A 72089-nucleotide genomic window follows, 5' to 3' on the forward strand; every position below is an offset into this window, starting at 1 on the left:
TAGGAAATATTTGTACAAAATTCATGGAGTTGTCCTCCTTCTGGTGGGCTCATGGCTTCCTAGGAAAGCTTTGATGTTTACCTTACTTAAGCCATCATTTTAATATTTTTGTAAACATAAAAAGTAGGCATGTTATAATTTTTTGTTTTATACATGGTAGGATTTCCATGATGAAAATAACACATACCTGGAAATATATCAAATCTCTTACTGAAATATGGTGATTGAAATGACCACAGAAGATGACAGTAGAAAAACCAGCATAAAGCTCAATAATATGTGTGCCACATTGTCACTTGATGATGCAAGGAATTCAGGCTTGGCTGTAGCCACAGAGCAGGGCCCTGGTCCACCATGCACAGAGTCTGGCTTCTTTTCTTACCACAACATGAGAAAAAACAAAACTAACAATCAAACAACCCTGAACCCCCACACATTCATTGGCATGTGGCATTCTGGGAAGGAAGATCAAACACTAGGTATATGTGTTCATTGTCAACTTGACTGGATTCGGAATCACCTAGGAGACACTCCTGTGGGCATGTCTATGAGGGTGTTTTTCAGATAGGTTTGACTGAGGAGGGAAAAGCTGTCCTGAATGTGGGCAGTACCATCCATGAGCTGGGATCCCAGACGGAATAAAAATGGACAAAAGGGGGGAGGGCCAGGTCAGGGGATCATGAACATCTGTCTCTGCTTCATGACTGTTAGTGGAAGGTGGTCAGTGCTACCTCGTGTTCTTGTCTCCATGTCTTCCCTTCTGTGGTGTGCTTTACACAGAAACTATTAGCCAGAAGTCAACCCTTCTTTTCTGAAAAGGATTTTGTCACATATCATGCCATAGTACCAAGGAAAGTAGAACCACATGGTGGAACGAGACCTCAATCCTGAAGCATGTGGCAAGTGTGGGGAGAGAGAAGCCTTGGAAGGAAGGACCGCCATTGGGCTCAGAAAGCATAGGGAGAGGATGTGAATGTAGCAGTCTTGGTAGCAAGTGCAGGGCCATCTATCTGAAGGGTTGGACTAAGACTGTCAATAATAGCAAACACCTAGGGTATTTATATCAAATACAATGAGCCAGAGATGTGACTGCCTCTAAATTTCAGGAGTAGAAGAGATGTGATGTGAGGAGCGGCAGAGGGCATGGAGCTGTGTCCTCTCTCGCTGCTCAGCCTGTGCTCAGGGATGATGCTGCGCCAATGGTGGTGGACATCTCTCAAGTAATGAGCCCACTTGCTTTCTCCAAATATTTTTCCTACTTCAAAAGTTTTCTCATTGTGGCTAAGTTGGGCTTGAAAATGCGGTCAAGGAAAACAAGTTCTAAGAACTTGAAATAAAAGGAATTCTTAAGGCAGTTTCATTGCTTATGATTTCTCATTTCTCATTTCTCACACAGGATGTAGTGTGGTATTACAAGACGTGTGCTCCGCTTATCAGAAAGTCTTTGCTAAAGGGCCCCTTATTTTTAGATTTAAAAGCTAGTGATATTAGAATGCAGAAATACTACATTCATGTACGTTGTGTGTTTTGACATTTTGCAGTGATTTAAAAAAAAAACTCCAAGGAAATTGTCTTGGTGAAATTTGAAGGAAAAGAAGTACATTTTTGTTTTTAATATAAAATCAGTTGTCCATGTTGGGGCTAAAGTTTGAAGTGATTTAGATATTTTGAACTTATCATTGTTGGATTTGAATATGATTTTATATTTACAGTGAAAATTAATACTACAGTGCAAGAGGGTCCAGACCTGTGAGTCTGTGAGTGCCTCTTAGTTACAGCTCTATTCATTATTCTTAAATAACTGTGTAAAAGAAGCCATGTCCACAGCCTCCTTTCTAATCCCCAGTCTCCCATTTTCATCCCTCAGCCGTGTGTAGGGGGAAAACTATGAAACGTTTCCTTTGAAAGATAGCCACTGGCTACACAGGAGTAAGTATACCCAAACATCCTCTACCCGAGATCTAATTGGAGATCTCACCCAGAGGGCTGTGGCCAGGCCACTAAAGAGACAAAGGATAGCAGAACATGTTAAGAAGGCTTTGTTTTGACTTCAGATGCTCTACCTTAGGGTTATTGGGAATTCCTTGGAAGCCAATTCTCCAACATCTGGTTTGGTCTGAGCGGCAAGGGTCATTGGAAACTATTGGTTAATGCTCAAATTACAGCTGTGCGAAAATGAAAGCAGTTACATCCATGAGGAAATTACAGAAAGTTAGGCGTTTCTTCCCTGCATGCAGGCTATAATACATTCTTTTGAATAGAGACAATAAATTAACATGAAAAAATGACAAGGGCAAGCTTTGTTTTAGATTGAACAGAGTTACAAGAGACTACGCCTTCAATCTGCCTCTGGATTATCCTGAGGTGTGATGGCTGATACAGAAATGTGGTGTTCAACTCTCATGTACTGTTCTTTACAGTCAGCATGCTAGCTAGTCATCTGAATTCTAGTTCTTGACAAAGCTTAGCATAAATGGTCATTAGAAAGCATTTTAGTTTTTAAGGGAAGAAAAGCAAGGCAGAAGCTGAAGATTGTGTCTTAGAGTTACTTGTTAGCTGTGGAACTTACTAGACAAGTTATTAGACAATCTGAACAGACAATTTTCCTAGTTAAGACTACATATAAGAAAAATGAATTTCAACTTTAGCTTACCTACATTAATTAATAGTTAATAGGGTTTTGGTATTCAAGATGTTCTTTATCATATGATCCTGAATAAAAATGGTTATTTTCATTTATCGTGTGTATGGGCATGTGGAGATCAGAAGACAGGTTGTGGGAGTTTGCTCTTTCTGTTCACAGTGTAGTTTCCAGGAACTGACCTCAGGTCAACAGGCTTGGCAGCAAGTGCCTTTACCGCTGAGCCATCTCACAAGCCCAAAATGTGATTCTTGTAAAGATGGGCCAAATACTAGAGGTGGCAATACGTACCTGTTAGCCTAGTATTGGGGAGGCAGAGACAGAGGAGCAGAAGTGCAAAGTCATCCTCTGCCATGTGGCAAATGGAAGGCCAACCTGGGGAAGGTGAGACCCTAAATCAAAGAAACAGTCAAAAACTCTAGTGGATAAAACTCATATGTGAATCATGCTGAGCCTGTTGAAAGGCGTTGCTTTTTCCCAATAGTACTGACAATGAAAAATATATGTCCTGCCACTCTGTGAATTCAGCATGCAGGTGTGTAAGGACGCAGCAGTGGGCTCTCTCCAGGTCAGCAGGAATGCGTGTAACCACACAGCAGTGGGCTCCTCCAGGTCAGCATGCTGGGTGTGTGAGGATGCAGCAACGGGCTCTCTCCAGGTCAGCATGCAGGAGTGTAAGGACACAGCAATGGGATGTCTCCAGATTAGCATGCAGATGTGTAAGGACACAGCCGTGGGCTCTCTCCAGGTCAGCAGGAACACATGTAACCACACAACAGTGGACTTTCTCCAGGTCAGTATGCAAGCGTGTAAGGACACAGCAGTGGGCTATCTCCAGGTCAGCATGCAAGTGTGTAAGGATGCAGCAGTGGGCTGTCACCAGGTCAGTATGCAGGTGTGTAAGGACACAGCAGTGGGCTGTCCCCAGGCCAGCATGCAGATGTGTAAGGATGACGCAGCACTGGCCTCTCTGCAGCTCAGCATGCTGGATGTATGAGGATGTACTGACAAGCTCCCTCCCAGTTATTTGCTTACTCCTATGCTGTGAAGCTTGAAACAGTGCTTTCCCTATTTGTACTAACATAGTCCACTCACTTCTTTTAGAAGCAGGGCTTGGGCAGTTTGGGGCACTCTTTTTGCCAGCCATCAGTCACTGGACTCATCTCATCAGTTGTCTGGAGTAATGGAGAGTTTAGGATGTGATAAGTATAGCTATTCAATGGTGAAAGGATTAAAAGGCTCTCATTCCAATCCTGGGGCATTGACTCCACTGTTTCCCAGGTATCACACATCTGCCTTTAGATTAGAACTTTAAGGGCTGGAAAGATGGCTCAGCTGGTAAAAAGCTAGGCTCAAAGCCACAAATAGAACTCTCAAAAGTAAACCAAAAGACAAGCACCTTTTCTCTTTAAATATTTATATTGTGAAGTGGGAAGGCAGAGCAGGTATACACTTGTCATAGCACCTGTGGAGGTTAGAGGGCAGCATCATGTGTTGCTTCTGGCCTTCCACCTTGTTTGAAAGTGGATCTCATATTTGTCACTGTGTATGCCAGACTAGCTGTCCTGCAAGCTTCCTATCTGCCCTCTGGGGCACACTGAGCATTCAGACTCAAGTTGTTCTGTTTGTGTGGCTGTTGCGCTATCTACTGAGATATCTTGCCAGTCTGGGATTGGTTGATTGATTGATTGATTGATTGATAAAAATGTCACGCTAGTGACTGTAACCTTTGGACTTCCTGTTATGGCAGCAGTGTGTTAGTTACTTTCTTGTCACTGTGACAGAATACCTGACAGAAACAGCTTATGGGCAGAAGGTCTCACTTTGGCTTATGGATGGGGATGCAGGCCTTCATGGTAGAGAAGGTATAATAGCTAAAGATGCTTGGTCCAGATGTAGCACCTTCCAAAGCCTGCACCTAGGGACATATGTCCATTGTCCAGATAGACTCTTTATCCGTAGGTTCTAATATCTCCCAAAATTGACTACAAACTGGGGATGCATGGACCTATGGGTATATTTTATATTTCAAGCCACACAGCCAGGTGGAAAGGTTGAGCCTTTAACTGAGGGACACTCATGGGATCCAGGGAGAGGGACCCGGGTTGCGTACCCACCGAGAACAGGTAGATCATCTGTAGCCCATGAGTTCTTTGCTTGCTTGGCTGTTCATGAGTCTGCACTCAGACACACTCTCCACCCAGCTCACAGCCCCATCTCTCCAAGGTTATCATTTATCTAACAGCTGGTAGCACAGGGGCAAAGAGGAAGGAGGGGACCCTATGCTTGCCTGGCCATGCAAGATGAAGAACAAGGAGAAATGCTGAAGTGTGTGACAGCTGGAGTCACTATGCAAATCCAGCTAGAAATCATTTGTCTGAACTTTTCAGACCATTCTGAAACCCATCCTGTATGCAGTTAGTCTGTGATATCACATGACCTGTGTGGCTGCTGTGATGACATGTCCCCCATAGTCCAGAGCATTTGACTGCTTAGTTCTGGCTGCAGGTACTGTTTGAGGAGGCTTAAGGAGCGTGGCCTTGCTGGAGGAAGTATATCACTGGAAATGGGTTTAAAGAGCTGGAAGATTTGTATCATTCCAACTTTGTTTTCTCTGCTTCCTGTTTGTGGCTGAGATGGGAACACTCTAGGTTGCTCTAGGACACTAATCCCTCTGGAGCCACAAGTGCTCAATAAACCCTTCCAGTTGCATTGGTCATGGTGTTTAAGCACAGCAACTGAAAAGGAACACAGAAACTTTCATCTTCTTAACAGGGTCCATCAGACCCACTAGACTTCCTTAGGGGTCTGTCCCTATGTGGCTCACACAAGCACAGGTGAGAGCGGCCATCCTCACCAGGAAGTTCTCCTTGATCCAGGAGTGCTGGGAACTCTTCACTGGCCTCTCTGGGTCTGTTCATACCTTCCGTGATACCCTTGTTTCTGAGGACCTGGGATCTTTGCAAACATAGATGATGCTGTACAGCTCAGTGATGAGTGTGAGTGCTCCAGACTAGACCAAGGAATGTTGCTTGGCCCTTGTAATTATATGACTTTAAGACTGTAAGATAGCATTGGATTCCTAGTTTCCTAATCTAGATGGAGGAATGTTGTGGTAGCTATATAAAGTAATGTATATAGAGTGCTTGGCACCAAGGACACATGAACACAGTCAATAAGCTCAACAGCCAGGTCACTATGCCTAATTCCTCTCCCAACACTAGGCATAGCTGGATAAGATCTGCAGAGCTTAGGAAGACTTTTTTTTTTTTTGGACAAGTTACCTTCTTCTTTAACCAGGCAAGGTCACTTGTCGATTACAACATTTGTCCATACATTCACAAAAAGTGGTTGAGCAGCAATTCATGCAAGATTTCTAGCCATAAGGCTTGTGTGTTCTTGCAGAGTAAGATGAGTGCTGTGAAACTAATTTTAACAGAAGATGGCAAACAGAAAGGATGAATATAGTGAAGAGATGGGGATTATGATCCATAAACCTGAGCCTGCCCTGGAATTCTGAGTGACAGAGCAGTACAAGGGAGACCGGAAAACAAATGGCTACAGTGTAGTCCTGCAATCATGGCTGACACCTGGCACACAGTACTTAGCAGTATTTACCAGGCTTATCTGGACTGAGCCTAACATGGGGCAGACCTATCTAGGATCAGTGGTTAACACCATCAGCACCTTACCAATGCCCCTGTATGTTAGATGCCTTGTGCATAAGAGTGACCAATAAATCCAGGGTACAGACCCCAGTCACAGGAGGAGTCTGTGGCCCGGCTGCAAATTGGAACGCTCTGCAGGCTAGTGAAGGATAAAATGAACCCAGTGCAGGAATCTGGCTGGGCCACGGGATGCCTAACCTGTGGAGTGCAGACCGATTAGCAGCCTGGAGCTCTGTGGCTTTTGTCCTTATGTGATAAGGTGGAGTTCATTGTTACAGGCAGACACTCCAGGGGCCCCAACAGGCCCTTTTGTGGACAGGTTATCTCAGCGTAGAATTTATATGTTTCAATTCCTTTATTGGCTCCCTGTAAAGCAAAATATTGACAATAAAATTGCTATTTTTGTCTTAGCAGCCGCCACATGGTCCCTGTTCCTCTGTTTAATGGATACATGTTCTCCCCTTCCAACTGCCTCCTGTTCCCTTGACAAAGAGCCACGGTTATCAGTGCTTCCAGAATAATGCCTGCAATCTTTACCAACAAACTGTCTATCCTGCTGACCCTAGGAAAAACTGGGAACATATTGAATATATCAAGGAACCAATTAAGGGTGTGAGGCTTAGTACAGCCAAGGAAGTGATTATTACACCGTATGTCTGGGGCCCTTGAGTGATTCTCAGACTCGAGTGCATGAAGTCAGTCATATGGAACATTACAGATTTCCAAAAATAAAAATGAAATTGTAGAGTTCAGCACTTGTCTCTTTTAGAAGCTTCCTGAACCGATGAAATCCTTCCCCGTGTCATGCTTCAGTGTGTGATAGATGCACGGGAGGAAGGCAAGCGGAGGCTTCGATTGTTTGCAGCCTGTCCCCACTTGCCATCGGATGGAAATTGCACTGGTCCTGCATTTCTTACGCCTCGGCATAAAAGCCCTAAGTAAGGTACAGGGGCAGGCCCTAGAATCAGCTGACGCTCTGCTCCACTTTGCTGCTGGCCAGCACTGTGACTTGAGATGTCCTTAATGTCCCAGGCAATCTGTTCCAGAAGTAAAAAGGAGCACACTCCACTCGTGATGGTAGGAAGGATGTGGGGCCGGAGATGTGTGTGTGTGTGTGTGTGGTGTGTGTGTGTCTTGTGGCTGCTGTGCAGATACTTTGTTCTGGTCTGCCTTCTCAATTGGCTGCTCTTTATGTAATGCAGCCAATCACATGTTCCTTAGCCTTCTCGGAAGTACTGCTTCTTACAGGCAACAAACAAACAAGCAAACAGATAAAAACCCCTCTTAACTGTGGTACTAAAATTATACCTTCCCTTGATATAGGAGGTGCAGAGGTTAAGACAAATCAATACCCTAACACACTGGAGGAAGCCTGAAAATGCCGTCCAGAAGGTGACTGTCTTGGCATGACCAATGGTGCGCTGTGCCTTTATGTGTACCAGGGCAATTCTGCATCCATCAGTAGTGAGCAGTAGTTTTCAAGGAAAATGTATGTGGCCATGAACGCAGCAACTATTTTACAAAAATATATTTAAGTGCCTTTACAAAGTATAACCTTGATACCTGTATGAGCTTTCTGCCAGTATGACTGAAATCCTTGAGAAGACAGCTAAGGGGAGAAAGATTTACTTTGGCTCATGGATTTAGAGAGTCCAGTCCAAGTTTGTTTTGTCATGTGTGCTTGAGCAGAGCATCATGATGGCAGGTGAGATGTAGTCGTCTGGTAATACAGGGAAGAAATGAGACCTGAAGGGGTCAGAAAGATGACCCCAGTGACTTCACGCCTCCAGCAAGGACCCACCTCCTGAAGTTTCTACACCAGGGCCACCATGCAAACACCACGTCTTCTACAGCATGTGATAATGTTTGAGAGCTGTTGTGTGCTATGAGTCAGTGTACTTGATGAGTTCACAATGGTTTTTGTAAGCAGAATTCCAATATATGAGCAAATTATTCTTCAGATTTTCAAAGGAGTGGAGAAACGTGTTACCATTATGACCAGAAATGAAGAGTCCAGCCTTCTAGTCCTTTTGTATCTCCCAAAAGGCAAAGTTGGTTCTCTTTACGAAGGATGTGTACACAGCTGTGTGCATGAGACAAAATAATTCACAAATAACAGGCAATGATCTATTCGGATGTTTTTGTTCATAATCAAGGTCTATGTAGTAGTGGTAGGTGGAGCCCGTCAACATAATATTTTTCCATTGGCTCCTTGGCTCTGTGTATAAATCCAGAACCCCTTGGACTATATTGGACTGGAAAATCCATTTTGTGTTCTGTCTTTTATGGAGATACAGCTGGTCGCACCACCCATTTTGCCCCTTGTCTTCCAATTTGGCAGATGAGAAATGCAGGTGCTGCATCTCTGGATCCAAGTGCTGTATTTGGATGGAGGCAGGGAATATGGAACCTTCTGGAAGTGCTCAGAGTCATAGTATAGGGGAGTGTTTTTCCCACAGTTACTTGGTTTCAGTGTTTTGTTCTATTATTATCAGTATCATTAATATCACCATCATCTTCATCATCATCATCATCATTATTGCATCTTCTTGAGGCAACAGCAAGAGTACTTTTCATCCTGCTGGTCTTTTTTTTTTTTTTAATTATTATTATTACACCTTGCTGGTCGTGTTAAGACTTTTTTTCATTCACTTGAATCATTCACAAGAGGGTGTGTTTATTAAGGTTCACTTTACCAAAAGTCTGCAACGACAACACAAGGCCCTCAAAATTTTACAGTAGTGTTCCTTTAAGGGCATTCTGGCTTTCCCCAGCTGCCTTCATCTTTCGGATACATAAGGGTACACCAAGTTGAATCTATAAACAGAACCCACTAATTAAGAGTAATTGCTTCGGAGATTGGTACAGACGATTCAGTATTGTATGCGTGTTCTTCTCAGATATCCATTAGCTGCTAATAAGATCCTACAGCTGTGCCAGGCTGTTTCCTGTTTCCGTCTATTGTACCTTTATTGCTGTATATGGACCAATCGGATGGGTGGGACAATAAGCGGATGTCCTTTCGCTCTCTGAAAACGGCTCAAAAGAACGTCTGTTATTAGATTGCCTTTTCTGTGTGGCTTCATGATGCTATGTTAATAAAGGAAACGTAGCACTGAAAGTTTGGGGTTTGAGTTGCCTTCCTTCATTTGTGCTGCTCACTGGTTTATTGCTTAATTAAATCCCTCTTACAGATTTTTTTTTTCAGAAGTATATAATGAAAGCATGCTTGGGCAATGTGAACAGACAGAAACAACATTCTTTCTTCCTTTTTTTTTTTTTTTCAAAAAGAAAAAGTTTCTATCTACATGTTTTAAGTACTTAAAAATTCAGCATGAATATCATGTTTCTATATTTGACTGATTTACACTGGGGGCTTAGTAAAAAGCCCATGAATTATTCATTCCCAAGTGATTCTATAAGCCAGAACACCAGAAATCATATCTCTGGTGAGGTTTATAAAGTGAAATAGTTTAACTACTCTCTAGATATGTGGGAGTCAGTAAAGAGGGACTTTTCCCTCTGATTTTGATTTTCTGTGCTTTTAACTTCTTTGTCTTTTTATTTTAGGAAAAGGGAGCTAAAGATTTTCCTCTTTTCCTCAGGGAAACTGCTTAACATGTTTTTCATGTTTAAAAATAAAGTTATAGATTAGAAATTGGTACCTTCTGGATTTGCTCAGATCCAAGGAATCCACTTTGTTGGAAGTAAAGAGCAGCTTAAGGGGGAATGGCAACTGCTTGTCTTCTCTTTATTTATAGAGAACTAAAAAAATCAAAAAGTAAAGAGAAGAAAACTGTAATTTATTACATGTAATTAATTTAATCCTCCCTTCAGGTAGGAACTAAGTTTGTTAGTTCATGAAAGTACATATGTGTCCATAATAGATTATATAGATTTACACATATTAGTAATATGCATGTTTGTTATATTAAGATTATTTAACTTTTAAAAGACTCTATACCATCTATTTGAGAGCCCACAGTTATGTCTTAGCAGCCAACCTTTTATGGGAGTAAATTAATATTACTTAAAAAGCTACTTAAAGCAGTAACACTTTGACCTATGTGCTCATCAGCATCCATAACCTAAACAGGGTCACATGGGCCACCAGCCAGATGCTGCTTCCCTGGGAAATCCATGGTGTCTGGAGTTATGTGGGCTACAAGGATAGAGAGCTTCCTCCACACATGATTTCTAGAGAAATCATGACAAATTGTCACCAGAGGAGGTATGAAATTCCTCAGGAGAAACCTACAGAATATGTCTGCATCTACTGAGAAGAGCCCACCAATCATGGCATTCAGAGTTTGTGACTGTACAACATTCATCATTCAAACCAACCAAGGTACAAAGATTAGTACATGTGTGTGCACATATTTCTGCATACGCGTAATAAGGAATTCCCAAATCAGCTTAGTCATCAAAGTCTCAGTGGTAATCATCTGCCTGGCAAAGGTCCATCCTTACTAAGAACATGCACAGATAATGTCTTCATTGAGTTATTGGCATAAGGTCCCTTGGCTCACGTCCATGTGTGTGTAACTACTTCTGAAGTCCTGATGAGAAGCTGGCCTTGCAGAATAGCGAGGGTTGGGAAGCCATTATTGAACATCTGTGGACATTATGCTAACACAAAACAGTAATAAGAGCATACTGTTGTGATTACACAATATGAGTAATTTCTGATTTGGTTTTATATGAAGTTCTTACTATAGTGTTAAGAGACTTCAGTTGGTAATGAATAGGCAGATTTTTCCTCATCCCTACTGTGATCCCGGTACAAATTAAGTGTTGGGAATGGTCCAGTGAAGGACCTCGGAAGATTCCTTGTCCTGCTAGGACAAGAGCAACTTCAAAATGTCATTGTAGGGATTTTAAACAGGCCCGGCCCATTGAAAGATGGGAGGAAGGAATATTCCTAATGGAAGTGAAAATATTGACTCATTGTGAAGCAACACTTTTAGAAGAAAAATGTCAACTCTGTGCTAATTATTAATGTTAGAATCCCCTTGGGGGATTCATGGTAGAAGATGTGTTCAAAAGAAAAGTTCAAACTCCATGGTCTTTGGCTAAATTACCATGAGGACGCAGCTATTCAATAATAGGAATGTGGTGTAATTCAGAAAATAGAGTAATGTCATGGGAAAAATAACGGTCTCTCCAACTATGCTGTTGTTTGCCTAAATTATGATAAGCAAAACACTCACCCAATATAAGGGAACACCAAATATTTCAATGCTAATAATTGTGTTGTAATGAAACAAGTTAAAAATCAAACCAAAATTAATGCATACATTTCAATAATTTAAAAAAAATGTCGATAAGAGCCAGTTCTGGGTTTTCTCCCACCCCTTGTTCTGGTCTGACCACTTATGCACCCCGCTCTCAAAGCCCCCTGCATTTGGCTCATTCCTCACCACAAGCATATTCACTGTGTAATGATCTTTTGTTGGCCATAGCATAGCTTCTTACCAATAGGAAACATTGCTTTTTAGGTCTGAAGAGTCCCACAACATTTTCTGGGCTAGTGACGCTTTTGCAAGCTGATTGGATCCTAAGGGTGCTAACCTCACTGACTGACAAATTCATAGCTGAGTTCACCATTAGGAGGCAGAGGCTGGTTGGAGGAAGTGGGTAACTGAGGGCCTTTGAAGGTTACAGCTTTCCCCCCTGGCCATCTCCCCCCACAAGCTCTCTGGTCACCAGGTGGTAACAAGTTCTGTTACACCATGTGCTTCGACTGTGTTGCCCTAACCCATCACAGGCCCAGAAAGCAACTAGGCAAGTGAGCCTGAACTGAAACTATCAAGCCAATGGTGTCGTTCCTCCTTAGAGCTGATGTTTTTTAGCTGTTTCTTCACTTTCATGAACCAACGAACAATGGGCAGATCATTCTTTATATAACGTGCCTCAGTTTTCTAATACTGTATATTATACTTAGCGAATGCTTACTAAATAAAAGAGCCAAGAAAATGGACTCAACTACTGCTGATATTAACTAAGCCTTTTAAATTCTACTCCTCCTCTACAGAGTTCCATGGGAGAATGCATGGAAGTCACAGTACACTAAAGCTCTTTGCATTTGAATTTTATCTTATTATGCATTTTGTATTTATTATATTTAATTGAAATCATCCTCTCCTGTAGTCACAGATTTTTAAGAAGTCGTGAACTCCACAGGTCTATCCTATGAACTAGCTCACACTGTCTCCATCCATCCTTGTTGCTCCCTGTCCTCCATCTAGCTTGATGAAGGATACCCATCTTTTCGTTTCCAAAACCTGAATCCCAGAGTTGCCACTGGCTCTCTCTTCTCTTTCCATCCCAGATGCAACCCATCTACACTTCCTTCAGCCTTAGCCTTTGATACATCAGAACCATGGACCAATCTCTCAGGTCCTCAAAAGTGGCCCACTGACCCAAATCTGCTGTGGTTGCCCATCATCAGGTTATGCCACCAACTGCTCCCCACACAGCCTTGAGGTTGCCACTGTACTGTGCACAGCTGGCGAGAAGACTTTGATTCCAACCAGCTAGTGGCTCACCAGTGGATTTATGGAGTACACAGACCAATCTCTATCTTAATGTGTACAGATTCCTCCCTTTGCTCCCTTTTCTTCCGCATTCATCTCTTACTATTTCAGACTTATGGTCTATTTCAGTTCAGTTGTCACTGACTAGTTTTCTCTTGTCCTAACTGGCCACCCTCTGTGCTCTCCTACGCTGGGTCTCTACCTCCATCAGAGCATGTGACAACCTCCGAAGAGCTATCTTTACCCCACAAGGCTCTGAGATGCTGAGGAGGGAGAAGAGACCCTGAGTTTGCCCTTCATTCTTGTATCCCAGTGTTTGGTGCAAAACCTAAGAGCAAACGTGCACGGAATTTACATAGTTCTGTGTTACATTGTGTTACAAAGTGTTCTCACTTGGGTGTTTCGGTTTCAGTTACTACTACCTCTGCCTCCTGTCTGTGCTGGGCAGTTGCTAGGACCCTACCCACTCCTACAGTCCTACACTGTGTTTACACTGCATCGCATGGGTTGTAGTTTGTGACAAGTCACCATTGCCTTGTTGGATTATGGGTAAGGACTGGTTCTCTTGAGCTCTGTTTTCTCATAGGTCTATCTCAGTACTTTGGTCATAGAAGGGCTCAGAATTGAATTGGAACTGAACAGAATTGAATAAACTATCCATTTATGAAATAATTTGCTTTGGACTTGCCAGAATTAAATGGCTGCTCCAATGGCAATATAACTCTAGCCCACTAATATCATTTGATCCACCGAGGAGCTAGCTAATTAAGTAGGTGGATTAAACAGATAATCTGCTGGAAGAAGAATGCTTTAGCTGGAATCGACATCCTTATTTTATTTTTTTATTTTTTGGTTTGTTTAAGTCATTATGATCTAGGAGCTATAATTCTTCCTGTTTTCTACCCAGAACAACAACAGGATTTTTGAGAAGTGATGGCAGATCACTGGCTTAGGAAGACCAGGCCACACACCTGTGTGCCAGATGTGCCTTGCAGCATGCCCCCATGCTGGCTCCTTTCTATAGAACAGGGGACATTTGTCTCCAGTCTTTCTGCAGGCTAGGTTCCCTGGAGCTCGCCTGTTTTCCTTAGCTTCCAGGCCCCTTCATTGAATTTCAATGTCTTGAGTGACCTTTGCCAGAACTGGAGGCCTTAGTCACTTGCTCATGGGTGACTCTGCTTTATCTGCGCGTTTGATTTCCGCCAGGCGCTTTTCTGACTGTATCCACTAGTTGTGGGGCTGTCACAGCCTTCTCTTACCAGATCAGCCACATCAGCATCAATCCTAGTTAATGGATGATCAGGTCCTCAGGATTTCCATGGGGTGCCTGAACGGTGTCATCTGATACTGAATGTGGCTTTAATGAGAATGAATGGGGCTCGATAACGGATGGATCTGCATTGATAGACACTGGGGCTGGACACCTTTGTGGCCCTGCTTTGTTTCCGTAAGAATGCTTCTCCAACTGAATCTGAGCCATTTCTATGCCACTGTGTTAAGAGCTGTGGAATCTCATTCATCTCCACGGAGGCCAGCTCACCCTGGAGGCCCATCTGTTTGAGTGGATGCAGGAAAATGTCACGGACATGTGGCCTGTTCACGCACATTGCCACTGAGGGATGTCTGGCCATTAATTTTCCTGTGCTGTAGTGACTCTGGTCACACACATTCTGGTACCATTTGAAAAAAAGAAAAAAAAGACATTTAGGGGGTGTCATTTATTGTTTATTGTAATTTTTAAAGTGCAATTAAAAATTTTAAAGGCTGCTAAATAACTGTAATTTTATTTTTGCTTTCAATACATAGTCTAATTGGAGACAATCTCACCTCCCCCAACCCCAAGAGATTTTAAAATGTCTTGGACAGTATTTTTGAGTTCTTCATAGCATAAGATGCCCAAGGCTGTGTTCTGGCCCCAGGGAATTTTGAGGCTGAGAATTTTTTGCACTTGGAAATGGTAGTTTAAGCAACAGAGAAACAACATGGTCTTAACTAGAGCGAGGCTGAAAGTGGTGCTGTCTCTGGCAGATTGCTGGCATGACACAATAGTTAGGACAAGACAGACTTTCCCCAGAAACTTCTCCCAGCTGCAGCACCAGCACTCAGGACAGCATCCAGCCGTGGAACTGAGCAACTAGTCGGGGGAAATAAGAGCCACTTTTTTATGTTTGTCACTTTCTAGGAAATTCCCTGAACTTATTTTTCAGTCAAAAAATAAAATCAATCTGAAATGCAGAATTTGTGTATGGGAGTCAATAATATCTCATACAAATGGATGCATAATTCACATACTGCAGGAAACAGTGGAGTATTTGTCCTAAATAAATGAGGCTGCATTTTGTTTTGTTCCAGTTGTGAGGATGAACTGGTTCATTCAATCAAACGTGCCTAATGCTATAGGGCTTTTCGTAGTCTCAACAGTATTAAGAAAGACTGGAGCTTTCTGGATACCAGAAACAGCTCCCAAAATGTCAACCCATCCTGTCTTTCTTGCAAGCCAGGGAACTGATTGCACTTGAAATTCACTCAATGAAACTGAGACCTTACTCTCTGCCTCTAACCATAGCTTTACTGTCTTCTCAAACACACCCAGCCCCTGCTCACAAGGTGTGACCTCACAAAGACTTGTGTCTACACATCATAATCAAGTGTGCCAGGACTTGCGTGGCAGGCTACTGCTGATCCATACTTCATCTATGCATCAGGAGTTTTTTTTTCAAAATGCGGAAGTCATTACTTTGAAATAATATAGCATTTAATAAATAACATAGCATTTAATAAATAGCTTTTTACACCACAATATGATATTCAGACAACTGAAGTCAAATATTCACCACGTGATTTCCTGGCTAAACATAAACAAATAAGGAGCACCAGGCTTCATGCATTCTCGCCCACACCAGGTCATTTCTTTACACCCTTCTCCTATCTGCAACTTGACGACCGACTGCTGTGATTTTATCCAGGAGTTTACAACATTTTTTTACACTACACAGAAACCCAGCCATAATTAAAATGCCTTTGGTATAAAAAGTGCAATTATTTAAAATATTATTGTATAATAGTTCCATGATTTGAATTCTATTAAACTCTTGACAACAAGAAAGGCTCTCAGTCTCAGACCCATGGAAGTCAATACTTTGGAACCAGGTTTGCAAAATAGAGTCTATTACAAAGTCAGTTGACAAGGCTAGAGGCTGTGAGGTAGAGTGTCTCCGTGTGTGTGTGTGTGTGTGTGTGTGTGTGTGTGTATGTATGTAAGAGTTGGAGATTGTGAATATGAGTGTGTGTGCATGTATGTGTATATGTATATGTATATGTATATGTGTGCATGAGTGGGAGGTTGTGCACATGAGTGTATGTGCATCTATGTGTCTGTGAAATCTCCATCCTTAGTTCCTGATTTGAGGTCTGATTTGAGACTCCTAGGAAGGAAGTATAAAGGAACTGCTCATTGATTGGGGTGGTCAATTAGGGACGCTGTGGAGTTCCTGTATACAGATTCAGGCCACCATGAGCCTTAACTTTGAACCCTAGACCTGAAAAGAAAACCATGACTTCTATCAGGTTTTTTTTCCTCTTTTTTCCCATGGAAGAAGGATATTTCTACAGAGGAAGGGAGATTTTAAGTTTGTAACTGCAGAAGTCATCAGCAGGTGAACTGGTTTCTCATCATACACATTGTTGGAAGTCCATTCTAAATGGCGCTGGAGTGTATTATGGTTACTACCCTCTAAAGTAACTAACAGATGAGGTGATCAGCACGTGGGTTGTTTGTGTCAGTCCAGGTATGTGGCCTTGCCTGAGTGCATTTTTCTGAATCCTCATGTACATTAGAGCATTCAGTGTAGATGTGTGTCTGAGTTAATTTTTCAGAATTCACGTGTGCATTCAAGAGTTCAAAACACAATATTTCAACTTGGGCCTGTGTCACTGACTATACAGCTTGGAGAATGTTCTCTTTAACTGCTTTTGTAGCCAGCATTCATTTATTTAGAAAAAGTGTCAATTCCTAATCTTTAGAATAAATTTACCTTAAATCTTATACTAAATATGTATATAAAAATGCTGCTAGGTAGCATGGTGGCATGTGTATTGAATATATACAATGAAAAGTTTTAATTTCTATAGCTAGTACAAAATCTTTTCATAGGGAGGGAGATGGTTCATTGGTAAGGATCCTGCTTGCAAGCATGAGGCCCTGGCATCATACCCCTAGTACCCATGTTAAAAATTATAGTCATGATAGTATGTGCTAGTTACCCCAGCACTGGAGGAGGCAGAGACAGGTGAATCCTCAGATCTTGCTGGCTACCTAGCCTCCCTGAGTGGCCCCAGTGGGACGAAGGACTGTGCTCCAAAATAACAACAACAACCACAACAACAAAAACAAAGAGGAAGACACCCAGTACTGACCTATGGCCTGTCCTTCATATTCACAAATATGCATGTGTACCGCACCTTCCCCCCCACACACACACATGGGTACACATTCATACACATGCACACATACAATGTATGTATGCATTACTTCATTAATTTTATCCCTTTAATTTCCTTTTCTAATCTTTTTGGTCCAGATAGTACTTCAGGCACACATTAACATGGAGTGGGGCTAACTGATAATCCCAGTCTCATTGCTGATTTCAGTGAGATTCACTTCAATTTTTTTTCCATTTAGTATGATGTTGGCTATTGGTCTCTTATATATAGCTTTTGGTGGTGGTATGTTACCTCTAATCCTACATTCCGTAGTACTTTTATCATGAAGGCATGTTGGATTTTGTCAAAGGCTTTTTCTGCAACAATTGAGACGCTCATGTGATTTTTGTCATTAAGCTTATTTACATGCCATATTATTCTTATTGGCTTGCAAATGTTGAACCATTCTTGCATTTGAGGGATGAAGCCAACTTTGGTCCTGATGGATTGCCTTTTTGATATTTCTCTGCATTCTTTTTGAAAGTATTTTATTGACCATTTTTAGTCTTTGTTCATCAGGGATATCGGCATGCAGGTTTTTTTTCTGTTGAGTACCTCAGTTTAGAGTGATCATATTAGAATGATACTGTCTTTGTAGAAAGAGCTTCAGCGTGTTCCTTCTGTTTCTTTTTTTTTTTTAATAGTTTAAGGATTGGCTATAGATCTTCCTTGACTGTTTGTGTGTCATATATAACTACAACGCAATAAAACTTAAAATTGACAGCAAATAAATCTCCAGTAAACACAAAACTCATGAGTATTAAAAAACTGAATGATGAATGTATAAAATAAGAAGTAAAGAAAGAAATAAAAATTATTATAATTAAATCAAAATAAAAGTACAGTACAGTAATACCTTGAGGCCCACTGAAAGCAGTTCTATGATAGAAATTTATAGCTCTAAGTGGTCACATTAAAAGAAATCAGAAAAAACACAAGTAAATGGATTAATAATTCAACTCAAAACTTTGGAAAAACAAAAACACATTGCATTCAAACAGTCACCATCAAGGAATAATAAAAATCAGAACATAAATCAATGAAGTAAAAACAAAGAAAACAATAAAAGGGGGCAAGGAATTGAAGAGCTACTGACCTCCTTTCTTCCTGAACCCATTTGATTAGAGTACTTTTGTACATCCTATTACTCTAAGGATATGACCATCTTTAAATATAAGTTGTATGTCTTATAAATAACAGAAGGATGGATTTTGTTTCTTGATCAATTCAGGCAGTCTGTGTCTTTTGATTGAAGAAATGAGACAATGTTTAGAGTTATTACTGAAGTGAGTGTTAATTGCTGTCATTGTGTTGTTTGTATTCTCAGTGATACTTTGAGTTTTAGTCCTTATGGCTTCCTATTTCTTTCCATAGTCTCTTTATTCCTCTCATCAGCCCAAAATATTGGTTTCTATATTTTCTGTAGGTTTTGTTTGTTGGATAAAAAAACTTTAGGCTGTTTATATCATGGGAAGTTTGTCTTTCTCATTCAACCATATTGGATAGTTTTGCTGGGTATATTAGCCTAGCTTGGCTTTCATGATCTTGTAAGATTTGGAATGCACTGTTCCAATATCTTCTGGCTTTCAAAGTTCCCAATGAGAAACTCATTGTTATTGTGATGGGTTTTTCTTTATAATGGGTTTTTATTCCTCTTGCAGCTTTTAATGCACTTTCCCCCCCTGTATTCTCAATATTTTAATTATGATGTCGTGTGGACATTTTCTTTTCTGGTCTTGTCCTATTGGTGGTCTGTGTGCTTCCTATACTGGAATGTTTGTCCTTGGTTTGGAGACATCTTCCTCTAAGGTTTTCTTGAAGACCTGGCCTTTGCCATTGTCTTGAGATTCTTTTTCTCATATATGGATGTAATTTGAAAGTTTGGCCTTTTGTGGTATCACACATTTCTTGTATGTCCTGTGTTTTTAAATTGTTTTTCTAGTCCTTCCTAATTTCATTAATATCCATTACCTGATCTTCAAGTCCTAATGGTCTATCTTCTGCTTGATTCCTTCTACTTGTAAGGGTTTCCTTTGACTTTTATAGTTAGGTTACTGGGTTTTTCCATTCCATGTTATCTTTCTATATCTTTACTAAACTCCAGTTTCACATTCTGGAGTATCTTTGTCATTTCCATCAGCCCTCCATTTGTGCTTTGTTGGCATCACTCAGGCATTTATTCTCTTTAAGTTCTTTCTCCTTACTCTCAGTGGGCTGTTTGTCTGAGTCTCCTTTAATCACCTTGACTTATTTCTTAAAGTTTATTATTGTTCTTTTAAATTCTGTGTCCTGGAGTTCATCTGGGTAACTATCATTCAGAAACATTTTTACAGAACTGGTAGGTTTGGGGAAGGAGGTGCTGGCTTGATTGTGTTGTTTGTGTTGTCATTTTGAGATGTGGGTGTATGGTATGCTTTTCTTCTGCATCTGATTTTGACAGAACAGGTTGAGGCAGAAGAGGATGAGGATGTGAGGTTGGGCTTAGTTTGGAGAATACTTAAGATAGATAAATCCAGGTAGACAGAGGGGACTGGCCTTATGTATGGGTTTTATATCATGGTCCAATCCTGGGGTATAGGGTAGATCTGGGGTTTGAGGAGAGTGTGTGGAGAGAAGGATCTGGTAGGCTCACTAAGCTAGGCCATGGAGAAAGATGTATAGGATATTGTTGGGTGGAGAGGTTGGATATGGTGTCAGAGGAGCTTGTGGGTCGAAGGGCAAGGATAGAGGTTCCTAATGGCAGCCTAGAGGTTGGTTGTTGAGCAATCATGCATGGGTGGACAAACTAGGCAGGGCAATAGATGTTAGAGGAAAATGTTTTTTTTTTCTAGCAGAATCACAAGGCTAGACCCTCAGGAAGCATGTGCAGGATCTGGCTGGGTGGAAGGGTTAAATGTAGATCGAGGGGCCTGTGATCGAAGCCAAGCTGTTTTCTTATCACTTACCCTGATGATTTCTACCTTATAAAACCCCAGGTAAGACCCTGCAAAGAGTAAAATACACTATTAAGAGACTGAGTTCATACTGCAGCAAGATGAGAATTAATAGTATATCTGAATCTTATTCACCTAAGATGTATAGACATATGTTATTATATCTGTTTATTTGGAATTTTTTGCATTCCATATAAGACTTTAACACAGGGCTTCCTGTTAATTTTTTATGCCATGACACAGAGTTAGCAACATTTTAGATCTCCTTCCTTAAACCACAAGCCCAATAGTAGATGAACCCCCGAGCCAGGCTTTCTGCTGCACCTCTTCCATGTCAGGCTCCCCATGCTATGAGAGGCTGAGAGAGACCAGCTTCCCCAGCCAACTTCCTCTGATCTAACTTTACAGCATTAGTTATGAAGCTCTATTGTTTAGATGATAGCTGATTCTTAATTCATTTAAAAATACATCTATACTTACTTCTCACTTCCCAGAGTAGATATTTTCCTTCAAATTATAAGCATGTTACAATCTTTAAGTGTGAGATAAGTATCCAATACTTGTTATTTAAATTCACTGCTGTGAGGAACTGATAGTGGCTCCTGTTCTATTAATTTTCCTCTCATAAACTGAATATGAAAACATGCCAGAAGCTTATTTCAAATAAAAATGGATATATAATTAGAGCTGTTTGTGTCTCTATTTTCCATATTAAGTTATAAACAGCAAGTGCTTGGGAACCTCAAGCTTGTCCCTTTACCAAGCTTTCTTCCAGTACTGTGTCCATCATAAATGGACATTTAGGAATTCCAGTTAGTACTATTAATCATAATTTTCTCATGGTGACATTCCATGCATGTCTGTATGTAGTCCCAGCCAGCTGAAGACTGGGTGTCTTCTACTAGCCGGGAGAGCACTGGGTGAGTAAGGCTTTTCTGAGGCCTAAAGCCTCAATGGAAGGTGGATGATTGTTTTAAGAAGGAAAAACAGGGACTTGACAGTTAAGTGTGCATATTGCTCCTGAAGAGAACCTACGTTCTATTCCCAGCATCCGCATCAAGCAGGCCACAGCCTTCTAAGGCCTCTATGAGAGTCTGATGCCCTCCTCTGGCCTGTGTTTGAGCTTCCACACACATGCACGTATACATAACTTAAAAATTAAAATATGGTAAAAGCAAGAAGAGAAAAATACACCAGAATTTTAACACTAAAGGTGCACCAAAGCTCTCTATGGGAGCACAGTTGTTTCTGCTGTGACTTATTTCACCTCTGTTGTCACAGATCTGTTGGTTCTCTGTCCACCATGTCTCCTTGTGTTCACACATGATTTCCCAACCTCTTGGTTTCTGCCAACTTATTATTCTGTAGATCTTTCCATGTTCATATCAACTATCAACTGCCTGCCATCTGTTTATCACTGTTGTCCATCTGTCTAGCTAGCTTCACTGTTGTCTGTCTGTCTAGCTAGCTGTCCGTGCATCCATCCTTTAAAAATCAGAGCTCTTTTGTTGCTTATTTTACACTCAAAAAGCAGCACAGTGCAAATCTTGCTCTCTCTCTCTCTCTCTCTCTCTCTCTCTCTCTCTCTCTCTCCCTCCCTCCCTCCCCCTTCTCTCTGTATGTGTGTGTGTGTGTGTTTGTAGATTACAGATAGATACATATATGTGTATATACATATACATGTATATACATATCTATGCACTTGCATATCATCTATCTATCTATCATCATTATCATCTATCAATTATCTATGATCTGTCTCAGTGGATAGCAAGATCTGGACTAGCTAAGGGTTCCCTATGTAGTGTAGAGACTCCATGGGGCAAGACCTTTCAGAGACACTCAGAAACCACTTGGACAGCCACTGGTCACCTGCTCTACCTTGAGAGCCAGGCCTCATCTCTATGTCAGTGTTCCTCTGAGGTTGCTTAGTAAATCATACAGGAGCAAGTATAGAAGCCATCTTAAATGCAGTTCCCTGTTTCTGTTTGCTCCAAGAAGGCATTTATTCCGACTCATGCCCCATCTGTGGGAAACCTGGGTCTGAGGCTTGGGAGAATATATGTGCAGAAACAGTGGGCTAGTGTTGATGCCCTAAAACTCCATGTTTACATTGCTGATCCCATAATTTATGAAACTAAAGCCTTTGACTTTCATGCATTCTAATGCATGTGTGACTCCGTCTACTTTTCTGGTGGTCCTGTTTTTACTTTGTGGTTAGCAGATTAGATCTTGGCCTAAAAAGGAATATAAAGTACATTCTGAATATGCATAGAAAAATGTCTTTAATGTGTCACATAACCCCTCCTATTGCAGAAGAAGCCATTCAGGTTTTTTTCTCTACTCACTTGGTGGTCCAAGGGTACCAGTGACTGCATCTCAACTCTTTTCTATTTCCTTTGTTCCTAAATTGAATTGCAAAGGGATAAGATATACAACATTTTGGACAACTTTAACTTTTTCTTTGTGGCTGGCACTGTTCAGTTTGAGGTAAACATAATTTTATTTACAATGTTTGTGATGAATGTGCTAAGTATAAGGCAGGATGCAAGATCACCAGGCAGACAGACAGAACGGGCTTTAGCCACTCTTGTTTTCTATCAGCAACAGCAGTAAAAGCAATTGAGAGGATTTGGGCAAAGGTGGGATTTTTTTGCTTAAAAACAGGTATTTGGTTGGTGCACTGGGAACATATTAAGTGGCATTACCTAGAACTAACGCATTAAATGAATAGAGAGGTTTAATCTCAGGCACATGGGGAAAAAAGCACTATGCCTATCATGTCTGTCTGTGGTCAGTCTACTCTGGGTTCTAAATCAGCCAAACAAAGGAAGAAAAAATGTCCGTTTTACATTACAAGACATCTGAAAATTTATCTTTTTCAGTTCCTGTTTATTTATTGTTGTCATTAGTCATCCCAACCATGGAGGCATTGATGTGCAGCAAAGGGGAAGGGAGAGTGTATTCTCTAAGTCAGGCCTGCTTTGTTGTTTGGATTACATTTGAAGGCAGCACAGGGTAAACAGTTCCCTCCAGGTAGATGGGCAGGATCCTTGTCTCTAAGCAGGCTCTGTTAGATGCCTCTCTCTAGACTGTACTCCTCAGGTAAACACACATCAGCAAATGGTGTATTCTCAGTGTCATGTCACATGCATGGCTAAGATGAGCCACGTCTACCAGCTACTCTCCATCATCTGTCTGTCTTTTATCTGTCATGATCAATCAACTCTCTTTATCAGTTATCTATTCATTATCTGTCATCTAGCCATCCTATACTATCATTATCCATATGTCAATCACCCATTATTTATTTATTATCTATGATCTATCATGTGATCATCTGTCTATCTGTTCATCTGTTTGTCTGTCTGTCTATCTATCCATCTATTAGTAGAAGGCATTTGACACAGCCCATTGCAGACCCATGATAAGAAGTCAACTTACCTCTTGGTTCAGTCCCAGGTTGGAGCCAATACTTTTTCTCCTTTGCCATCTAGGGTTAACAATTCTGACATCTACTGACCAAATCTTAATTTACCCTGAGTGAACCATTTCCTTATCATTATTCTTTAAATCCCTTTGCATAGAAAGAATTTGGAGCTAAAATGGAATCTAGCCTAGGAACCATCTAGTCCAGGTTTTCCAATCTTAGCTAACCCTGACTTATGTTGTTTTTAATTTAACAAAATTCCGGGGAAGTGTAGTGATGTAATTTTCCAACTATTAAGCTTATCAGTAAGTAGAAGAAATAAGAACAAAATGTCATGAGAGAACAAGAACAGTGATGTTTATCACAGTCAAGAGAAGGCAACAACTCTTTTTAGGACAAGTGCACAGTAAAGCAAAATGCTCACTGCTTGGGGTCTAAAAAGGATAAACAGGAAAAGCAGATGCACTTGCACTTGTGGGACAGTCTAGATATCCTGAAAAGTAGAAATACGACCCAATAGGAGAACTGGTTGATGTTCTAAATGCGAATCAAAATTTACTCTTGTCCTCATTGTATATTTATCTCCCTACTATATGTCCTGTGGTTATTATAAGTCAAACCTAAGAAGAAAAATAAGTCTATTCTTTGAAGAAACCTTCAGGATGGAGCACCCCTCTCTGGGTAGCACAAAACTATTATCAGCTGTAGACAAACTAAAAGCAGTTCCATATCCCACACTTGGGATTAAACCAAATACCTGTTTACATAACATAACTGAATTTATAAAGAAACCAAAACTTCCACTACAACTGTGGGCAAGGTGTTTCTCCTTTCCAGCCCATTTGTAGTAGGCATACTGTAGCAGAGCAGTTTAATCTGGGATAATAAATTTTTGAAATTCTCTTTAAAAAATATTTTTAGAATGTTTTTCAGTTAGTATGTTTTAGCAAAATGTTTGTTTTCTGGATATCAGTGTTTAGATTTACATTTAACTCCCACTCCCCTTTTCCTGGCCCATGCATAGAAAATACAAATTAATTCCACAGACGCTCATGGGTGGTGGGCCTTAGACCTCTTTGCCCATCTCATTTTCCCCTTCTGGTTTTGCTCTTTTGAGCTTTGCCTCAGGTGCAGAAGGAAAGAGCCCAAATGAGCCTGGACTGAATTCAGGCATGAAGAGAAAAGCGCACTAATACCACTGACCGTCTTTGTCGCCACAAGCCTGAAACAAAGGACATTTGCTACCAGGAACAGCTTTGTCAGTCACACATGTGGACAGCCCTGGACTTCTCACACAGTCCAGCAACAAGCAGGACCTTTCCAGCACAGAAATATTTCCTTTTCTTCTTATTAGCATAAGTTATTCTGCTGTTGGCATTGTTTTAATATTTTTAAGATTCCAAGTATGCTATCCAGGCAGGCAAGACGCTGGTAATCTTCAGGATTTAACAACAAGGAGAAAGAGGAGATTACTGTGGGTGGCTACAGTCCCTGGTTGGGGTGTATGTGTGTGTGTGTGTGTGTGTGTGTGTGTGTGTGTGTGTGTGTGTGTGTGTGTAAAACAGCTTTAAAAATCAGAGAATTGTGCCCTGCGGGGGCGAGTTTGCTAAAGTGTCAGCTCTTGCAGTTAATGAGCTGGTTTGTCAGATGGAGAGAGAAAAGATACCGCTGCAACAATGCTGAGCTTTGTGTGGGATTTCAAAATCAGATTGACTGGAAATGCAGCAAATACCAAATGGCATTGTTTTATTTCCTAATTAATTTGCTACAAACTATAAGATAAAAGTATTAAAGATGTGGGGCGGAGTTTGCTCTTGAGAAGAAACAACACCAAAAGCATTTACCCCTGCTGAAGTAATGTGCAGCCCACTTGCTTTCTTTTCATTACAGACCAGCTGCAGCCTGGGGTTTCAAGAGATAGTGATGTTTTGGGTGAGGCATCATTTTAGGGTTAATGTTCACAAACCAAGTAGAAACACAGCCTCCTCTTTAGGGGGTAGGGAGTGCTAAGACCCAAGGACCCTGCACTTTCCCTGTGACAGTGTCCATTTTAGTACCAAGGGCCAGGGATTGAAGGAGAGCTCAGGTGACTAGCCTCTGAGTGAGGACGGGGCTAACATTGTACCCATGCTTGGATTCTTTCCCCTGTGGGTGGCAGTTAGTGTGACATGCAATCTTCCAGGGTGTGTAATCTCTGCCCAGGGCAGAGAGAGCAGAGGAGGTGGCATCTTTCAAACCAGTTTTAGGTTCTGGCTCTGTTGCCCGTGTGTGACATGGGGGAAGATGTTTAAACTCATATAGACTCAACAGCTTGTCCAGAAAGTGCTGCTGGTCCCTATAACCCTGTGAGACTGCTCATACATAGACTCAAAGCTCAAAGCTAATGCCGCAGGGACCCAGAGTGTGGTAAAGACACAAAAGTTCTTTATTAGGCTATTTTACTTCACCCCACCCTGCCCCGCAAGTACTCAGGAAGCTACATGGGTTACTGTTTTGCCTTTACCCATGCCTCATCTTTCTCTTCTTCAATTCTCTGATTGCTGTGACATATTCTCCTTCATCCCCAGCCCAAAGCTTCTAGCCTTTCCAGCAAGCTTGTTCTTAGAAGCACACTATTCAGAGACAGCACATGTGCTTACAGTGTATCTTCACTGAGTGTTTACTATAGATCAGGTGTTGCTCATCTGTAGCAGGATCCTGCTTCAGCTTCTCAGTGAGCCTCTGAAGTGAATGCTATAATTATCCCCATTTTACATCTTTTTAAAAGCTGAGTATATTGAGAGGTAAGATCATGTCCCCAAAGTCCAGAGTCATGACTGAACCTGGGTGTCTGGCTTGGCTCTATACAACTGATCACTTTGGCTTGAAGCTCCTAGGGTCTGAGTCCAGAGCTCATCCACCAGTGGGCTCCAAGGTTTGGAAGTCCTTGTTGGATGTGGTTACCATGGCAATAGTAATCATGTGAAGTATGCAGACAGTACTGAGAATTGAGGTGAGCCTTCTCCCATTCTCACTCTCAAGGAATCCTAAGTAGAGGAGTTGTGGCATATGCTTTGTAGAAGCTGCACAGTTGAGCCCTCATTAAGCGTATAACTTCTGTCAGGGTTGTAAATCCTCCATGAGTACAGGGACCATATCACACATCTCTGGTGTCTACACTAGTACCTGACACATAACAGTTAGTTTAGACTGATGGATGGGTGAGTGGATCATCATTCACACTGATGCATGGAGGAAGGGAAAGAGTAAAGGCATGAGTGTTGGAGTAAGGGAGGGATGCAGTGGTAGATGAAGAAATGAATGGATAGATGGAGTGAGGCAGGATAGGTGGATGGATAGATGGTGGGATGGGTGCATAGAAGGATGGGAAGATGTATTAATGAATTGATAGGTTTCATTTTCAGTGTAGTTATCCATGTTTAATAGCTGGCTACAAGATAAAGGACTTAGACGATTGTATAGATATACTTTTTAAAATATTTACATGATGTACTTTTATCTTTGTTTTGCCACATATATACATTCATATGAATATACAAATATAACCTGTAGTCCATTTAGTGTTGATTGTATGTACATGTTTCTAAATCTGACCATCAACTTTGGTATTAGGTAACCAATTAGGTGGAACATCCCTGGGGAAAACAAATGCTCACTCTGAGCAATCATTAATTGTTGTAGCTCTTCATCTAAGGGTAGGGCCTTGTGAGATTTCTCGAATGCTTGTTAGCACATAAGCTAGTATTGTCATTGTGCAGGTCTGGTTTAGGCAATCATATTGTTGAGATTTTGTGTTTGTATCTTCTTCTCTGTTTTACACAGAAGACACAATCTCACAGCAAACTTCCTGGTCCTCTTGCTTTTCCAGTCTTGTTGCCCCCTCTTTGAAGGTTCCTTGAGCCTTAGATAGAAGGGTTATTATAGGTGTGTAAGTTAGGGTTAGGCACAATATAGTCAGTTGTTTGCTGCATTCTTTAATAGTTGTGGATTTCTGTAATATTCTCTGTCACCTGCAAAAAGAAACATTTATGATGAGGAATGAGGGCTACTCTTATCTGTGGGTATAGCAATAAGTATTTAGAATTCAGTTAGAAATTACCCTTGTTTAGGAAATGGCAATAGTGGGTTATCCTCTAGATAGTTGGCTAGGCTTACAGTAACAAGAATTCACTTCTATTAAGCAAGCCATAATCCAATTATATAGCTGTTGGTTACCTCCAATATGTAAATGCCACTGTTGCACCTCTGAGAATGTCTTGTCATGTTGGTCATCATTATGGCTTGCAGATGTCACATCTGGGTAGTACTATTGGTTGCTTTTCTCCATTGACAGCTTACACAGCCCTTTCTAGTACTATGAGAGCTAATCCTCTGCCGTGAGGTTTCCAAGACCATTTCACTTTAATTCCTCCAATCTTGTGTCTGAAGTGTGTGGTGTCTTTAAGAGTAAGAACTTACCTTGGAATTCTGGAAGGCAACCAAAAGCAGCGGCTATTGCTTGTATTATTTTGGAACTCTCTTTGACTCTCCTGACCAACAACTCAAAAGAAGGTTTATCATGTCTGGAGCTGGAGCTTTTGTTAGATAGTCTCGAGGGAGTATTGTCACCTCCGGGTGGCGTTATTTCATATGTAATTTAGACCACCGTGGACTAATATGACTCTCTGTGGCTTCTTCAAACATCCTTAGTGTTTTATTAGCTTGGTTTCGTTATTGTACAAATGTTGGCAATATGGAACTGATCTAAAAGGTCCCACTGGGTTCCTGAGCTTTCTCCATGTTAAAATAGTGCTTTCTCCTGTAGTTGTATTCAGCTTCGCTTTGCCCACATCTAACTCATGTGTGGATCAGGACCTGTAGTGATGTGTGCCCACCATGGAGCACCTGTCTTAAGTTGTCATGTACAATATATGCAAGCTTGGAGGTACATAGGCTAGACTGCATCAAACAAGAAATTTCCATGAAGAATAAGATTTTATTCATTCAGCAGATGTTTTGCTGGGTGCTAGTACTCCTCTAAGAGCTTGAAGCATAGACGCAAAGAAGACAAATACCGTGAGTGGAAGGACAGGGAAATACGTGCTTCCACATGGCCCTGGAGAAACGTGAGGCAAGGAGAGGTGTGTTTTAAAGAACAGAGTCCAGAGTGGACCTTGTAATTTAAAATAGGAGGATTGGGCTGGAGAGATGGCTCAGAGGTTAATAGCACTGACTGCTCTTCCAGAGGTCCTGAGTTCAATTCCCAGCAACCACGTGGTGGCTCACAACCATCTACGATCCAGTCTGATGCCCTCTTCTGTCCTGCAGGTGTACATGCAGGCAGAGCACTGTATACACAATAAATAAGTATGTCTTTAAAAAAATAAAATAGGAGGATCAGTTATGATAAAATTATATGTAGATGCTTAAGCCCATATTGCTATGCTTGCATCTGAGAAAAATCAAAACCTCAGAATAGGAACTGTATGGGAAAAGAAGGAGTTTGGAGATATGAAATATCAATAACATTTTTACACAATAACTTGAGTGAGAAATACCTTAGATGTGTGACACATCAGTTTGTTTGCTTGTTTGTTTTCTTACAGGATTAACAGCCCTGGAATTTGCTGCCTCTGAACCCTAAGCAGCTGGCCAACACCAGCATCCTTCCTGCCATCCACAAAGCAAAATGGGAGACAGAGAGAGCCTGCTGGGAGGAAGCCAGGTCAGCAGGTGAACCCTCTTGCTTTGTCCAGGACCTTGTCCAGCCTCAGTTTGCCCACACCTGCCTCCTTCTGCATGTTTCGGGACCTTTAGTGATGTGTGCCTGCCTCGGAGCACCTATCCTCCAGTGAAGCCTGAAGCATGAGCACCAGCAGCCACGCATGCTCAGTCCCGGCAGTGCGTGCACACATGACTCACTACCCGGCTGCACCCTACCCATTATTGTTTCCACCTGTCATCGGAGGGCTCTCCCTGCCTCCACTCCATGGTCTCCATGGCCACCCACCTCCCAGTGGGTGCAGCACTCCCTCACCAGCCAGTAAGTACCAAGGGTCTTTACCCTGGCTAAATTGAAACAGTCCGGTGGACACACTCTGTTCTATTATGTTGGTTTTTCTGGCTCTAGAATTCTGCCTGCAATCCTGTGGGAAGAAATGATATATGTGGTAATGGGAAAGTATGACCTGAAAGGTGACCTTTGGGATTTGGTATGTCCTAAGCAGCTGAGACACTTGCTCTGTCTTAGAAAAATCAAGGACAAAAGCTGCTCAGCAGATGAGGCTAAGACTCTTGAAGAAACTGGCCACTGGGATGTGCACTTGGAAGTGAGAGGTGATATTGTAAAAGCCACTGGTCCTCCTAAAGTTGGGGTCTCACTTGTGAGGTGTCCTCTTGGGTGTTGTGTTACCAATGCTGGCCATGGTCTTCAGTTCACAGACCTCCTGTCAGGTGGTTTTCTGTGTCACTGACAACCCCAGATCTATGCTGGGGTGCTTCTAATCCAATGTCATTGCTTAAATAATGCATAGAAAGTGCTATGAGAAAGGGAAAAAACTATTCTTAGACTTCTTCAAGGCTAGATCGACCCCCCTGTAGGTGTTTAGGTTATATGGTTTTAAAGAGCTTTGTCTTAAGACTTGCCCAAGATACCAGTGATCTTGGCCAACTTTGAGAAAGTTTCTGTAGTTGTTATTTGGAGATGAAAGGTGTGTTGGCTCCTGGTGCTGTGGTGGATGCCAGCACTGTGTATTCTGTTAGTTTGTCCTGTCTCAGAATCTGCTAGAGCTCAGTGTAATCCTTCCTCTTGATTTGTCATGTCCTGCTCCTCTTGAACAAATCCTTCCAAATATTGGTTTGCCTCTACCACGTTTATCTTTTGAGATAGTGTGTTAACTTTTTTTTATGTTGTTCATTGTAACCAACTTCCTCTCCTGTTACCTTCACAAACAAGTAGTGAGGAGTTTGCTCCACCATCAAAGCTAGCAGGGAGTGAATGACAGACAGGCAGGAGGAATTTGGTGACAGAGATATGGATCACCATCGCAGAAGGATCATCCTTTCTAAAATCCTGCCTTGTTTTCCTTCTTGGAATGACTCAATGTGTTGTGGATTTCTGGCCTCAGTACAGGACCAAAAGGCTTAGCAACTATCTCTCATGCTTTTAAAGTTCAGATTGAAAGTAGATACAGATGAAAAGGCTTCAGGCTCTCAGGAGACATGGAAAGAGTGTCGACATTGACAATATATCGTTGCAGGTGCCTGATCAAACCATGGGAGTTTATTCAATGGCAAATGACACTATAGAGTTAGCATCAGTGAACACAAGGGTCTATGAGTGATCGCTGAAGCCTTTACAAGTCACAAGAGCTTTAACGTCAAATTTCATAGTTCCAGCAGCCTCACACACACATATCCTAACAGGTTCTGTTCTCACTCTGGAAGTGTATCATGTTGATGTGGCTGAGAGATTAAGAAAATAGAAGTCCCATCCTGGGAGATCAAATCTAGCAGATTAGGGACTGTTAGGCTGCCTGAAGCCCCCACTGTGACCAACAACATATCCCAGCAACTTTGAGTGACTTCCAGCCCTGGTTTTAAGGGGCGTTCAGTATATACATGGCATATGGAGCAGAAAAATTGGTACTGCTCGCTGGTGGGCATCCCTGGACAGGAGCCTAGGTTCATCATCGTACGCCTCTCTGTTTCTCATGGATGCCTCCATGCTGGAGTGTTCTACACAGGTGGGCTTCACTATGGTCCAACCCCACTTACCTCCTGTTTCTACAAATAAAATTTTTGACGTGTAGAAATGTCATGTTTGCATACTGCCTAGAGTAAGTTTTGTGCTTGCAACCCACAATATCTCCGCCTCTATAGAAAAGGTGTACAGACTCTGTTGGGAGCCATGGCGTGCAACTATGAGTCAGGTTATTCTAGATCTAACCTGAGCCTTTGTCTATGCTATTCACTTTCCTAAAGTCCCCTGCCTTGGTCTGTTGGTGGCGCTCTCTCTCTCTCTCTCTCTTTCTCTCTCTCTCTCTCTCTCTCTCTCTCTCTCTCTCTCTGTGTGTGTGTGTGTGTGTGTGTGTGTGTGTCCCTGTATGAGGTGAACCATGCCCTATCTGAGGCTCCTTTCACCTCATATACTAATGACACACACAAGATGCTATTGCTGTTTGCTTGCGCCACAATGCAAGTATATTTTTTTCTATAATGTACTAGATGGGATGCTGGTAGTTGCATGGGATTCAATCTTTGGTTGTGATGGTCTGAAGCTCAAGGCAACAAAAGGCTTAATAACTGACAGGAGGTTGTTTCATTTTATTTTCAGGAGGCCTAGAGGAAGGTACTGAGTGTCTGCCCCTTGAAAAGTAGCTGGAGTAAGGAGTAAAAGAGGTTCAGGCTGAAATGTTCCTTACTTATTTTAGTTAAATCAAGTGAAGTTCTCTAGTTGAAATTCATTGATAATTTCATGCAAATTCCTTCATGTTTTTATATATACAACATTTATGCAGGTGCCTATGGAGGCCAGATGGATCGTGAGCAATCGACCCTCTTCAACTAGAGTTACAGAAGGTTGTGATCCACCCTGTGGCTCTTCCATAAGAGTAGCAGATAATCTTAACCACTCAGCCATCTCTCTAGCCTCAAAGGAACTCATTAAAAGGAGCCACTGTTAAGACAGAGCCTGGGACCTGGCCATCGAAAAGAATTTGTTCCAGGCACATGGGAGGCAGAGACAGTCAGTTCTCTATGAGTTTGAGGCTAGTATCTTGGTATGGTGAGTCCCCAAACCAGCTAGGCTACATAGTGAGACCCTGAGTTACAGAGAAGGTAAGGGAGCTGGAGAAGAAGAAGGAAGTGGGGAGGGAATGGAGAGGGAGATGGAGAATATTATAAAAATCAGTGCCTTAGATCCTAAAAGAAAAGTGAGATGTTAAGAGGTACCCACTGATTTTCCTCTGGCTAAAAGTAAGCTTAAAATTATGTTTGTGTCCTAAAATTAACTAAAGGGCTGTTCTAGTGTCCTGAATCCTTAGGATGTAGCAATACACAAACCTGGTGGCAAAGGCAGCTAATATAGAATAGAATGGAGTAAATTTGGCAGGCAGCTGCTCTAGGCTGTTGGCAGTGAATAAGACCGACTAGCTGATGTTTCCTTGATGCTCTGTTTACATCTCTATCTACAGCTCAGACAGAACGAATAAATTCCCCTGCTCTGCCCCTGAAATGAGGTTCTTTCTGTCAGTATGGGAGTTTGGAGATTGTAGAAGCTTCCATCTCAAAAGCAAATAAGAAGACCTTCCCTAGCATCTCTTGATGTCCAGACTCTTCCTCATGGTCCCTCACTTGCCTCTGATCTCCTACTCCAGAGTCTGAGCTGTGCTGAGCCTCTGTCTGTACTACGCTGTCTCTATGTTTGCATCTATGAGTGTTTGTTATTCTTAGGGCTGCTGGCATGTGCTCCTAATCACAGTGCTTTGGAGGCCGAGGCAGGAGGATTGAAAACTCAGGTCCAGGTTGATTAACATAGTGCAACCCTTTGACTATGAGTAAAGTGTGTCTATGCCCTAGTCATTGCATTCTGCACCTAGCGTGAAGGACAGGGATCATGATAAAGGGAGGCACATGCTGTACAAGAACGAAGCTCCCCGTGCACTCAGCCCCTCAGGCATCAATCTCTGCCGGTCACCTTATTTTTGAGAGCATCCTGGCATGGCTGTCAGACCTTCAGTAGAAGTCCTGTTTCACAGATAAACACCGTGAAGCTTGAGGAGAATACAAAGTTTAACAGCTAGTTAGAGTCGGAGTCAAATTCCAAATGCAGATCTTGGGGGCTGCAAAATGCATGCCTTTCCCAGTGTGTCAAGCGGTGAAGTCAGCCTAACCTTTGGATGGTCCTCTGCTCTACACCGGCATCTCTTTCCATGATATGGCACCGGTCCTTAGAGATGATAGATGCTTAAGGGATTCTGAAACCCCTTTAGTTCCACAAACTACTAGGGAAGCAACTATCATTTTCATCTAAGAGAAAAGGTGGTGGTGGTGGTGATGAGAGTGCCATAGCAGAAAGCATCCAGTGGGAGGAGAGGATGTGGCTTGCCCGGCAGGCAATACTCACAAGCCAGGGTCTAGGCTTGCTGTGAAAGTTGGACAGATGTCTGTCTATCTTGCTTTCTATCCCTCTACGGCTGCTTTCTCTGTTTTATTGTGCCCATGTGCTCTTTTACATGCTGTTAAAGCTGGAAAATGTTGCTAAGCATTTTGGCTGAGCCTCTCTCAAAATGGTCTGCTTCGTTCCAGTGCCTATGAGTGAGAGTTCTCTCAGCTTCTTTCCTCACTGGGAAACACTGTCCTGTCAAACACAAAATACTCTATTCACCTAAAAACCCCATCCCTCTGGATAGACAGGCTGCCCTTCTCAAAATTAGCCATGACAGGACAAAAAGGGAAACTTACACTAAGAGTCACCTTGTCCCTGGGTCGGCCTGAAAATGGATGTCCACTGAGTTAGAGTACAGGCTTTTCCACCAGTGTCCACTGGTTACTTAGCCCAGAGGTACAGACTCAGTCTGAAATACGTGCACTTTGATGGACTCACCCTCTCCTGTTGATTCCCTTTACTCTAGTTTTGTTTTCTTTCTGTTGAGTCACATTTCCCCTAAATGTACACAGCAGCAGACCCACACAACAGCAATCAAGTCAGGTTCTAGGGAGGGACATATCACTATACTTTCAGGTCTCCAAAAGGAACAGTGTGGCCCATATCTGTGTGGTCTTCAGAGTGTTAAACCTAATGTTAAAAAAACAAACAAACAAACAAGGTAGAAGAAAAATCAAAGAAACTCATAAGCCAATGGTAACCATTTTGCCTATTGTGTCTGCTTCAGCACCTAACTGGGGCAGTCAAAAGCTTTAACTCAATGTTTGAGAGACAGATTTTAATCTAGTCATTGAGGGAACTCTTTAAGTCAACTTTCAGTGGACTGGAACTGTGTATGTATTCTATAAGAGATTTCTTCTTATTGGTAGACAGGCATTTTGTTACTGCAGTGCCTCTGTTTCCTGAACAAGGCATCTTGGTATCTACACTATTTCTCAGATACTGGGTACATTTGACATGTGGCCCTCTGAATCATTCTGCTGGGGAGCTGGGCTCCTGTTGCTGCTTGAACTTTACCCCAAAGGGATTGAGATGCCATGACCGTGAATTAGAAACCAATGGATTATTTTCCATTTCATCATAACTACATTACCCAAAGGAAAGCCCAGCTATGGGTGCAGGAGCTTAAACAGAAGTAGGCATTCCATCATCAGGGTGATGATCAACACAAGAGTAGCTCTGAGGTGGAGCAGCCAGTGATTTTTTTTTCCTAGGAGGGCATATGCTGGGAAGAATGCACACAAATAGAGTGGAGATGAGGATGAGATGTTTAGGAATTTATTTTAGAATTATTTTAAATAAAGATATGCTGGTTATATTTTTAGTTATATTAGAGAGGTATTTAAAAACACCACTTGACTTGAGAGACTGGACCTGGGGAAAGTTAGATTCACACAGTGCTCTAAAGTGCCTCCGAGTTTTGAAACTTCCCCCTGAATGCCAAGTTTCTGCCTCATTTATTTCTTCTAAATCTGGCAAACGTGAGCTTTAGGTGGACTCTACTTAGGGAGACATGGTGATGGAGAGGGATGAGAACAGTGATGGAGGGAGATGAGACTAAGGATGGAAGAGGATGATAACAGTGATGGAGAGAGGGAGAATAGTGATGGGGAGGATGAGAACAGTGATGAGGGAGAGTGAGAACACTCACTGATAGAGGAGGGTGAGAACAGCCATGGGGGAGGGTGAGAACAGTGATGGGGGGTGAGAACAGTGATGGGGAGGGTGAGAACAGTGATGGGGGAGGGTGAGAACAGTGATGGGGGGGTGAGAACAGTGATGGGGGGGTGAGAACAGTGATGGGGGGGTGAGAACAGTGATGGGGGAGGGTGAGAACAGTGATGGGGGGGTGAGAACAGTGATGGGGAGGGTGAGAACAGTGATGGGGATGATGAGAACAGTGATGGGGGGTGAGAACAGTGATGGGGGGGTGAGAACAGTGATGGGGGGGTGAGAACAGTGATGGGGGGGTGAGAACAGTGATGGGGATGATGAGGACAGTGATGGGGAGGATGAGAACAGTGATGGGGGGTGAGAACAGTGATGGGGGGGTGAGAACAGTGATGGGGATGATGAGAACAGTGATGGGGGGGTGAGAACAGTGATGGGGGGGTGAGAACAGTGATGGGGGGGTGAGAACAGTGATGGGGATGATGAGAACAGTGATGGGGGGGTGAGAACAGTGATGGGAGGGTGAGAACAGTGATGGGGGGGTGAGAACCGTGATGGGGGGGGTGAGAACAGTGATGGGGGGGTGAGAACAGTGATGGGGGGGTGAGAACAGTGATGGGGGGTGAGAACAGTGATGGGGATGATGAGAACAGTGATGGGGAGGATGAGAACAGTGATGGGGGGGTGAGAACAGTGATGGGGATGATGAGAACAGTGATGGGGGGTGAGAACAGTGATGGGGATGATGAGAACAGTGATGGGGGGTGAGAACAGTGATGGGGAGGATGAGAACAGTGATGGGGGTGAGAACAGTGATGGGGGGGTGAGAACAGTGATGGGGGGGTGAGAACAGTGATGGGGGGGTGAGAACAGTGATGGGGATGATGAGAACAGTGATGGGGAGGATGAGAACAGTGATGGGGGGGTGAGAACAGTGATGGGGGGTGAGAACAGTGATGGGGGGGTGAGAACAGTGATGGGGGTGAGAACAGTGATGGGGATGATGAGAACAGTGATGGGGGGTGAGAACAGTGATGGGGATGATGAGAACAGTGATGGGGGGTGAGAACAGTGATGGGGAGGGTGAGAACAGTGATGGGGGGGTGAGAACAGTGATGGGGATGATGAGGACAGTGATGGGGGGTGAGAACAGTGATGGGGATGATGAGGACAGGTGCCAACTCTCAAGTGCCTTAGAACTCTCATAGAGCTTCACTCTGCTACTGAGGTGAGGTTGCCTTGTTCTTTTTGCCTCTGTCTCTGAATTTGTTCTATCAAGCACTGGGGTGACTCTTTATAGTTTCCTAGATTCTGTGGGACAGAAGTTTGAAGATATCTATAAGTAATCCATACCATCACTCAAAGTAGGTAGAAAGCAGATTTAGGACGCATTTGCCATAAAATAAAAGAAGTTTATGGCAGTGGGATGTGCTGATTTCCCATCTGGGTTGCACAACATATACACAAATCAAAATCTCACAGTGTACTTCAGAAAAATACAAACATTATGTGTTGATTTAAAACACCAACCTAAGCAAAATGGATATAGACTGTGAAAGGGTGTGTAGAGAGGGATAAATGGAAAGGAAACAAGCCTAATTATTCCTGTATTTTGCCTCCTGTGGTAACCTCCAAGGACTTGAAGCCGCCAGACCCATCCGGATAGCACCACTGTCTTCCAGCTGTTCTTGTATTTAAACTTAGACAGGATAAGGTGCACTAAATAATTCTCATATTTTTAGTATTCTATATATAACACCTCTGTCCATCCACAGGAAAAGGAAAGAGGAAGAAAGGCGATCCAGACAGATTCCTGTGACTATTCACACATCAGAGTTGGAAATGTTTGAATCTCACACTATTGTCAGGCTGTCTTCATGGCTTCGTGTTTGCTATGGATAATGCATATCTGCCTTTGTATGTACCGTTTTATACAGAGGATCTCACTAGGCAGCCGAAGCTACATAGTGCCTTAGTGTAATGGCTAGTTTTCTGTCAATTTGACCCAAGCTAGAATTAAAGGAGTGGAAGAAACCCCATTGGAAAGAATATCTCCATAATATCAGGCTATAGGCAATCCTGCAGAGTGTTTTCTTTATTAGTAATTGATGGGAGAGGACCCAGCCTCATTGTGGGTGGTTTCATCCCTGGGCTGGTGGTTCTGGATTCTATAAGAAATAGGCTGAACAAGAGAAGATATGTGGGGCAAGCCCATAAGCAGCACACCTCCATGGCCTCTGCATCAGCTCCTGTCTCTAGGTTCCAGCCCTGCTTGAGTTTCTACTCTGACTTCCTTCAGGGATAGTCTAGAAGTGGAAGCCATATAAACCCTTCCCTCCCCAATTTGCTCATGGTCATGATGTTTAATCATAGCAACAATAACTCTAACTAGGATCTGAATGAACTGTGGCTATAGTTGCTCTTTTTTCATCCACTCTTGCTGCAGCCAGGATATTACAGTAACTTTTTTGAAATCATATGTGTAGGTGGCCTCTACTACTTTTATTTTGGAACAGTAGCATAGCCCATGTTGCCTGTTACCTTTATTTTGAAGCCATAGTGCATACTATGCTAAAAAAAAATCTTGAGAAATAATGGGATGAAAGAATACATGACCAATTCACTGAAAAAAAAATAGCAAACAGTATCACAGCACCCAGAGAGCAGATACTATAGCTTTGAAGGGGAGAGGAAAAGGGATTATAAGTGGAATGGACATGAAAATTCCCCAAGCATCGAAACTAGTGGCTCCAGCAAGCAGGCAGAGAGTAGTGGGTAAGAGAACTTGCAGAGGCCACACCCAAACAGAAAGTGTTCTAAGATCTTATTTTGGGCACTGGAGTCACCAGCCCTTCTTACATGTTTTGATGTGTAGTCAGTGACTACTGTGTAGGGGGAATCGCTCTTTTCATGCTTCTTTATCACATATGTTATAGAAATATACATTAGGTACTTTGTTGTAGTTTCTTAGGTCTATCAGAGTGGCTGGTTCTCATGTGTGTGTGACATGTTGGCTTCTACCTCCAATGATAAATCTCTAAAAAAAATGTGAAGACTACTAGGGATTGAATTGTGTTTTCCAGAAAGATTTGGCTGTACCAACCTTCAGTCCCTTTGAACATACCTTATTTGAAGATAGATGACCTTATTGGTCATCTAAGCATATGATCAAGCAGGACATGCTTACTGGGATAGATAGTGATGGTTGTGTCAGCATGCAGGACAAATTTGACAGAGAGCTGAGGACACTGGGAAGCACCTGTGTAGGCCAGAGCTATGCCATTACATCCAAAGAACACTTAAGACCTCTGGCTTCTTCCAGGAGCTGTTGAGAGGCAAGGCACACTATCACCAACAGCTAGCTGCTCTCTGGATTTTGATGGCAGCTCTCAGAAGTGAGTCTGGGAACCATAGCTTCTACCACTGAGAAAGGAAGGCTGTTTGTTCCTCATAATTTCCTCCTGAAATGTATCTCTTTTATTTCTCATGAATCTATCAGCATAGTGGTATTTGATGTGTCTTCTTTACTTGAGCTACTGAGCAATATTTGGGAAATGTAGTCTTTTCCACATAGCTTTAGAGCTGATGTCTCTTGAGTCTGGAAGGCACAAGACTGTGCTCACATGTCCTACTATTTGCTTAAGACTAGACTTTCTCTTATTCCACTCACATATTTATTGTGTTATCACTGGCTAGAGATTCCCACTACCCTTCTTGCCCCCACTATATTCTATAGAATGCCCCCATTACTCTTGATTTCAAAGCCTTCTGTTTGAGGTTCTACATGGTCCCATTGGCTTCCATACTGCACTGAGAGTACCTGGCAGCATTGTGCACATCCCAGGTTTACATTTAGGTTTGAGTTCTGGTATCATTGAAGTGTTGATCGTACTACTATAATAATCAGTAGTTTGTTGGCTTGAATGCTGCTGTGCTAGCACACTTGACAGTCCTGTACCAGGATTTGTGTGCTGTTTACTTGACTTTGTCATCCTCATGTCTGGAATTCTCAGTAGCCTCTCTTCCTTTTAATAGGCAAATCTTGATCATGTCTATGCCTAGCCCCTGTGCTCTCATTTATCATTTATTCTTATACATAGTTTTATGGTGTAATTGATTCTGTATATTTGTACATCCTGCCTTGTACATCTGCACCTGTTACTTCCCCACATTTGAAAAACCTGTTCCATTTCTATTCTCCTCGTCCTCCTCCTCCTCCTCCTCTTCCTTTTCCTCCTCCTCCCCTCTTCCTCCTCTTCTTCTTCCTCCTCTTCTTCCTTTTTCTCCTCCTCCTCTTCTTCCTCCTTGTCCTTCCTCCTCTGTTTTCCTTCTTTCTCTCTCCCCCTCTTCTCTATACAATAGTTCCGTATCTGTAAATGTGACCTAAATCTTCTGAGCATAGGAGCTGGGGATAAACCTCAGTGATAGGATGTATGAAACCCTGGTTTAATCTTCTGACTTGAGAGCCTCACCAAACCTTTCCCAAGCTAACTTTATCCTGTTCAGTGGCTGCCTTTTGTATAGTAATAAAAATTAAACTTAATATTGTTAAAGTCTTCCTGTATAGTTATTTTCTTCTGTATACCCCTGAAATTGTTATAATAAGTATAGTGTACAGCAGGACTGAGCACTTGTTAATGTAGTGCAGTGAAATGTGTTTGCCAAGTGTGAGTTTGCTTAAAAGATGAGGAGAGTGGTTATCTGCACAGTGGCCACATTGGCAGCCGCGAGTCCCAAAGTTTGCAGCATCTAGGACCTTACCGTCTAGACCAGAGTGCTCATTTGGAAAGGGCCATCGTGTTGGACTACAGTGTGCTTATGGAAACGATGGGTAGGCAGAATTCCAGGGGCTCAAGAAGGAACAGGAAAGGGATGGGCATCTCTGTACACACTCTGTGGACTTGAGTGTGATCTCCCCACTTTCCATGCTTCACCATCCATGTAAGCTCAGGGTAATGACAGTGTCCTAAAGGACAAGGTAAGAATTTTGCCAACTGATAACATGAGCTACTTACAATGAGGTCACAACCATTGAAACAAGGAAACAACCATCTGTATCTTTTTCTCTGCTCTATTTTTACACTCCATCACTTCCAACCAAGCCTTTTCAACAGGACAGTCACCAAAACTTACTTCCCAAAGGGAAAGTCTTCTAGGCCCATATATATGTTTCCATAAGCTTTTAACTCGATATAGGTCACAAAGCCTAACAATGCACCCCATTACCTTAGCAGAATTATCCAGAGTGAGGTCGTATACTTGGCTCCTAGAGAAAACTTTCATAAGAAAGCATAGCATAGTAACTTTGTACTTGTCATGAGGGGTCTGTATCCAGGAAAGATACATGTATTTAAGGCATCTGTGTTCAGAGCCAGAAAACTGGGTCAGAGGCCATGGTTTCTCTACTTAGCCTGCAACGCTTGCAGCTCAATTATCTCTGTGAACAATTGCTGATGTTGTTTGAACGACTTCACTAATATCTACAATGATGGGCATTTCTCAGTCATTATGCTTTGCTTCTATTACCACGAAGCTACTCTAATGTGTGCTGCTTAATGACTATGAAGTCAGCCAATGCAAAACAACAACAACAAAAACAAACAAGCACAGAAAAACCACCCGAGAAAGCTAACCTTGACATTTCACAGCAGCAAGTGGCACTTTAATGATAACCTTATAGTGAAAAAGACTATGTATGACATATTTGTACCCCCAAGAAAAAGACTAAGGTTTGATACTAAGAATTGCAGAAAATACATCGACAAAACCAGACTATGTTACGAAGTATAGAGACTGTAGCTCCAATAAAGAGTAGACTGTGCTCTTCATGTCATTACCTCACATTAGCTATTAGTAGTCAAAGAAATGTCCATTCAGGTCATACCAAAGTGCTGTTTCAAATCCACTGAAGTTGCCAGTGGTATCAAATGTTAGCAAGATGGCAGGCATGTACCATAGCCACTCTTACCTGTGGGTAAGAATCTGTCTGCATAATAACTTGAAACCCTTTACTTTCTAGACTAGATTCTGTGTAACCAAGGACCCTGGCTTGTAGGTGGCATCCTAGAAGCACCCTTTATGTGGGCATCAGGCCTTACGGTTAGAAATGTTTACAATAGCTGCTACTCCAAGTATTCACCTCGAAACCAACCAAACATCAGCAAGGAGATAAGGGCAAAGAGTGGCATATTCAGTAAATTGAATTATTTACTAATGAAAATGAAATTGCAAATAGCAGCAGAGGTAGAAAGCTAAGATCTCGTGTTGAGGCCTGGAGAGAAGGCCCAGTGGGTAGAATACTTGCCACTAAGCCTGATGGCCTGAGTGTGACCCCTGGGACACATGTGTCAGAAGAAGAGGAGAAGTTACTCTCTGAGTTCCTCTACATTCGCACACGTTCTCACTTGCTCTTCCTCTCCCACCCCTCAAGTAAACAAAATCTACTTTAAAAATAAATACAGTGGTGAATAATGAGATATTCTTGTGCTCTATATACAACGTTAACCTTCACATAGAGAAACATGCAATTTTACTTCATATGTTTCCTTAGCATCGGCACACTTAGAAAATGAAGACTCAGAGAACAAAGAAGCCTGGGTGGTTGTTTTCCTGGGCGAAGTTCAGTGCAAGGTACAGCTGAGGAGCATCCATCCCCACAGAGGCTGTGATGGCTGGCTTAACCTGGAATGCCTTTACTTAGATTCTTCTCTTTGCCCTTGTATCCCAGATAAAGACATCCCTCTCTCTCAGGCTTGAGAGGCCCTCCCCACTGAGGGTCCATGCTTGCTGCAGAAGCACACATCCACAAAAGACTATGGGGATTTATGACTTTTTCAGAGAGAAGGCTGAGGAGACCAGAGGGTCTTGCTGCTCAGACTGCTTCCTCAAGTGCCAATGGGCTGAATATCCAGGCCAGCATATACTGTTGAAATGTAAAATAAATTGCTTTGAAAAAATGTATTTTAGTAAAAGCATACAACAGTATATTGACACGGATTGATACGTTTTGGTGGGACAATGGAGCAGACAAATAGCTGAGACACAGTAAGAACACAAGGGTAGATGGACAGAAGTGATGGGGTCTTGAATGAGTCTGTTCATTATCTAGTATTCAGTGTATTTACACACACACACACAGAGAGAGAGAGAGAGAGAGAGAGAGAGAGAGAGAGAGAGAGAGAGAGAGTAAGAGACAAGAAAGGCAGAGAAAGAAATGGCTCATTAAAATTCCTTAAAGTTTCCATCTTAACAGCGATGGTTCAAATACAGTCTTTAAAAATTATAGAAACTATGATATGTTTAGAATTTCTTGTTTATGAGGAGACAACAATTTGAAAGGTCAAAGGACTGCCTTAGCATCCTACAGCTTGTGAGGGAGAATAAAGGGCAATGTTTACTTTCCATGGAGTAGCTATGCAGTATCAAGAGTTAATCTATTTTGATCTGTGCTTTGCATCTTGTTTTTATGTCAGAGAGAATGTGGACAGTGTCACAGACATGTTCATCATTGAAGAAAGAAACTGGAGACAACATTATTGATAAAAGTTGGCTTCTTAGAGCATCAGAATTCATTCTTTGAGACATTGGTAGATACATGAGCATATTTACATGAAAATGGAAAATAAGTTTCCATATTAATAACCAGGTATTAAGACTGCTTACTCCCATTTTTAATGATTTCTTACTTTTTATATTATAATTACATTTTTCCTTCAACTATACCCTCCCATATAGCCTTTTATTTAATATTTTATTTTCAAATGTATATGATGATTATATTTGGGGATAGATATGTGGGCTTAAGACAAAGTTTAGGAAGGTTCTTTGGGAAATTTTTTGTTTTGATGGTTTTTTATTGTTTTTGTTTGGTTGAGGTTTTAGTTGTTGTTAGTTAGTTAGTTAGTTAGTTAGTTAGTTAGTTAGTTAGCTAGTTTTGAAGTACTGAGGGTTACTCTCAAGGCCTCATGCCTGCTAGGCAAGTACTTACCACTGTGTCACAACCTAATCCTTGGAAGACATCATATTTGTTTGTATTCCTCAAGTGGAGATTTTCCATGGTGCTTTGTCTTCTCTCCATATAGCCTGGGACGGCTTCTAACCTGCAATCTTCCTGCATTTGCACATGTAAGGTTCACAGCTACATGCCAGCATGTTGGGCTATGATGTCTACATGGTCATCACTGAGGGGCCATTACCGTCTTATTCTTAATTCTGTATTCACTGTTGAATGCTTGTCACAGAGTAGGTGTCCTGTCTGTTATATAATATACTTGATAATAACTCATGAGTTTAATTTAAATGATATTTTATTGAACTAATTTAGTTTTATTTGCTGAAATGAATCTTCTACCTAAGTCAGGATTCTGATTAGCTGAGAGTTTGGGGACTCATAACAGATTCCATTTTCTAGGAACCAACCTTTCCCAAAGACTTTTGAAGACTTTTATTCTGAGGCAGAATTTCTGAGGAGACATTTTTTTAAGAGAAAGTAATTCTGTCAACATCCCTGAAAATTGCTTCTACTTGGTGCTCATGCTCACCCATGACTCTGCCTTTCTGTGTGTTAATGTTATTTAGCACTGTCCAAATACTGTAGCCATTGCATCCTGGGGAAGCCACACACGTGAACTCACTCACATTAGCCATGACAGATTCATGATATACTTCTTGAATTTATTTTATCAGATGATATTGGGGCTGGGGGCAAAGATTTTATGTGCATTTGCAAAATAACTTCACACACAACTCTTGAATTGTAAGTAAATACGGATAGAGTGTAAACCATTTGAGGCCACTGGACTAATGTATGTGATGATGGAGCCTCACCTGAATGTCCATCAGGAGAAGAAGGAAGGTCCCCGCAAGGCCTGAGAACAGTTCATCACCTGAAGCCAGCTGACCTCTTGCACAGCATGGCTCAGAGCCCCACGCTATCTTCAGGACATAAGAGACACGTTGTGCATTGTGACTTTATATTCCTTATCACAAAGAACAACAGTTCCTGGGAGTCCCAGAGGCAGTTACAGCCCTGGTGGGGTTTTGTGTCATTCCCCTGTGTGAAGAGGGCTTTTTAGGCTACTAAAAGTGCAGGGGAGGAAGGTTTAAAGAGCCCAAATAGACGTGGTTTTCATTATGTCTTTGTCACTGACTCTACCAGTGCTCCAGAGTGGTCCTTCCCTGTGAAAGAACACTCCCCTCAAGATCCCTTCCCTTCCTTGGCCTCATCATAGGGAGTTTGTGTCTCAGAGAACTCTTGTTTCCTTTTTCTTCCTTAATTTATTCATTTGTTCATTTTACATCCCAATCCCAACCTCACTCCCTCCTCCCAGCCCTACCCTCCCACCCACTTCCCCCACCCCCCTCCTTCCCTCCCCTACCTCCAATACCTATCCACCTTGGCACATCAAGCCACATCCAAACTAAGGGCCTCCTCTTCACTGAGGTGAGATAAGGCAGCTCTGCTAGGGAAACGGGATCCACAGTGAGGCAACCGAATCTATGTCAAAGACACCACATGCTCTAATTGTTCGGGAACCCACTTGAGGAACAAGCAGCCCATCAGCTTCATATGTGCAGGGGGCCTCAGACCAGCCATGAATGCTCTTTGGTTGGTGGCTCAGTCTCTGTGAGCCCCAATGGGCCCAGGTTAGTTGGCTATGTCGGCCTTCTTGCGGCGTCCTTGACTCTACCAGCTCCTCAGTCCTTTCTCTAACTCTCTGTTAGTGAATTTTGTATTGCAGCCATCAGGCTCAGCACTCGCTGAAGAAGAGGACATGTTCTATCCCCTTCTTGAAGATGTTCGCTCTGATTGTGAGAAGTGAAAGGCATAATCCCAGAACAAATGCATGTGGCTCATTGGTGTACATGGGAACAAATAGACAAGCTCCCTGTGAACCTGTGTCTCGCATGTGCTAGCCTGACCGGCATGGGCAAGTCCTTAACTCTGTTTTTTTTGACTATGCAAAGACCTAGAAGAATACACCCTAGCCCAAGAACTTTGTGCTCCTAAGCTTCATCCCCTCCACATAGAGGGTATGACACCATCTGTTGGCTTATGATAAAGTAAATCCTTGGGGAAATCTTCCTGACATCATCTCTGATTTCATAGGAAGGAGCCATGAGACTTCTTACTGGTAGCTTTTCCTCATGTGCAGCAGATAGAGGAGGTAGCTGCTGCTCCAGAGCATCTGTGTAGAAGAGATGAGGGTTGCCAAGTGCCCAGAGCCACCGTGATGTTGAAAGAGTTTATGTAAACAGCTTGGAAAATGTTTAACAAGGACTGGGGTGCTTGATGCTCGCCATCCTTCTATGCTCACAGAACCTCCATGTGTCTGGGTCTTACAGGATGAAGGATTATCTTTGTAAATACCAGGACAATCACAACAAGAAGGCATTTTGGTATGTAAGTACAGCTAAATAGCTTTCAAGGTTAAGTAATGTATACGTCAATAGGTGGAAACTGTAGCCTCTTGGGTCTCTTGTAAATTAATCACCCTTCCACCTTCCCGCTACCTTTCTGAAGTGATCTGATTGGTAGACTTCAGTGCAATTGTATTTAAACCACTGTGGATCATTATAGGGGACTATGTTTGGGGAGACCAGGTCTACAGTAAGATGGCCAGATGCAGGCCACAGCTGGGATGGCTTTCTCATGTATTGGATGAGTAGTGTGCATTGGATGGGAAAAGTTCACCTGTTCAAGATTATGTGTCTGAATGTGGAGAGAAATTCATCTAAAGGAAACTCCAGAAATGTCAGCTCCATCCGAGTCCTTCCCTTGTGTCCTTTCCTCGTCTGTATGCACATATCATTTGATAGTGTCACATTCACAAGGAAAGGGGTTTGCATCAGCCTTTGCCACCTTGGATGTGGTTGAGGGTAGGGCTCTCTTTGTCCCACAGTATTCCTTTAGACATTTCTCCAGGAGACACAGTTTCTCTGCTCTGGGCCTGTATCTGCAATGAACACACAGTTCTGCTTTTTAGTCTTCTGCTACAGAGTCTTGTGAGCTCTCATCTCCCATTGGTTTCTAAAAGATTGACTCTTCCCTGTGGTAAGGTCTTCCTGTGAGCACATCTCTTCCCCTCAGCCAGCCCTGCTGCCTTCAGCTGGCTGCCTGCTTTTCCTCAGCTCATTTTACTTGTGTTGTGGGAACTGCTGAACTCCTTTCAGAGGACACATTTTCTCCCCTGTTGAATTGTGCTCTCTCTGATCCCAGTGGGAGCTTCTGCACAGCAGACTTCAGATTGCTGAATGTCCCATCACAGCTGTGCTTAATGGATAGGTGCCCCCTCCAGCCTCGTTGTCATTCTTTTCAATTACTTTCTTTGGAGAAAATGCCCAGAAAGCTGTGACTAGATCACACCAATGACTACCAGCCTGGCTTTGTCTTATTTTGTAGGTATTTCCAGTGGATGAAAGGGTTGGCTGTGGGACACTTACTGCTCATGGGTACTGATTCTTTGTTGAGGTAGGCCAGGGTAGATCTGACCTTCTGATGTCTGAAAACAAGGTCAATAGCCCCCATGCTCCATAGTAGAAAAAATTACCGAAAATAAGATACAAGTAGCCAGGGCATCAGCAGCAATATCACATGCCTATAGCAAGGATGAAAACTTTCTGCAGAGCCTCCTGTGCCATGTAGTTATGTCGTAGGAAATGGTCCCTATTATAGTCTTTTTCTTACAGAAGGAATCCCATACCAGAGGAACTGCCCTCATAGGCATTTGGAAGTATGTGGGGTTCTTGTTCTTGTTGCTATGGTGATGGTGCTGAGGATGAATAAACTCAGCCAAGGGAGTTGGACATCTGCACCGCCTCAGGTGGTTCTGTTCAAATACCCGTGCACCCTTCTGAGGAACATGGAGACTTTAGATCTGTTCCTCCTTTTGTGGCTGTGAGCAGGTGGTCTGCCTGGTGCCCAGAATAGAGCGAAAGCCCTGCTGAGTACTTCCTGGTTTCAGACACTCTTGCAGGACCCTACATTGCACACTTGTTGATGAACTAAGCCAAGCCTTCATGAGCCTTCCATTTCAGAGAAGGCATTGGAGTGAGTGTGGCCTCTGGCCATTGGAACTGACTTTTCATTAGTTACACAACTTTATATTTTACCAGTTAAGCAAACATGCAGAAGGCAGCTTTGAGTTCTAGCAGTAAGACTCTACATGGCTGAGACAATTCTCAGAATTTCTCCCTGGGCTCCACAGACCAGCTGGAACCTAGAATCTTCCTCCCTCACAGACCACATACTCTTCCCAACTAAAGATGACCCAGTTCTCCTAGGCCCGAAGCCAGCTCCCCTTGAGTGTATCTGTGTTTAAAACGTTGCAATGTAAAAAGTCTTTCAAAATGATTGTAAAACAAAAAGCAAATCTGTTCCCATCAAGTCAAGACATGGGAAAGCTAAGTCCTTAAAACGCACTGGGAATCACTTCTCTTGCACTGACTCCTCCCACCCTGGCCCTCCTCCTCCTTGTGCACTGACTCCTCCCACCCTGGCCCTCCTCCTCCTTGTGCACTGACTCCTCCCACCCTGGCCCTCCTCCTCCTTGTGCACTGACTCCTCCCTCCCTGGCTGTCATCATACTTTTCACTTTTTTTTTTTTTTTTTTTACTTTTCACTTAGCTTGCTTGTGACTTTCTGTCAGCCCCTAGTTCGTGGCAACAAATTTGTCATTAAAGAGTGAAAATTACTGAAATTTATTGTTGATCATTTTCTTATTTTATTGTTCTTCTTATCTGTTTTTTTTTTTTTTTTTCTGGGATATGTTCTCTGAGAGCAGCTGCTGTAGCTGGTGCTACAGGGAGAGATTTGCATAGTCTCTGCTCTAACTCTATTTCAGCTGCCTGCAGATTACTGCATTCTGTAAGATCAGATAAGGTGGGGAAAGGAGAGGTGAGGTAACTGCAAAGCTGGCAAAATCCTCATACTATCTACATACAGGACACAAGGCGCAGCACACATGCACATTACACACCTCCACTCAGCTTCAATGGGGTGACCAAGAAGCACTGTAAATAATATGTAATATCACCATCTAATAAAATATCTACCTGGCTGCATAATTTAAGTGATAACACTTCAGAATTAAAAGTAGACTGACATACTCATTAAGGCTAAGCTCTGGAAGCTACCTAAGTGCCCATGAAATGCAAGATGGATATGTGTCTTCGTGGATATGCAAATGGATATTAGATTGTCTTAAAGACTGAGGTGGTACCGTTTGTGAAATCATGCTTAAATCTGTGCCAAATCAGCTCAGCTGGTGGGCAAGGCACCCTGGGGATCCTGGTCCTCCCCACCCCCCCAGTGTTCTAGCCTCTGTGTGTTTGCTGGAGACTTAACCAAGTACTTCCCCCTCTCCAGCCCTTTATGTTTCCTTCCTTCCCTTTTTATTTGTTTTTGTTTTTCTATGTAGCCTTGGCTATCCTGGACTTGCTTTGTAGACCAGGCTGGCCTCAAACTCATAGCAATCTGCCTGCTTCTTCCTCCCTGAGTGCTGGGATTGCAGGTGTGTAATACCATGCCCAGCTTCTAACCCTAATTTCTCGACAGATGCTTATAGTTATTCAAGGGTTAAAGAAACAGATACTTAAGAACATTGGGTGGTAGACTCTGATCGCCACAAGCCAATGTCACAGTACGCGCGCGTGTGTGTGTGTGTGTGTGTGTGTGTGTGTGTGTGTGTGTGTGTGTGTGTATAGTGTTTAAAGCATGAAGCCCATGCTCTATACACCTTGATAGTTCCTCATATCTGTGTCTGTAGTAACCTGGCCACTGGTCTGCTGCAGGTTGATTTTCCTGTAGGTCTGTCAAGTTGTGTTTGTTTGTTTGTGGGTGGGTGTGGGTAGGTTGTTTATTTTGGTGTTGTTTTGTTTTGGTTTTTTTGGGGGGGGTTATTTTTATTCTGTTTTTGTTTTGTTTTTGTTTGTTTGTTGGAGGACTGCTCCCATCTGCCTCTACTTTCTAATAAACATCCCACTTGCTGCTGACCGTTCTCCTCTTTATTTCTTCTCCTTTTTTAAAAAACATCCACTTCATTGACTGTATGGCTGGTTGATTGGTTTTAGACAGGGTCTCACTATGTAGCCCAGGCTATCTTAGAGTGAGATACTACTCCTGTGTCAGCCTCTGCCTGCACGCATGCACTTAGAGTGCAGGTGTGCCCCACCCCTTTCAGCTTACATTCTCCTTAAAAACTGTACTTTTAGGAGCCCATATGTAAGCTGCCTTGTTTTCTTCTGTTGGGCTCATCTCACTTAACTATATTCTATATGTTGGTCTGTGGTGTGGCAAATGGCAGGATCCTGTTTTTATTATGGCTGACAAGTATCCATTGCCTTTTTCAATTTTGACATTAGTCTGTTGGTGGGGCAGCCAGTTCAATTCTCCATTCTGCACTTGGTGATGCAGCAGTGGTGCACCACGGTGTCTTTGGGGTGTGCTAACTCCATTGCCTTGGGCAGATACTCGGTAGTGGTACTACTTACCCACAGCAGAGTTCTGTTTTAATTTCCCGGGGAATTCCCAGTGTTTAGCAGAGAATGATTTAAGTGACATCCTCACAAGCCGTGTCTATGACCCCCTTCTCTGCACAGCCCCATCGACACTTGCTATCTTCAGTTTTCGTGGTGACAGCCACCCTGACTGGAGTAATGTTGCATCTCACTGCAGTTTGGTTGCCGTTTCCCTGGTGGCTAATGATGCTGGTCCTTCTTCTAGATCAGCTGGCCATCTGTGCGTCTTCTTTTGAGTGTCATGGTTCTCTTTCTCTCAGTTTTAATTTGCATCATTGGGAGGGATTTTTCTATTCAGTTGGTCAAGTTCCTTATTTCCTTTTATATGACCTGATGTTAGCTATTTGCCTGGTAGAGTTGGGTAGTAGAAAATGGGTGTCACAACTACATCTTTAAGGACATTATACGGTACCTTTCTGTAGTAGCAAATTAATGTCACAGTACATCTTTAAGGATCCTGACTGACAGACTTCAGTAGTAACAGTTTGCAAACCTTGCCTCCCATAGGCTGCATTGCATCTTTACTCTGTTCTCTGTTTCCTCCCCCTTCTAGAAGTTCTTAGTTTTATCTCATTTTTTGTCCCTCATGTGTATGTGTGTGTGTGTGTGTGTGTGTGTATGTGACTGTGAGTGTGTGTGAGTGTGTGTGTGTCTGTGTGTGCGCATGCATTTAAGAAACTCATTTAGGCTGTGTCTTGAAGTATTTCCTCATGTTCCTTTTTAGGAATCTCAGACCCTCATGTCTTACTTTAAGTCTTTACTCCACTAAGCTGGCCTTTGTGTGGTGGGAGAGGTAAAAGGCTCATTTAATATTTCTGCCTGTGAATGTGCAGCTTTCCTTGCATCGCCTACTGCACAGCCCGTCCTTCCCAGTGTACTCTTGGCTCCTCTGTCAAAGTCAGCTGCTATCGATGTGTGGTCTTACCTCTGGAGCCCATTTTCCACGTGCATCTACTTTGTACGTTGTGGTATCCTGTTCACAGTCGTTACTGAGAAAACATAGCAGTCAATAAGGCCTTCCACTAGGAAAGCCATAGTGTGTCAGTGAAATAAATGAAAGAAGACACAACTAAGTGAAAGATGTCCTTTGTTCATGGATTAGGAGAATTCCTTTCCATGTCCAGACTACCCACAGAAATATCCAGTTCAGGCCCTATCAGTAACGTCCTTCACAGAGATAGAAATATACACAATTCCTAGTGGAACTACAGAAGACCCAGTGCAGCCAAGGCCTTCCTAGAGTTGGAGGCAGTGCACTGCAGGATGCCACAGTAAGGCATGAAATATTTCTTAATATGATTCCAAACATAAAAGGAACCTATAGGTTTGACCCGGTAATCTTCAACGTCTTATTCAAATTCCAAATTTATTCCAGAAACCTATTCAAATTTTATTCCTATTACAACACTCCCCATCTTTATTGGATTTTAAAGAATTTTCTTATCATCTTATAAAGTCCAGTGAGTTTAAAATGCTTTTTATTAAATAAGGGTGCATCGGAAATTTAACTCAATTCAGTTCAATGGATTCTATCTTACTCCTGACATTTTGGAAAATTATTCCTTTCTTTCCCAGGGGGAAAATGTATTAAGTCTAAATTAAGTTATATTTAGAAATTTTATGAATCTAATCACAGCTTGGAAGGGAAAACCATAGAGTTTTGATAAAATATTGGTAATGATGGAATATCAAAATGTAAAGATTCTCTATAGGGGACCCAGAAATGAATGCATGTATCTGAAGTCTGTAGGAGCTGTTGAGAATCAGGCTCTGACCATTTCAGATCAGTTACTTAGTTTCTGAGCAAATGCAAATGGGGCTGGTGGGGGAGTTTTATGGCTCTAGTTCCTTTGTTCTTCTGTGAGTCTCAAGTCTCTGTGGTCAATACTCCTTATTAAATAAGCTTATCAAGTGAGCAGCTGCAAGAATCGTTTTTGGAAATCCCCTGCATCAGTGGCTAGGAGAGTATTAACACATAACTTGTCTTCTGAGTGAGACTTTCTTAAGCCTTGTTAGTGTTCTGTAACTCAGGAAGGGGAGGGACATACCCCAGGCCAGGAAGGAAACAAAAGTATCCAGGGCACGAGAGAGACTTCCTTAGCTGAGAGTTCCCTAGGACACACACTGGGAGTCTAGAGTGTAGGGGCTGTGCGAGGCTATGGGAGATGTTGCAGCTAGAGAGTGGGGAAGTGAAACAGGACAGAGACACCATTAATGGGAACATTGTGCAGTTGGCAGGTGGAGACCTGGTGCTTGACCCCACAGAGCGGGCAGAGATCCTGCATGGGTGAGTCCCGAGGAGAGCAGACTAGATGTCACTGGGCCACAGATGCTCATGATTGCCACCCTTTTAGCATGCCATCAGATCAAAGACAGACACAGTGGGAACATTTGTAAAGATAGACAGGAGAGCCCAAAAGGCATGTCCCATGAACGTCTTCACTTCCCAGGAGATTGGGATAGATGTGAGGACATCCTACTGGGACTCTAGGTAAGAAAAATATAGGAGAATGGGGAAATGGAAGCATCCAGAGGGTCCTAGAAATCTACAAGAAGACCATCGTGACGGTTGCATCAGGGCCGAGGGGGGTCTGTCTGCTCAAACTATTACACTAACCAAGGACAATACAGTAGTAAACATCGAAGCCCTACTCTGATCTACCCAATGGATAGGACATCCTCCACAGTTATGTGGAGAGCGGGCACTGACTCTGACATGAACTCTGGTGCCCCATATTTGACCACCTCTTTGGTGGGGAGGCCTGGTGGCACTCAAAAAAAGAATAAGCAGGCTACCAAGATAAGACTTGATAGCCTATGACCATATAGTTGGGGAGGAGGTCCCCCTTGGTCATAGACCTAGGGGAGGGGAATAGGGTGAAAGCGGGAGGGAGGGAGGAATGGGAAGATACAAGGGATGGGATAACAATTGAGTTGTAATCTGAATAAACTAATTTAAAAAACCAACAACAACAACAACAAAGATAGACAGCAGATAGGTATCCTGGAGCTGTGACAGAGGCTGTAAGTAGTCTCCAGTTTCCTCCTGTATCCATCACCCAGGTGCATACAGGACATGGAAGTGTGGGCCTCAATGTCCCTGTAGAACTACTCCATAAGCATGAATCTTCCCTTGAGTCTCTTCTCCCAGAATAAAGCCTGTCTGGAATTTAAATGGCTCACTTCCTTTATTTGTTAAGTCTGCATTTATAAGGTGTCAATAGGGTGAACCTTTTATTTCTCTGGTCTGTCTATGGCTCACTTGTATTTCACCTAAATCTTCCAGGATGCCTTCAATACTTAGGTTAAAAAAGTGGCTAAATCACTGCCTCTGTGCAAGAAGCACATCCAGTCAGGGTATGGACCTGTTTTTCCTCCTCCTTTTAGTGTCCTCACAGAATCTGAAAAGGGCAGGCAAGCTGCTTAAACAAGCAGGAGGCAGCTGTCCACCTTGGCAAGTGGAGCAAAGATGTTGAGTGCTTCCTCGTAATTCTTTGCTTGGGTTTCTGTACTATGAGAAGTCCCTGGAGACCTTGCCATTGCTTGCTTCTTTTACGCTACTGTGATGGAAACTCTAAAGGGCTGATAATTTTGTTTGCACTATTGCCTGAGTGCTTGTGGTAGCACCATTTGTGCTGAGTACCGAGTGAGTGCCTGGAGGAGCACATCTAGACTTCCAGGGGTAGTGTATTGTTTAGAGTATGCCTTCAAGACCTTGTTTCTATCACAGGAGATGAGTTTTATTTCATATGCTAAAACACTGAATTGTCAGAGTATCAGAGAACATGCCCTTTCAGGGCAATGATGGGAATTTGCTGATAACTTGATGATGGAGACACGCTCATGGCTGTCTTTGTGCCCATGACTATGATGAACTGCTGCCATTGACATCTCTGTCAGGTCATCAGCTCTAGTTCTGTATTTTCCATATTTAGAAACTGCTGACCTTCTGTGTTGGTCAAGTTAATATGGGACCACACATCATGTCCACACTGACACCATATGCCCATATGCCACCTTGCTGCAGGACTCCAGAGGATCCATGGGTAGATGTGCAAACATCAAGGCCAGCTTATAGAACTGTGGTGTGGAGGGTGCTTTTAACCCTTAACTGTGTGGGGCTGGACCTTGACTTCTGCTGGGTACACTAAGCACATCTATGTAGAGCAAGCCTGGGGTTTTATTTGTCTTCTCCATCCCTAGCTCACCTACTCCCCACATTGAAATATAAAAAAAATCAGACTTCTCAAGTCTTCTAATGCATCTTATTCAAAGTTAACTAAAGATGACGTGGAGACAACACATTATTCTCTTCTTCTGGAATGTTCATTGGCCTTCATCATGCACTCCAGAACTCAGGTAAGGACAATTTGACCCTCTCCCTCAGGATATAGGACCATAGCCTATATCTTATCAAATTGGTCCCCCTTTACCTCTGGCTCTATGATATGGAAATGAGATTTCATAGCAGGGTGGATAGTTCTCTGAATTTTCACATTCATCTCAAAATAACAGAATTTGATATTAGCTAGCAAAAATGAGGAAAAAGGCTGAGATTGGCTTCTTCTTGATGCCTGAATCACTATTCTGTAGGTAAGGCTCCCAAGACTGCCTCTGTGTCTCCCAGGGCACCAGCTCTGTGTCAGATGCAGAATAACAACACCCAACAGCCATGGGACCATCTTGACCCGGTCAACACACTACAGAATCTGGCCCGTTGCCTTCTCGGGAAGTGAGATTGCACTGTTGCGCATCCATGCCCATATGCCCCTCCCTGAGGCTGCTTCCCCTCTGACGTCAGAAACTGCAGACAGCTTTATCTGACCCTGGAAGCCTGATATAACTGACCTTTTATAGAAACAAATAAACAACCAAACCACTTGCTGGTTTTTTTCCCCCCTGGAGCTCTACCAGAGAAAGATCCTGCATCCTGCCTTTTAAAATGATGGAGATGAGTCGGGCTAATACAGGTTATGGTTGACTATGTGACTTTGGGTGAAGAAGGCTTTTTGTGCCTCAGTTTCCCTACCTTGTTACTATAGAGACAGTGTCTATTGCATGTTACTGTAAAGATTAACTGGGTAGAGAGCTGCAAGGTGTAGGGGCATGTGCTCCTTCATCATTTTATTGACTTTGATTGTTCCTGAGATTGTGATCCTACACCAAGGACCAGGTATGACATCTGACTGTATTTCAGAGCAGCGGGATTATGAACACAGGGCAAGATAGGATTCTCAGTGCTAGAGGAGGATGAATCCCTAGCAGGAGGGGAGAGTATTGGAGGCCTCCAGCTGATGTGAGTCTTCTGCAAAGACATGACAAAGTAAGGTCTTGTTTCATTGTGTATCTTCTCAGTGCCTTGGTGATGGTTGCCAGAGCTCCATGGTAATGTATTGTAGCGTTGCTACAGCTCCATGTTCCCTGATAACAACACAGTAAAAATATGCCAACTCCCTCATACCATGAGAATTCCAGTGGGATTATCACATGTAAAATTGAAACTTGAAGTCTAATTGTTCTCATTTCAATCAGAGGTTGGTAAAAGTTTGCTACAAAGAACCAAATAATGACTGTTTGGGGTCCTGGGCAGGTCTCATAGTATTTCCCAGTTTTCTTCACTTCTGCTGCTGCAGTAGGGAGGGGACCACAGATACCATGGAAATGAGTGAGTGTCCGAGTGGAGCTGTGTCCAACAAGACTTTTTTTTTTAATCAGAGTAGGGTGCCTGAAAACTGAGATGGCCCAGCGCAAATGCAGGAGTCTGAGTTTGGTCCCTAGAACCCACATAAATGTGAAAATTCAGAAAGTTGTGTTCTGACCTCCATCCACATGAGTGTCACAACATGCACGCACCTTCCACCTTCAATAACAATAAATAAAAAGAAATGAATGGAAAACATTAAAAAATAGAAGGTGATAGAAGTAGGCACTGGGGTAGATTTGGCCCACAATCCATAGTTTGTAGGGTCAAGGTTTTAATGCTTGCAAACAATGTTTTCCTTTTCTTCTCTTTCCCTCACTCTTCCAAGCCTTCTATAAATCCTTCTTCCTGTCCCCTTAAAATATCCCTCTTTAGCAAGGCGGTGAGGGCTTTCTGAAGGACACAGAAAGAGTTTGCTATGTAACTGTCACTCTGTTGCCTCATATCTCAAATGTGTTCATTGCACTGGCAGGTGGTGAGTATTACCATTTTCTGTTGAAATGCCCTATGTCAGCCAATAAGGAGCAAGAACCCAGCAGCAACCTAGGGTTAAAAAAAATACTGAAATCTCATGTCTATGTTCATCTAGAGTGGATCACTAAGGATAATGGACAACTTTGGAAAACATATAAGGTTAGTGCATGAATTAAGCAATAACAACTATCCACGGGCATCTATAGCTCTAGAAACATGCTACATTGCATAAAACAGTACACATCCTGTTCTGCCGCGGCCATGTTCTGTCCAGATCCTTGTGTCCCTGAGTCTTTACATTGTCCATCCATCACCTGTGAGATAATACCAGACTCTAATGGCGCAGCCATGAATGTGCCAATTATTTTATTTCCCACACATGGTTGTGAACAAAGAAAATACATTAAAATCTCAAGACTGCTAGCTGCCAGTCCATTTCTCCTAGAACTGAAAGAACCCTCTTTGACTAGGGGAATTCAGAGTAAATCTGTGTAGGGTGAGACTGTGAAATACACTGTTATTTCTTGGAAACCTAAGCTTGATGCCAGAAAGAAGCCAAGGGTATTGTCAGGTGTCCAGATGCCCAACACTGTCCTTGAATCATACATATAAACCTGTCTATGGGCCTCAGAGTTCATAGGGTCTTTATTTAAATACCACCCTATTGTTTAATTTGCTCACTGAAGCTTTTAACTTAATTAAAGCTTCATCTATAAAGAGTACGAGAGAGAGAGAGAGAGAGAGAGAGAGAGAGAGAGAGAGAGAGAGAGAGAGAGAGAGTGTGTGTGTGTGATAGCATGTACCGCTGTGGTGAGGAGCCAGCTGAGTGGAGTTATGGATGCACTCACTGTGTCTGACATCTTCAGTCTGATCCTTTGGAGTCTGATTCCTTGGCCTATTAACCTTTGTAGGGTTCATCCATATTGTCACAGAATCTCTGTCTTGCTCATTGTTCTTGTCCTAGAGCATCCTATGTATGAATGCATTTTTTTCAAATCTTTATCCACTTTACTGTTAAAAGGCATTGGAGAACTAGTTTCCAGTGTAGGGATGTTATCTAAAGACCATCATGAACAGCCTACTATTAGTCTTGATGCAACCATGTGCATGATAATATATGTTCATAACCAACAATGAAATTGAGGATCATGTGACATATGTCAGTCTTAGATATTTCCACCTGTTTCTTGAGCCAACATCAGTTTTAAACAAGCAGCTTGAAAATATGCCTGCTAAGGGGGGCGTACCTATGAACATTACAGCCATGGAAGCCAGAACATTATAGCCAGGTCCCACAGGGCATGGCTATACTATGGTCTAGCAGCACTGGCTGGTAGTAACTAAGATGTTAACTAACCTTGATTCACCAAGAATGTCAGGTCTTTGTCGGTCATGTCCATTTACGATGATGCGAGGAGCACTTCTTCATCATGTGATAATCCTATTAGAGTTTGGACTCTCAGCAGCAGCAGCCTCCCTCACCTAGAAAAGTCATTTCTGTAGACTCCTGATAGCCTGGCATGGTCCATTCTCCCCTCCAATTAAATCAGTGGATCTGAGAATATTTCATGTTCCCCAGTCACACCCCTAAAAGCTGTGTAGCTAAGAAAACAGAAGAGCCAACTTACCAAATGTATAGCATTCTCAAGAAGAGCTGAAAAGCTGAAAACACTGCCTGTCATTTCAATCAGCATGAAGGTCTTAACAGTTGGGGCTTGGGTTGGGTGAGAGGCTTGAGGACTCCTAGCCAAGCTGAGTTCAGAAGTTTAATCTGCACTTAGAGTTCTGTGCCATCCCCGACTCCAGCCAGCCCTCCTTCCAGCTCTCCTACTCTTTGGTCTAGCAGAGTTGTTGGCAACAGCCAAAAAGAGCTGTCCTAGAGGGAGTGATAGAGGTAACACCAACTGGTATGGGAGATGAGACGTGTGGAAGTCCCTCCCATGACTTAAGAATGAATTCTTACAGTAAGGGAGACCATATCAGGAGTAGCTGGTAATAATATTCTCTTTTATTTCATTTAGTTTAGTATATAAGTAGGTGTGAATTTGAATATAAATGTCTGAAATGTGAGTGTGTATGCCCAAGTCTTTTTTGTTCTTTATATTGACTTTGTGTAACTACAGAATCAGTTTCCCTGCTGAAAGAATCCATTTGAGAAATGTCATGAGAAATTATCGAAAAGGTGGCATACCTGGGACAGAGCTGGCTCGGGCTCCTGGGACGATGCAGGATCCTAGAGTTCTCGAGTGTGTCTGTAGACAGTGTTCATCCTCACAGCAGCCCTAAAAGGATAACAGCCATTCCAGATACTAAACAGACCACACTCCACAGAGTTAACAACACTAGACCTCTAACCTTGACCCACAGTAAAGCTCTGACCTTCACACGCATGGCTGTTGTCTCACTCTTCAGACAGGGTGGAACCCCACAGGCTTTTTTGTGGCATCCAGAACCACTCTCAGCAGGAGTGACTAGGTAAGAAGGAAATAATAGGGGAAATTGGTAGAACACACACACACACACACACACACATACACACACACACACACACACACACACACACACACACGCCCTCTTAAATGGAGGCACAGATTTTGTCCAAGTCAATAAAGATGCAGCTAGGCTAGCCATTGCTAGGCTAGCCATTTTTGCCTCCTCCCAGCTGGGATCTCCACCCAGAATGACCTGGGCCAGCTTTGGGATTCCATTGGTTTCCATTAGTTTGAACTGAAGCCTAAATATCAAAAAAATCAATATGGTTCTGCATCAGAGCTGAGAAGCAAAAGTGTGCTCAGCGTCTCTGTGCCTGCAGTCTGGCTTGTGGCCTGTCCAGAGGGAGCAGAGTGGGAGGGAGCACATGGGTACACAGAAGAGCCCCAGCACACAGTGGTCTGTTATTACCCAGGTAGGTATCGCCAAGGCAGGGGCACTGTGGGGCAAGAACACTGGAAGTCCGGCCTTCAGGAGAAAGATCTAGGAGCTCTGTGGATCCATCAGAGGCAGTACATGTTGATGACCAGGGGGCTTTTCACTTCCTAGCAGGGAAACTCAATGAAGAGAGGATGTTGCTACACTGTCCAAGGTGGGGACGGGGACAATAAGAGGCTCCTGTGCTTTAGAGGGAGCAAAAGGATTGTATTCTAGCATGTTCTACAAGCTGAGGGCTTGTGATGTGGAAAATAGTACCTTCATCAGGCATGGTGCCACAAGGCTGACTTTCCACCGGTTGCCATTGCAAAGTAGACTTGTTAGCTGTAGGCTAGCCTGGCTACAGTAAAATCCCAAGTCCAAGAAGAAGAAACAAAGGGGGTTTGGTAAGGGTAAGCTCGTATATTTTGGCACCAGCCTCTAGCTTTTGGTAAGCCAAACTGAAACTGACCCTTTATTATGACAGGACCATACAGCTTTCATCATAGATAATGCAGGTTTTCAAAGCAATTCTCCTGATACAGTGCACTTCACAGCAGGAGACAGGCCTAACTCATTCAGGACCCTAAACTTAGAGATGCAATGTAAGCAGGAAATGGGATCAACTGCATGCATGCTCTCATTAACCTACATGTGAAACTCCACACCCACTGCTCATGGCAGCAGCTATGCTCTCCAAATGCCTAGGAGCCTTGTGTCCCCCAAACATGACCTCTCACACACACACTATCTTGACTTTTGTGGCAATCAGTTTTATGAGCTTCTATGTCCTTTACATCTCAAATGTGTGTTTATGTATGTGTGTGTATGATACACACACATATACATATATATACACATGTGCATATACACATACACATATATATATATATATATATATCCATGCATATGTATGCATTGTTACTACACATCACATTCCTGTTTTTATTAACCTCACACACCTCTTTAATCTGCCACTTGCCCTTTCTTTTTATCTCCTGCAGCTTGTCTGTGCAAGAAACCAGGTCATGTCTTTAGCATTTCTCAGTTGAACTGTTGCCTGACGTGTTCCCACCAGGTGGCCTCTGTCTTTCTCTGGCCTCCAATTGGTCTTTGGACTAAGACACTTAGGTCATTTAGGCTTGATGGTCCGTGTGTGGCAGTCCCTGCTCTCTGGCAGTCCTGGTTTGTCCCAGAAGCAGCGCCTGATGGTTGGTACTTACTTCCTCCATCTGTTAGGGCGAAGAACACTCTTCCTGTTTCAGCATTCCTTCTCTGTTCATGTCTTGAAGTATTCCTATACATGGAAATTCACCTCACATTGGAAATTCATGTGAATTCACCTAGAAGTACAGTTTATAGAAGAAAGCAGGGCACATGGCTGACTGTTTCACCTTACAGATATTCGGAATAAACCCCTAGTCCTCTGCCTGATGCCAAGGTGTTTCTTTCATTTTTGGGTCACGGGCAATACAGCAGGTATCTCATTTGTTTCTATCTCTCATGGCTGCTGTACTCTCTCTAAGGGGAGTGGTTGTGGCCGCAAAACAATTGTAATGGTACTAGTTTAGCTACTACCTCAGGATGAGGAAGAGTACAAAATGAAGCTTAGAGTGCCTACCCTGCCCTTCGGGTCCTGATGGTCTCCTGGCTAAGGGAGTCTAGTGACAGAATAGAGAGAGTCCTGGCTTCACTCACTGACAGGAAAAGTGGGCTGATGTCTTTACTTCGTTAGTTAGTGCTGTATGACCTTCTGTCTCTCTCCCAGCCTCTCTCAGACACCCTTTCCCTCTCCACAGAAGGAAGAGTAGGGACGGCCTTAGTCCCATGTGAGGTATGAACTGAGCATGCGCAGAAGAGTCAGCTCAGACCAGCTCCTTCCCACTGGACTCCTCCTGTGAGGCCCTGGTTTGTTGAGTCCTGAAAGCTGCAAGCTCTGTGCCCAGCCATGGGGGTGGCGGTATCATTCTCTGGGCCCTGGCTCGCTGATGGAAGTCCACTCAAGGCACATGGTTAACATGCGCAGAGACCCAAGCCCAGCCTGCACTTTGCGCTCACCTTTTCTTCCCTTCCTTACCTGTCTTCAGCTGCAGGACAGTTTAGTTGTTACCATACAGTGAAGCTTTGTTGTCACCATTGTTGTGCCTTTGCTCTCAGAAGGCACCTGGAGCTTCCTAGGCACCTCTGTGCCAATACAACCCATTATTTCATCATTACAGATGGTGACCTTAGCCAAAGACCATGCCTGGTGTTTCTGGTTTGAAGGCCTCCAGGGCTGGATGTGGTTTTCCTGGTCCTGTTCAGTGCTGGGACACCTATCCAACTATATGAGTCTTCCATTGTCTCCAAGTTGCTCCTTTTCACCTGTGAGAGCATGCCTTTGTAAAACTGAGATGTGCCTGGACGTGACCAATTACTTAAAAGGAAAACATGTCTCTCTCTGGTAAAGCTGTAGCTGAAAGCAGATGTGGCTACGTGGATTCCAGCCAGCTTCCCAAGCTGCGAGACATTCACTTGCCACAAGCATGGGAGGATTAGGGACTTTCTTCCATGGTGATTGTGTGATCACAGCCAGACTGCCTCTTCTCCCATACAGAGTCCACCCTGCTCCTTCCTGTGCCCACCACCTGATCATCCCACCTTCTGGCTCGGTTGCTATCATGGGGTAAATATGAAGTATCTCACTTAAGGTTCCATGTGTTGAAGGCTTGGCTCCCAAAACAATGTTCAGAAGAGGGTCCAGGACAGTGTGATGGTGTGGCTAGAGACCTGCTCCATAGACCACTCGTTCGCTGGAACTCATCATGTGAGGCACTGTTGGGATATAGAGGAAGCTAGAGATGGACCGAGTTGGAAGAAGTAGGCAGTGGGGTGGTATCCTGTATCTTCTTTGCTTCCTGGATGCCATAATGTGCTGTGTCGCCATGACAGGGAGCATCAGAGTCAAGGCATCATGGGCTGAAGACTTTGAAGCTGTGAGTTCCTTCCTGTGCATTGCTCTTCTCATGTGTTTGAAAAATGAGTAATGTGCTTTTATGTAAAAATAAAGAAGCAAAAAGCAAAAAAGAGAGAGGAGGCAAAGAGAGACCTGAGGAATTACTACTTAACATGTCCTGTCGTTCTTGAGCCTCAGCCAATCTGAGGTCTAATCAATGCATTGCTGGAAGTATAAGGTCCAGAGCCCCGGGCATCACTTGGTGCCAATGCAATAATTGTGCTGCCTCACAAGGCTGCCTGCCCCTTGTTGCATTTAGTCATGTGTGCTCAACAGCTTGGCACCACGTCCCCGCTCCCCACAAACATTTTCAAATTTTTTTATCCTTTAGAAACAGCTTTCTTGAGATGCAGCCTTTTTTACTTTTTTTATTTTTTGTATATACATTTATATTATTACACATACATAAAATAAACAACATATAGCAAAAGGAACCATGAAATAATCAGGAATTATAGTAATGTTATATTCATAGTGTTTTGGCTATTTGTATTTGGCAGCCTTGAAGAAAAAAAAAATGTTCCTATTTTGGGGAGTCTGAAATTCTGAATGAAAACCATTATCTATCATATCTCATCTCTACCAACTTTAAACATCTATCTAGACCTAAAAACATCTTCACCCCTAAACAACTAAGCTTAATTGGAAAACTAAATTCTCTTGTCTTCAACCCCATCAGAGACTTGAGAAGGAATAAAAGTAATTATATGATTAATTAACAGGAAGTGCAGGTTAGCAGTTTCCAAAGTGAAAAAAATGACAGAGACAGTTTGCTGCCTGAACAGTCACCCAAAACTTTCTATAATGTTGGAACATCGTCTTCAGCCTTCTGGACCAGTATATCTAACAGACATATTTCTGAGGCAGGAACTATTAAGGACTTGCTTACCCTGTCTTGGCAGAGTTTGACTGTTGACTCGGCCTGCATCCAAGCTTGCCCAGTTTTAGCCAGAATTCTGTAAATGGCCAAAATGAAGACATTTTGCCCAGTGGCTGGTTTGCCACATTTGAAGCCATTTCCATAGGGAGGTTCTTTGATACTCATCATCTTCTTTGAGGTAGTCTGGATATTGACAGGAGTTGACCTGTCTTATTGTCAATGAATCTTAAAATACTAAAAACATCTTTAAATGCCATCTTCTGTAGGTCTCTGAGGTTTTTGAGGACATTATCTAACTATTTCACCTTATGTATCTATAGAATCATATCTATCTGTTAAACCTAGGATGTATATTCTAGTAATATAAATAGACTAATATTGACATGTCCATGATTTGATCAACTAGCAATTAACTTGTATAACATACTTACCCTAAATAGCCTGCAATAGCACTTTCAATGTATTGGAGGTAAATCTAGTATTCTACTTGAATTGTATATGTACAATGCCTCATATTAGAGTGAAATATATATATATAGTATGTATGGAGAATAATCTTAAATTTGAATTCTACAACAATGCATCAAAATAAAACTTATTTTGCATCAATACACAAAATTATATACCAATGAATTAAAAATAACCTTGTGAGTAACAATTAAGACCTCATCCCTGTATATTTCTATATTCCCCCTTCTTTCTTCTTAAGCCCTATCTCCAAACCTAAGAAAGAAAGATAAAGAAAAAGAGAGACATCCCTGAGTTCCAACCTAATTTTCTCTCTGGGTAAGACCAATAGTAACTTATAACCAACTCCCAATGATAATAAATATCTATAGTCCAAGAAAGCAACTAAAACCTACCCAACCTCCCTTAAGGGAAATGGGGCATCATTTTCTTAAGGTTTCTTCTGGCTGATTTTGGTCCAATAATACTTTTGTATGGGCCCAAATGAAATTGGGGAAAATGGTTAAACAATCTAATAATAGCATTTGTGGTCCAGATTCTAAATGTTGAGAAATCCCAGGCTTAATAGAAGTCCTGTGTGGGGTAGTGTGAAATACTGGACCAATTGGGATCTGAAGTTTTCTTCTAATCTGTCCTGGGAGCTGTCCTGTTCGGATGAAGAACAGCAACTGAAGGACTTGGTGCTGGAACATGAAGGATGCAGGACGTCATAGTCCAGCATGCTGGCAGAAATGAATGCTGTCAGGTCTGATCCAGAGTCAATGTTCTGTTCTTTTGTTCATAAAACATATAGTTTCTCACAAGTCCTAAAATAATAAATGTATGAGGTGTGTGAAATTCACAAAACAGTTAAGGCTAGTTCTCTGCTCTTTGTATGAGCAGAGGAAAGACATCTGCAAATCTTCATGCCATATGAAGAATGGCATCTAATCCTAAATCACAGAGATTCTGTAATTAACAAGAAGCATTTTCTATGCATAGACATTCATATCTTGGCCAGTCTCAGAACTATTCCCATGTAGTGGGATTAGCAATATAAGTAAACTGCTTGTTTGGCAGTTTGAATTATTTATATCCCAACTATAGCCTCTCCCTCCCTCCCTTCCCTCTCCCTCCCTTCCCTAGTCTTCAGAAAGGGGAGGTCTCCTATCCTAATATCTGACCACAACCTATCAAGTCTCATCTGTACTACCTGTATCCTCTTCCTCTGTGGCCTGGCACTGCTGCCCTCCCAGAGGAAAGTGATCAATGTTAGGGGGCCAGAGTCCATGTCAGAAGTAGTCCCTACTCCCCATATTGTTGGACCCATAAACAGACTGTGCTGCCTATCTACTACATCTGAGCAGAGTGTCTAGGTCCTTACCATGCATGGTCCTTGGTTGGTGCATCAGTCTCTGCAGCACCCCGTCCTCTGCCTGGAACTTTTAAATGTATATTTTATTAATAATAATTTATTCACATTCCACCCTGATTGTTATCCTCTCCCTCTTATGTTCCTATTCTCTCCAACCCTCCGTCTTCTGCGTATTCCCCTCCCCTAGACATCTGATAACAGCCTATTAGGTTTCATCAGGATAGTCTGCATCCCCTTCCTCTGTTTGCCCACTAGGCCATCTTGTGAAGGGGCAGTGATCAAATTGAGGGCATCCAAGTGCATCTCAGAGGTTCAGCTGTAATATCCCCCTATCCCCCTGGTAGAGAATCGGTAGTCCATCAGCTACAGCTGAACAAAGGGTCTTGATTCTCTGCATGCATTGTCCTTGACTGATGTATCAGTTTCTGAAGGCCCCCCTCGGCCCAGATATGCAGAACTTGATGATCTCCTTCTGTAGTTCCTGCTACCTCCTGGACCTTCCATTCCCTGACTCTTCCCTACAACTCTCAATGCTCTGCCTAGAGTTCATCTTTAAGTTCTGGTATCTGTACTGATCCTCTACCAGGTAGAGTCTCTCAGAGAACATCTGTGTTGGGCTAATATCCACTTATAAGTGAGTACATGCTATGTATATCTTTCTGGGTGTGGGTTACCTCACTTAGGATGATCATTTCCAGTTCTATTCATTGGCCTGTAAATTTCAAGATTTCCTTGTTTTTAATAGCTGAGTAGTATTTCATTGTATAAATGTACCACAGATACTTTGTCCATTCTTTGGTTGAGGGATATCTGCATTATTTCCATATTCTGGCTATTATGAATAAAGCTGCTATGAACATGGTTGAGCAAATGACCCTGTATGGTGGAACATCTTTAGGGTATATACCCCGGAGTGGTATAGCTGGTCTTGAGGTAGCACTGTTGCCAATTTTCTGAGAAAGTACCAGATTGATTTCCAAAATGATTGTACAAGTTTGCACTCCCACCAGCATGTGCTTCCCCTTGAGTTTTTTTATCTTAACCATTCAGATAGGTATAAGATGGAATCACAGAGTCATTTTGATTTGGATTTCCCTGATGACTAGTGAAACTGAGCATTTCTTTAAGTGTTTCTCAGCCATTCCATATTCCTCTGTTGAGAATTCTCTGTTTAGCTCTGCATACCATTTTTTAATTGGATTATTTGGTTTGGTGGTGTTTAATTTCTTGAGTTCTTTATATATTTTAGATATTAGCCCTTTGTTGGATGTAGGGTTGGTAAAGATATTTTCCCAGTCTGTAGGCTGGCATATTGTTCTGTTGGAAGTGTCCTTTACCTTCCAGAAGGTTTTCAGTTTCATGAGGTCCCATTTATTAATTGTTGATCTTAGATCCTGAGCTATTGGTTTTCTGTTCACAAAGTTGTCTCCTGTGCCAATGAGTGTTTAGGCTCTTTCCTACTTTTTCTTCTAGCAAATTTAGTGTGTCTGGTTTTATGTTGAGGTCTTTAATCCACTTGGACTTTAGTTTGGTACAGAGTGATAAATATGGATCATTTGCATTTTTCTGCATTTAGCCATCCAGTTAGCCCAGCACCATTTGTTGAAGATGCTGTCCTTTTTTCCATTGTATGGTTTTGGCTTCTTTGTCAAAAATCAAATGATCATAGGTATGTGGGTTTGTTTCTGGATCTTTAATTCTATTCTATTGATTGACTGGCCTATTTCTATGCCAGTACCATGCCATTTTAGCCACTGTTGCTCTATAGTACAACTTGAGATCAGGGATGGTCTAGAAGACCTTTTATTGTACAGGATTGTTTTAGCTATTCTGAGTTTTTTTGTTTTTCCATATGAAGTTCAGAATTTATCTTTCAAGGTCTGTAAAAAATTGTGTTGGTATTTTGATAGGGACTGCATTGAATCTGTAGATTCCTTTTTGTAGGATGGCCATTTTTACTATGTTGATTCTCCCAATCCTTGGGCGTGAGAGATCTTTTCATTTTCTTATGTCTTCTTCAATTTCCTTCCTCAGAGACTTGAATTTTTTTCATATAAGTCTTTCACTTGCTTGGGTAGAGTTACATCAAAATACTTTATATTATTCATAGCTATTGTGTAGGGTATGGTTTCCCTAATTTCTTTCTCAGTCTGTTTGTCATTAGTATACAGGAGGGCTACTGACTTTTGAGCTGATTTTGTATTGAGCCTCTTTGCTGCAGGTGTTTATAAGCTGTAGGAATTCCCCTGTAGAATTTTTCAGGTTATTTATGTATACTATCATATCATCTGCAAATAGTGATACTTTGACTTCTTTGTTTCCTATTTGTATTTTCTTGATCTCCTTTAGTCATCTTATTGCTCTAGATAGGACTTCAAGTACTATATTGAAGAGATACGGAGAGAGTGGACAGCCTTTTTGTGTCCTTATTTCAGTGGAATTGATTTAAGATTCTCTCCATTTAGTTTGATGTTGGCTATAGGCTTTTTGTATATTGTCTTTATTATGTTAGGTATGTGCCTTGTATCCTCAATCTCTCTAAGACTTTTAACATGAAATGGGTTTTATCAAATGCTTTTTCGGCCTCGAAGGAGATGACCATGTTTTTTTTCTAACCTTCAGTTTGTTTATATGGTTGATTACATTGATGGATTTCCATAGTTTTGAACCACTCTTGCATGCCTGGGATGAAATCTATTTGGTCATGGTGGATGAGATTTTTGTTGTGTTCTTGGATTCAGTTTGTGTATATTAAGCATTTTTGCATCAATGTTTATAAGGGAAATTGGTCTGGAATTATCTTTCTTTGTTGGGTCTTTGTGTGACTTAATTACTAAGGTGACTGTAGCTTCATAGAATGATTTTGGTAGTGATTATTCTGTTTCGATTTTGTGGAATATTTTGAGGAATATTGGTATTAGTTCTTCTTTGAAGGCCTGGTAGAATTCTGCACTGAATCCATCTGGCCTTGGGCTTTTATTGGTTGGAAGACTTTTGATGACTGCTTCTATTTCCTTAGGAGATATATGACCATTTAATTTGTTTTCTTGATCTTGATTCAACTTTGGTAAGTGGAATTTATCAAGAAAATTGGCCATATCATTTAGATAGCTTTTGAAGTAAAACATCATGATTCATTGGATTTCCTAGGTATCGTTGTTATGTCTCCCTTTCATTTATGATTTTGTTAATTTGAACACTCATCCTCTTCCTTTTAGCTAGTTTGGCTAAGGGTTTGTCTACCTTGTTGATTTTCTCAAGGAACCAGTTCTTGGTTTCCATTCATTCTTTGAATCATTTTCTTTGTTTCTAATTGATTGATTTCATCCCTGAGTTTGGTTATTTCTAGCCATCTACTCCTTTTAGGTATGTCTGTTTCTCTTTTTTCCTAGGGTTTTCAGGTATTCCATTAAGTTGCTTGTATGTCTGATTTCTTTATGAAGGCACTTAGTATTGTGAACTTTCCTCTTAGCACTACTTTCATTTTGTCCCAAAGGTTTGGGTATGTTGTGCCTTCATTTTCATTGAATTCTAGTAAGTCTTTAATTTCTTTCTTTATTTCATCCTTGACCCAGTTGTCATCGAGCAGAACATTGTTCAGTTTCCATGTCTTTGTAGGCTTATTGTTGTTGAAGTTCAGTTTTAGACCATGGTGGTCTGATAATAGGTATGGGATTATTTCAATTATTTTGTATCTGTTGAGGCTTGAATTGTGACCAATTATATGTTCAATTTTGGAAAACTTTCCATGTGGTGTTGAGAAGAAGATATATATTTTTTGTGCTTGGGTGAAAAGTTTTGTGGATATTTGTTAGGTCCATTTGAGTCATAATCTCTGTTAGCTTCATTATTTCTCTATTTAGTTTTTTCTTGGAGATCTGTCCATTGGTGAGAGTGGGTGTTGAGGTCTCCCACTATTAATGTGTTGGGATCAATATGTGGTTTAAGCTTTAAATGTGCTTCTTTTATGAATGCAGGTGCCCTTGTATTTGGGGCATAGATATTCAAGAATGTTATGTCCTCTTGGTGGATTTTGCATTTGATGAGAACTAAGTATCCTTCCACATCTTTCTTGATTAATTTTAATTGAAAGCCTATTTTATTAGATATTAGAATAGCTATTCCAGTTTGCTTCTTGGGTATGTTTGCTTGGAAAATCTTTTTCCAGCCCTTTACTCTCAGGTAATGTCTACTTTTCTTGCTGAGGTGTGTTTCTTTAATACAGCATTATGTTAGATCTTGTTTCTACAGCCATTTTGTTAGTCTGTATCTTTTTATTGGGGAGTTGAGGCCATTGATGTTGAAAGGTACTAGTGACCAAAGATTGTTGGATCCTTCTATTGTGGAGTTGGTGGTGATCATCTGTGGCTGTGCCTCTTTTGGTTTTCTGTTGTGAGATTATCTATACACTATGTTTGCTTGGATGTAGTTCATCTCATTTTGTTGGGGTTTTCCTTCTAATATCTTATGTAGAGCTGGATACTTGTGTAGATATTATTTAAATTTGATTTTATCATGGAATATCTTGTTTTCTTTGTGTATGGTGATTGGAAGTTTTGCTGGATATAGTAGGCTGGGCTGGCATCTCTGTCCTCTCAGTTTCTGCATGACACCAGCCCAGACACTTCTGGCTTTCATGGTCTCTGTTGAAAAGTCAGGTGTAATTCTGATGGGTCTGCATTTATGTTATTTGGCCTTTTTCCCTTGTTGTTTTAATATACTTTCTTTGTTCTACAGATTTATTGTTTTGATTATTATGTGGCAGGAGGGATTTCATTTCTGGGCTAGCCTATTTGGTGTTCTGTAGGCCTCTTGTATGTTTAAAGGCATCTCTTTCTTTAGGTTGGGGATATTTTCTTCGATGATTTTCTTGAAAACATTTTCTGGTTGAACCTGGCATTTTCCTTTTTGTGTACTATAACTTTTTGTGGTGTCCTTGATTTCTTGGATGTTTTGTGTCATGAATTTTTCTGTTTTAATATTTCCTTTAAGAGATGTATCAATTTCTTCTATTGTATCTTCAGCCTCTGAGATTCTTTCCTCCATTTGTTGAATTCTGTTGGCAATACTTACCTGTTTGATTCCTGATCACTTCTCTAAGTTTCCCGTCTCTAGGGTTTTCTGGATTTGTGTTTTCTTAATTTATTCTAATCATTTTTCATGTCTTGATCAGCTTTAATCCTTTCTTCATCTGTTTGATTGTGGTTTCCTGTTTCTCCTTGATGGCCTCTATTCGTTTGTTTGTATTTTCCTGTCATTCTTGGAAGGATCTATTCATTTCCTCTTTATAATTCTTTAATAACTGTATAAGCATAGCTTTAAGGCCATTTTCTTGAGATTCAGATGCATTAGAGTATCCACTGTTGTCTGGGCTTTTTGGAGGAACCATGCTGTTCTGGGTTTTGTTGTTTGTCTTCTTACTCTTTTCTTTAGGCATCTGCTGAAGGGGCTTGGTTTTATTAAAGTTGGTAATCAAGGCAGTGAGTCCCTTTGGAAGGCAATTGTTTTGTTTACTGGCTTGGCAGATACTGTCTTCCTGGAACTAGATTCTTCTGAGCTCGGTCACCTAGGATCTGGGATTCAGCAGAGTTCCACTGACTACTTGGTCTCCTCAGAGGAATCAGCTACAGCATAGAACAGTGGCTTGGAGGCCAGAATGCTGTATGGGTTTCACTGTGTTGGTTCCCCAGGGAGCCTGCACTCACTCCAGTACTCAGAACAGTGCAGTGTGCTTGGAACTCATGATTCCAAACCCCAAGGGGACATCCAGCTGCAATGGGGAGCTTCTTCTTATCCTCCCCAATTGTTCAATCTGAGAAGTCCCCAAGACTGTGTTTTAGATCAGTAGCCCATTCACTTATTTGTTTTTACTGTGCCACCAATTCTCTGTTCCCTAGGGGGCCTGCAATCACTCCGGTATCCAGAGGAGTACAGAGTGCTCAAGGTTTGTAACTCCCAAACCCGGAGAATGTCCATTCTGATTTAGGGGCAGGGGCTTCTTCTGATCCTCCCAGTTGTTCAGTCTAAGAAGTCCCCAAGACTGTGTTTTGGATCAGTAGCCCATTCACTCACTGGTTTTGCTGTGTCATCAATTCTCTGGTCCCCAAGAAGCCTCAGCTTGCTCCTGTATTTGGAGGAGTGCAGGGTGCTTAAAGATTTTGCCTTTTGAACTGGGCATTGTCCAGCTGTGTTGAGTGGAGAGCCTTGTGCTCCTGGATCGTTCCCTTTCATCCATTTCCCAGCCTCTGTTCCTCTGCTCTTTAGACACTGTACATACTGGGTGCCAGCATCTTGTCCTTCACATTAAGTCATTTTAAAAATGCAATTTCCTGAAAAGTGTGTTGGATATAGAGCTCCATGGTCTGTTGGAAGTGTCAGAAGCCTACATTCCTAGTGGCTTCATAGCTCAGCTCTTCCCTCACTCCTCCTCCTGCTCCTGGGCAGTGTCCTGGCTCAGAGAGTCCTGTGCCAGCACATGCTATGATGGAGGAACGGAAGTAGCCATGCAGCACACATGCACAGACTCAAACTGACAGAAAAGCAGGCAGCCTGGAATCTAGCCTTTTCTGAAGAAAGGGTAGGATGTAGATTGTCTTACAGGCTTGTGTCTTCTGCACAGCAGGAGACACACAGTTGGGGGAGGGGGTTCCTAAAACATTGGCCTGTGGTGAAGCTTCTTCCTCACTGACCCGTGACTACCTCAGTAGACAGAAGCTCATTCACCCTGGCACTATGTGAAAATCTATCTTAGCTGCTGTAAGTTTAACTGGTATCAAGTTACCAATTCAATTAATGTTATGGGCTTGGGTGCCTCTGTTGTTGTTTGAGAGAACACCATGGAAGAGGAAGAACTCTCTAATCTGAGGGTGATAAGTCCCAGGTTCCAGAGCTAAGTGGGCCACTTATTCCTCCTGGAGATGGGCAAGCTGTATACTGGGTTGTGATAACCACTCATGCACAGGACTGCCTAATTGAGTCAGGACAGGGGTCAAGTAAGAAGAACAAAAAGCACTGGCAAAAACCAGTCAGGTGCAGGAAGCCATCGCTGTTTTAGCCCCAACCAGCGAACACTCAACAGCTTTGGACAGCTACTCTGTTTATGTTTTGATTGTAACCCACTTCCAGAAATAACGAAGTTGCTTATGATACAAAAAAATAGATAGCAAACAAGCAATCATCAGTGTGCGTGCCCCCTCCACCAGACAAATGAAGTAAGAGAAGGTAGAAGGGGCTTCCAAGATGAAGTTGAGACTTTATGAGCTTCCTAGCTGTGGAGGCAAAAGAC

This window comes from Acomys minous (assembly GCF_964271855.1).
Source record: "Acomys minous genome assembly, chromosome: 9".
NCBI lineage: Eukaryota > Metazoa > Chordata > Mammalia > Rodentia > Muridae > Acomys > Acomys minous.